Source organism: Phoxinus phoxinus (genome assembly GCF_949152265.1).
Source record: "Phoxinus phoxinus genome assembly, chromosome: 4".
NCBI classification, from domain to species: Eukaryota; Metazoa; Chordata; class Actinopteri; order Cypriniformes; family Leuciscidae; genus Phoxinus; species Phoxinus phoxinus.
This window is the reverse complement of record NC_136879.1, coordinates 19,718,158-19,790,246: the sequence shown is the minus strand read 5'-3', so window position 1 is coordinate 19,790,246 and position 72,089 is coordinate 19,718,158. Positions and strand designations below refer to the sequence as shown.

At 37.5% G+C, this 72,089-nt stretch overlaps 3 protein-coding genes across 6 annotated transcripts in view; 1 reads left to right on the top strand and 2 right to left on the bottom strand.

The window, feature by feature from the left end:
• Positions 1 to 10,963, bottom strand: part of LOC306997958 (neuronal acetylcholine receptor subunit alpha-10-like) — a 13,717-nt gene extending 2,754 nt beyond the window's left edge. Inside the window, exons 1-5 of the mRNA XM_079611612.1 lie at positions 10,803 to 10,963; positions 9,197 to 9,342; positions 8,500 to 8,654; positions 5,456 to 5,988; positions 1 to 648 (exon numbers count right to left, since the gene is read on the bottom strand). The exon at positions 1 to 648 is cut by the window's left edge and continues 2,104 nt beyond it. Of these exons, the coding sequence (XP_079467738.1) occupies positions 1 to 648; positions 5,456 to 5,988; positions 8,500 to 8,654; positions 9,197 to 9,342; positions 10,803 to 10,869 (1,549 nt within the window). The 5' untranslated portion in view covers positions 10,870 to 10,963. The remainder of the gene's footprint in view (positions 649 to 5,455; positions 5,989 to 8,499; positions 8,655 to 9,196; positions 9,343 to 10,802) is intronic.
• A 1,997-nt stretch (positions 10,964 to 12,960) lies between these two features.
• On the bottom strand, positions 12,961 to 18,401 carry rhoga (ras homolog family member Ga). The gene is made up of 2 exons (XM_079610641.1): positions 18,279 to 18,401; positions 12,961 to 15,100 (listed from the first exon to the last, which is right to left on the bottom strand). The coding sequence occupies exon 2, from the start codon at positions 15,071 to 15,073 to the stop codon at positions 14,498 to 14,500; it is 576 nt and encodes a 191-aa protein (XP_079466767.1). The 5' UTR covers positions 15,074 to 15,100; positions 18,279 to 18,401; the 3' UTR covers positions 12,961 to 14,497.
• A 3,731-nt stretch (positions 18,402 to 22,132) lies between these two features.
• stim1a (stromal interaction molecule 1a) lies at positions 22,133 to 71,252 on the top strand. Of its 4 annotated transcripts, none has more exons than XM_079610336.1 (14): positions 22,133 to 22,464; positions 25,281 to 25,411; positions 35,421 to 35,551; positions 42,915 to 43,029; positions 46,376 to 46,487; positions 47,205 to 47,320; positions 53,739 to 53,916; positions 62,522 to 62,699; positions 64,750 to 64,917; positions 65,287 to 65,387; positions 65,491 to 65,720; positions 66,489 to 66,569; positions 67,460 to 67,523; positions 68,768 to 71,252. In XM_079610336.1, the coding sequence occupies exons 2-14, from the start codon at positions 25,291 to 25,293 to the stop codon at positions 69,282 to 69,284; spliced, it is 2,112 nt and encodes a 703-aa protein (XP_079466462.1). In that variant the 5' UTR covers positions 22,133 to 22,464; positions 25,281 to 25,290; the 3' UTR covers positions 69,285 to 71,252. The 4 variants fall into 4 exon arrangements, with proteins under 4 accessions (XP_079466462.1, XP_079466460.1, XP_079466463.1 ...); XM_079610334.1 differs by having other exon boundaries at positions 67,460 to 67,844; XM_079610337.1 differs by lacking the exon at positions 66,489 to 66,569.
• Positions 71,253 to 72,089: the final 837 nt, after the last annotated feature.

Below are 72,089 nucleotides of genomic sequence, written 5' to 3'. Positions count from 1 at the left end.
AGAATCGATCCAGAACCTTGGCAACCTTTTTCCACTCCCCCGTTCTTCTCGCCGTAGCTCTCTGATCGCGGTAACAGTTTGCGACATACTCGATATTCCTCATGAGATGCTGCTGCTCACACCTGCACTGCAGTTTGAGCCCACCATCATGATCTCTGCATCTATCTCCTCTTTCCCCTCCTCTTCCTGTGGCTTTCCCCGCCTCTGCCGCGCCATCGCCGCAATCCATGCTCATGAACATTCCCTCCTTCCACATCCCGTAGCGACAGGTGGGGTGTTTTCCCAGTGAGCACGCCGGGCTCATGATCTGAGACATGTCTTCGGTGTCCTCTGTGAGTTTTGGAAATGTGGCATCTTGACCTTGCTCAAATTTGAACACAAGGTCGTCTTTACCAGCTTGCCCATTCATGCTGCAGTTGGAGTCAGGCGGTTTCTGCGGTTGAGGCTCTGGTTTCTCTGGTTGCAGCGTCATGCAGTTCTCACCGACTTCGTAGACGAAGCAAATCCTGGCCAGATACTGAAGGATGAATTTCTTGGCCCAGTCTGGGACTGGTTTAGCCTCGGGGCCACAGTGATGTATGTTCATAATAAAGATAGTGAGGGCGGTGGATGCAGTGATCATGGTCATCGTGGCTATATAATACTTTCCTGTAGAATGTGAGAGAAGGTAGATAAACTTTTAGTGTCAGTTTTTTTTTATATCAATACATGATTAAATTAGATTGACAAGTTAACCCTTTTGCACGTACGATCACACCGGTGTGATCAGTCTTGGCTGGTCCCTGGAGCGTACGATCACACCGGTGTGATTAGAACGGTCAGCACATCACGTGATCAACTGCTAAATTCAAATGTGCTTTCGCGCGTTGGCTGGCGCTGAGCCAGAGATGGACGTGCTCGCGCTTGTCATATATCACAACTATTCAGTGTTTTCAACCACATAATGTTTATTTTAGGTTTCAGGCATTTAAAATCACATAAGTACTAGCAAACCAATGAATTTGAGTTTGTAAAATACACACAGATGTCTATGGAAGCGCCAATAATAATCCTTCCATCATAATAAGACGACATGTTTTATTCATATCAGATACACAATGTGTAAGTAGCTTTACATTTTACCCTATTCTTCTCCCAGTTAACCTGCCACTTACTTTCATGTATTTCGTGAGAAGTGGAGGAATTGACGTGTTGTAAATCCAGCACAAACTAACATGGCGCCGCCCATCGCGCATACAGCTCAACTAACGCGATCGTTATAAAAGTGTTTAAACAACCAAACACATCCACATGCACATATTTGACAATCGGAATATCTGTGTTTCATGCTATATCTAACATATTTTTGAATATTTTGAATCAAAAAGAGAAAATTGCATAAAAGCAGATCATCATTCATTCAGTGCTGTGTTGTGTTTGCGCTGTGTCACGTGACAAGCAATGACGCGTCACCATGGAAACGATAAAGTGACAGGTTCTAAATAACGGTCGCCTTGAAAAACTCACGCTGGGGGGTCAGTTAGAATATTTTAAACTTACGTGTGAAAGGGTTAAGAATGACATTTTACCAATTCTGTTGAATTATATGTAGGCTCTGTTATGTGTACAGTAACAGTTGAATGAGTCTGGTTCCTTAACTGTTCCATTAATAATTGTTTGTAATAATTGTCATTTTAGGTACATTGTGTAGTGAAGTGCTGCTGTTGGGTGGCATCCTGTTTGCAGGTGTTGACTCCGCCCTAGAGGCCCGTGGGTAATCAGCGTCTCATTTCACCTGGGTATATTAAGATGGCTGTTTTTGTTACCGCACATGGTGTCAAGGTGCTGCGTGTTGTCTAGCGCGTCATTTTCTGCTGTTGGTCTGGTGCGCTGGCTGGAGGTGAGTGTAACGGCCGTTTGGGATTATTGTTCAAATCTACCGGACTTTAAGCGGTTAACGATGTAACTCTTAGGTGCTGTGCGGCTCGTGGATAAGCGCAAGTTGGGCCGAGCGTTTATATTGATTGGTGAACGCGCGCCGTTTGCCGGATACAAACGCACGTCATACTACTACAATAATAGTTCCTGCTGTATTGCTGTTTGGCTTTCTGGTAGGTCTCTTTCTGGCTCCTGTGGCCGTATTTATTTTAAGTAATGTATAATCATGGGGTTATCTGTGTATTTCAGCTCGCCCTGGTCATAATTGTGTTCTCAATCTGTTGCTGCCGGACGAATGACGCGATCTCCGCCTGTTGGTATGTGTGGTCACTGTATAGTAGCTTAAAGATGAGTCTGCTCAAATACTACTGCGCATATTTTAGTTTACATTCGGGATTTTGCAGGTGAATGAATCTGCCAGTTATAAGAGTACGTGAAGACTGCTGCTCGGATTGGGACTTCCATTGCTGCTGTTTTGTTCCTAATATCTTTACTTTTTGTTTATTGGTTTGGTTTAATGCTCTGCTGGCCGTGGCACTCATGTGAGCACGCCCAGCATTGTTGATGTAGCTTTTGTCAATATATTTTCGATTGAGTTTGCTTTATTATTGTGATGTAAATTTATTTAATTTGTTTGGTTTCGATTTCTTTTGTTATTCTTTTGGGTTTGCCCTTATATTCTTTTTTTTGTGTGTTATGAATAAGATTTACTTTTGATTAATTATTTTTGTGAGTGATCCTCAGCCTGTCAGAGGAAAGAGGGGGTTGTGAGTGTTAACCGGCCTGTGAAGTTGGGACAGGTTGGTGACTAAACCAAATTTATTGAAAACCCTACTGAAACCAATAACTGCAGAGTTGAGTGGATCATATTTTTGTTTTGTGATATTGGGTATTTTGTATGTGGTGTCTTGTAAACCAGTATTCATGTAAACCATTTTCATTTTTTTGTTTATTTTTCTTGTCTTGTAGGCATTGTGAATCCGGAGCAGGAGAGCTAGTTGCTCCATTGGGTGGTGGGTCCTGATGCACAGTGTGTGATCTACAAACTACCGCGTTTGGTCTTGGTTGATGTGAGTGTGAGTGTGCAGTGTAGTGCACGTGTGGTGGTGCTTCTCGACCATTGCTGGCGACGTTTGGCACTAGCTCATCCTGCTTCTGGGAATCACAAGCCCTGATAAGCCCGTATTGTTAGTGTGTGTGTGTGTGTGTGTGTGTGTGTGTGTTTGTGTTTGTTTGTGTGTGTGGAGTGATGATTGATCCCAATGGCCGTACATTTTTAATATTTTACCTTTGATCAATAAAGAATATTTTTGTATTTTCGTATACCCACGTCTCTGTCTCTGTGTAAAGAGGGAAAATCGAACCTGTGTCCTCATTAGGAGACTTCCCTGGCTTAGCGACCAGGGTGGCGTAGTCGACTCTTTTCCTTAAATCTCTCTCAAAGAATAAACCTGCTCACTGCCACAATTGCAAAAAAAAAATTATGAGAGTTCAAAAAAGTGGGGCGTGAGCAGTGGAATAGCCAATCTTCTTCATTTGTGTCTTACGGCTTTAAGCACATTATAGAGAGAAACAATTCTGCACTATTGCATAAAGTTTATAAGAAGTGGGAAAGCAAGAAGCGATACTGCCCATCTTCCTTATAGACAGTATTGAAATTAATGTCATACTCCACCAACGTTGCTGAGTGGAGATTAGACAAATCCTGTCATCTGCAGAGCCCCATGGCCAGATCTGCTACCACACATGCCTTGCCATAAACTGCTAACTTTTGGCAGTTAGGACACCACATACTGTGGTACAGGGTTAGAAGCGAATAACATTTGTCTACGCTGCTCTCAGTCGATTGAAACCCTTATTTTGCACAAGCAAACACGGAGCTTGAGCTGAGAGATGCAGACGAGTCTAATATCTCAAAAAAAGAGTCTCTCGTGGCTAAAAGTAGCTAAAATCGGGGGCGGGGGGAACAGTTTTCAGCCAACGACCCGGCATCAGTCAGGACAGGCCTAAGGAACATCAAGTACAAGTCACCATCCCCACGATCAGTGAAGAATCAACATATGGCTCTGAGGGTCTGAATGTGTTTTAGTGCAGGTTTGAAAAGCCTAGACTTACACCCCACACCCACTCTGATCTGTACTTCACATATTCACCGACACCTCCTGCAATCCCCCTCCTGCCATCCAACCTGTGGAGGACATGAGCTAGGTCTTCAAAAAAACAGAATACTAGAAAAGCTTCAGGCCCATACCATGTTTCAACTGCCTGTTTAAAAGTCTGCGCTGACCAACTCACTCAAATCTTCACACAGATCTTCAACAGATCACTGGAGCAATGTGAAGTTCACTGCTGCTTCAAATGCTCCACTATCATTCCGGTCCCCAAAAAAACCCAAATCACTGGACTTTATGACTACATACATGTCGCTCTCATGTCTGTAGTTAACACAGTCTCACCCCAAAACGTCACATACTGACGGGTCTTGACCATACGGCAACATACGGCGAAAAGGGTACCCTTTAACGTCCATGTGTGACGATTCGGGTATGGTTGGGTTTAGGTATGCGTTAGGGTACCGCTAGGAGGCGCTGCTGGTGCGCTTATGTCTGCGTCTCATATTGACGTTATAGGGGTACCCTTTTCGTCGTATGTTGACGTATGGTCAAGAGCCGTCAGTATATGACGTTTTGGGGTGAGACAGGGCTGCTGTAGTCATACAGTAATTTGAGAGATTGGTGCTGGTCTACCTGAAGAACATCACTAGACCCCTGCTGGATCCTCCTCAGACCCCTCAGTCAAGCTCCTGAAGTTTGCAGTTGACACAACAGTCATCTGCCTCATACAAAAATGTGATGAGTTTGCTTACAGACTGGAGGTTGAACAGCTGGTTGTCTGGTGCAGTCATAACAACCTTGAGCTGAACACAGTCAAAACAGTGGAGATGATAGTAGGCTTCAGGAGAAACATCCCAGCACTCCCCCACTCATCATCATGAACAGCACCGTGGAAGCAGTGGAGTCATTCAGGTTCCTGGGCACCACCATCTCTCAGGACCTGAAGTGGGACACTAATGTAGACTCCATAGTGAAAAAGGCCGAGCAGAAGTTGTACTTTCTTTGTCAGATGAGGAAGTTCAACCTCCCACAGGAACTGCTGAAACAGTTCAACTCCGCAGTCATCGAGTCTGTCCTCTGCTCATCTATAACTGTCTGTTTTGGTTCAGCTACCAAATATAGACATCTAGAGACTACATACAGTCAGAACGGCTGAGAGGATTATTGGTTCCCCTTGAACACCCTCCAAGATCTTTACACCTCCAGAGTGAGAAAAAGGGCTAAGAAAATCACTTTGGACCCCACACACCCAAACCCCCTCTCTCTTTGAACTGTTGTCCTCTGTCCGGCGCGACAGAGCACTGAGCATCCGCACAACCATACTGGTTTACACTGGCTTTGCCTTTTTACTAATTTCGTATTCAGATGTTGTATTTACACAAACTCTAACCATATCTATAACTTGTCAAGCAGCTGTGATTCACCTATAAGAGGTACATTCTCCGAGGGAGGCATGATCTCAGCCACCAGCAGCTGAAACACGGTGAGCGCCAGCATCACAGTAACCCCCAGTGACACTTTCTCCCCAGAGTCTGCAGGCAGATAGAAGCCCAGCGGAGCCAAGAATGAGATCATCACACAGGGAATGAGCAAGTTGAAGACGTAAAACGAGGCTCTTCTCTTCAGTTTCAGAGTGTATGTAACGTCCGGATAAGGATCTGCACAGCACCCATACAGAATGACGTTTCTCTTGGCCGGCATTCCCAGCACCTCCCATTCCACATTGTCGACCAAGTCGGCGAGATCCGCGCTCTCCATGGCGTTCAAAATGTTAAGCTGGTTGCCATTGTAAGTCCAAGAGCCGTAGGTCAGTCCGCACTGCTGGGCGTCAAAGGGGAAGAACGAGACATCCACTTTACAGGAGCTTTTGGTGATGGCTGGAGCATCCCACATGATCTGGCCGTCATGGCGTATCACCACATTGGTGTCCATGGTGCTGGTGAAGTGATCATCAGCGCTACAAGAAACAGAATATGCTATTACAGTAAACAGTCGAGTAATTGGGGTCATTATAAAAAAGGGCTTTTCACACTTGAAATAGTTAACCCTGCCTGGGTCATACTAAACCCAGAGTAAACGGAATCCTGGGTTATCTTGCTTCACTTTTGCTTTGCTCATAATTTAGCCAGGGTTAACAATTAAACCTGGGTATTTATAAACTGATGTTTCACACTGCACTTTCCTAAACCCTGCTGGGTTAATGTTTTTATTTGCATATGTGCAGTGTCAGTGTCCCTGGATGAATGCAGCACGCGACCTGTTTACATCTAAAATGTCCATCCTCATATTCTACATCGCCGACTTTACTATCAAGTTTATCCTGAATGAAAGAATAAAACGGTCTCTTCTTCTGTGTTTCTGTGACTGTCCAATGCACATAAATATGAGGCACAGGATTGGCTGTCTAGCCGTAACATTCTAACAATGTCGTTTTTACGCTGAACATGTTTGGCATTCGCAATACGGGATAAACACACTGCAAAAGCGAAACATTCCCTTACTCATGGTTAAAAGTGGTGCTCGAACGAGGATAACCCGGGTTTAAGCGCAGTTTGAAAAGCCTTAAAGTCCACACACCCCTGGAAAGAATATCGGATCTGTTTCCACTTTTAATGCAATATTAAAATATATATATATACTTAGCCTGGTTGCACAAGTCCACTTCCTGTAATACTTGGTTGAAATACTAAATAAATATGAATAAATATGAAGCATATTTAGCTTTTAATACATTCTTTTTTAAATATGTATATCAACAACTTCCAATCTTACTTTGTCAATTATTCCAAGTCTTACTTGCAAAAGAGCTCCATGGTGATAAGAGGGCTTTTCTACTGTATGTACATCCCTCTTTTGAGTAAATTCCTCAAGGTCTTTTTTATTATTTGTTTTTTGATTGGATTTAAGACTGGGCTCTGACTGGGCCATTTTAAAACTGTAGATTCTAAAAATCATGCTTCCCCCATATTTGTTGAATCACGGAAGCTACACCTGATATTTTGCCAAGAGATTTATTATTTGAACATGTGTCATGTGTCAGACAGAGAGAAACACAGGCATATAAGAATAAGGCTACATGAGAGAAGGTCTTCATTCTAGATTTCTCTATTCCCCATTATCTATCTTCTCACCTCATCAGGCTAGATGTAAATGGTTTCTGGGTTTCTCCTTCCTTACCCCATAATCTCTGTTTCCTCCTTCCTCTCACCCCCTCATCATGCCTTAATGCTTCTCTGAGTTGGTACAGTACGATTCAGCTTATATACATCACAGAGAGACTTACAACTTCCTTACAAACTATTTCTTCTGTGTATACATTAGTGGTGTATACATTAGTGTTATACAAATGGTACATTTGCATCAGTTGAGAACATACGAACTGTACGAATTTGAAGTATCATCATTTTGGAACATCTCCGCTAAGTGAACATTGCATACCTCTAAGCAAAATATAACTCTACCAGCTCTCTGCTCAACACACATGTACAAACATAGTCTGACTTCACAAAATACATTATGAAATTATAAAGAAAATTAATAAAGAAAAATAATACTAAAAAATAACATTAAACAGTCAATTTTTCAGTCTTCAAAACCTTCTCCTTTGTTGACTTATATTTGTGTTAGAGGTTCTTATCATGAATAATTATTTTTATTAATAATAATAATAATCAACATCCTACTCATCTTCCTATTTTAATGGTTATTTCAAGAACATCTATGCATTTACTCGGATTAATTGTTACATCAAAAAAGCCGCCGTCTTAACAGGGGTGTGTGGAGTTTTTTTTATAGCCACTGAAGGGTCATTAGGTTTCACTAAAATGGCAAATAAAAGTGGTCAAGAAAGAATCTGAAGGCACAAGATTAGAGTAATTGTTTCTGTGTTTTATGTTATATCCGTCTTTCGAGTTGGATATTTTCAATGAATCATTTGATTCTGTTCACTTAACTGATTTGATTAATGAATTAATCACCAGTTTGGTGAACATAATTAATTGATTCATTGAAAATGGTCAACTGGTCAATGGTCAACAATGGTTAAATGTGAGTCTGTTTGTGAGTTAATGTTCTTTTGATGGTTTGTTCAGGGGTGAGTATCTTTGAAATACATGCCATAAAAAAGAACAACCATTGGGGAAAAAAATGGTCCGGTAGTCTAGGTTAAGACTATACTGCAATATTGACTAATACATTCCAGTTAGAGGTGCTCCAAATTCACTACACGAGCAGCTGTATCAATATTAATGTTTGCTCCATTTTTTTTTTTTTTTTTTGTGTGTGTGTTTTTTAATTGGGAATAAATTATGTGCCTATGAATATACCTTAGAGCCATAAAAAACAGAAACATACAATTTCCTAAACACTTAACATGAATGCATTTATTAAGTGCTCAGCTTGTGCCTCCATGTGGAGAAAGAAGAAAGAGTAAATGAAAAAACTCAAACCCGATACCAATCCGACCTACTTGTTATATAGGACTATATCAGGTCTCCATACATAACTACCAGGTATACGGATGGTATCAAGTCCGTCATAGTTATCCTTTTTCCAGGTGAGATACTTGTCAACCCACACCTGCCGTATCCACAAATACGCCGTCAGAATCTGGTTACGCTCGTCCTGGAACAGAAGGGGATCAGTCATGCAGCGATTATAGTCCAGTGAAACATTATAAATCATTCAAAATGCTATTTCTTGCCTTAGAGAGAAGAAAACATCCTTATTGAATAATGTGTTTCAATGTCTATTTATGGGCAAATAAAATTCCCTAAAGTTTTTTTTTTTTTGGCCAGTTTACAATCTCAATTGAATGGCAGGCATCCTATAGCCTACAGCATAGATTTTATTTAAAATCTTCACTTCACCATTTGATTTAATAAACTTGGCATCCCTAACTCAACAAATAGGCTTCAAAAAAAAAAAAAAAAAAAAAAAAAAAAAACTATTGCAATATATTTTAATATATAAAGATGCTTTATTTGGACAATAGTACTCCAAATATCATATGCCGCATTTTGGCATTATATTGGAAATTATAATTCCTTTATTTCCTTACTGAATAACTTATTGCTCAGCATTCATGATGCTTATCTGTGTTTGGCAACATGTTCTCTACAGTGTCCTCATTTCCTGTCAGGCTGTGGTTTTTTGGGGAAGATTACCATGTCAATGATTTGAGAGAGGGTGATCTGAAGCGTGACATTAAGGATGTCTTCTGTGTCCTGCACTGGCCTCAGTGCACTTGTGTAGTTGCTAAATAAATCATTGAGCAGTTTCTGGGCGTATATCCCATTGGCACCCCGGCAAACTGAAATGAAAGAAAGACATTCGTGTTACAGATTCAGTGATAACATACTACCAGTCAAAAGTTAGGAATCATTAAGATTTTTTAAATGTTTTTTTTTTTTAAGAAATCTCTTATGCTCAGTATAAGGCTGCATTTATTTGATCAAAAATACAGTAAAGGTAGTAATATTGTGAAATATTTTTACAATTTACAAGAACTGTCTACTATTCAAATATATTTTTAAAATGTAATTTATTCCTGTCACACCAGATACTGACTGGTTTTCGGTTTTGTTTTTGCACATTTTAGAGTGGCATTTTATTGTGGCCAGCCTACGGCACACCTGTGCAACAATCATGCTGTCCAATCAGCATCTTGATATGCCACACCTGTGAGGTGGATGGATTATCTCGGCAAGGGAGAAGTGCTCACTAACATAGATTTAGACAGATTTGTGAACAATATTTGAGAAAAATAGTCATTTTGTGTACATAGAAAAAGTCTTAGATGAGTTCAGCTCAGGAAGAATAGGGGCAAAAACAAAAGTGTTGCGTTTATAATTTTGTTCAGTGTATTTCACGCCTATACAGTAGAGGTCGCAGCTCAAACAAACCTTTCAGCTGTGCTGAAAATGTAACTGAAAATGTCAAACTTTCCACCGTTTGCATAATTCTAAATCGAGTCTAAATATTATGTAGTAAGTTTATTTACAGTGCATTCATTCATTTAACAGTTGAATACCGATTCATTGTAAGGTAAACCAAATCATAACTTTTTGACATGGTTTTGTACTGTTGGACAGGAATAAATCAGAGCCTCATGACAGCAGTTGTGTGACACATGTCCACATGACAGATGGCTTAATCAGGAGAAGTGGAGCGAAGTGATTTCCCACAAGATTACCCATCTGAAACTATACAACATCAGAAGAGATTGAGTAAATCTGCCATGAAGCAGTTGGTCGATATACTGCTATTGAATATTTACACCGTTATTTGCCAGAAAGAAAAAGAAAAGTATATAATTCATGAAACACACTTTGACAACATGCCCCAACATGGTCTCTCACTATATGGGGTTACATAGTGCAGTGTTAAATTCCTGCGTGAGAGGAAAAGGATTATTTAAAGAGTTAGTGAAACCATGAGAACATTAGACACACACATATATGGACTTTGCCAGATGTGTGCAACTGCTTTGTCATTTCAATAAAGCTCTAAAAAAGATTTACAGAAAGGATTATCATGTTGGACTGACAATGAGTTGACAACACACAGAAATAGTTATATAAAAACCATTAAGTGTTCGGAATCAATACATAGTAAATGGAAAATGATGCATCAGCCTTTTGACCAAACATCAGACACATAAGCCTATTTGATATAAAACATAAATTTGCTTATAAGACCTAAATTCCACAACAGATGTGAACAGGAACCGACAACAGCAAAATGACAGATCGATATGGAAGAACGCATTACCTGGTGTGAGCATCAAGCAGAAGACAAAAAAGGCAAAACATTGACCATTCTTGACAGTCATCTTCATTGGCTATCGGGCATAAAATGACAGGTGAATAGATATTTGATTCATTGCAGATCTACTCCTGGCAACTTCAGAGGACAGCTGCTGTATGAAAGTCAATAAAACACGGACACTAAACCGTTTAATCCTCCAAACAGAGCACATGTGTAATCCAGGCTCCGTGCATCACTGTATTTGATACCGTATTATATACAGTATAAAGTATATGCCCACTGTTTGCTGAAATTGAGTTATATATAGCCTCTACTTACAAAGGCTTTGGTTAAAGGAACATGTACATCTTAGCATTTAAGATGATAATATGTGCTTCTGCTAGCAAATAGCTAGCAATAGTCTATCAATTTAATTATGTGTCACGAATGAAATCTTAATGGATGGATGAATGAATATAAAAAAATATGAATACCCGAATCATGTCAGGGAGCCTTAAACTCCCAAAACAATTCATTTGAGATCACTTAAATCGGGTTGCTTAAAATAATAATCATAATTAATTAATCATAATTTCATGATGTTGAAGTTACATGAACAAATTATGTTTGTTTAACGTAACCCAGTTATGTGGAACTTGAGGACATAAAAAAGTTAATTAAAGCCAACATTTATATATATATATATATATATATACACACACACACACACACACACACACACACCACACACACACAGAGAGAGAGAGAGAGAGAGAGAGAGAGAGAGAGAAGACAGTGTCATTATTCAGCTAAAATAATCATTGCTTCACTGTCCTATAGAATAGATAAAATATTTCTAACTTTTTTTAATGCCAAAATGATGGCCGTCAGATGGCCTCACAACAGCTCACTAATTTCACGGTTTATTTTGATTGCAGATTTGTGATGGCCAGACTTGAATAAAACCAGCTGTTAACAGTTAAAGCAGGTTTACATTAGGTGTTTTTCCAAATATTTCCACGGGATGGCAGCATTTGCTCATATTTAAACTGGAGAACCTTGCATTACCACAACAAACGGCTTTTTTATTATCGTGTCGTCTTTATGTTAGAAGGAAGGAAGAATATGTATTTTACCTGATCACATATATTTGAACAAATGTAGGCCTATTTGTAAATGGTCGAATTGGAAATAGTATCTGAAAAAAAAAAAAAAACATAATGAAAGTCACAGCACAAGGTCCAAACAAAGACAGGCGTGTTTTTTTGTGTGTTTGCCGGAGGCCATAACACTGATTTCACTGTCAAATTCACTGGCTTGTGGTCAGGATTTAAGTGAATGAAGAGCAGTGTTTGCTTGAGACTGAGTAAAACTGTAGCAGTCTCGTATGAGTCTAGTTCATTTTACTTTCAAATCACACTGAGGCAAATGCAATACCATGTAACTCTGGGAGATGGAGGATCAGAGCTGCTCTAATGTCTCTCTCACAGTAATATATATATATATATATATATATATATTTGCTTGTTTGTTTGTTTTCTAGAGCTTGACAGATTTTGTTGTTGTTGTTGTTTTTTTCTGATCTGCAAAACGATTTTATATATTTTATTTTATTGTTTTATTTATATTTTATTCATTTTTATCTTTATTTTTTTCTTTCGTTTTCTTTTATTATTATTTTCCAGCTAGAAAGTTTCTGATCTGACCTAAGATTTTATTTTATTTCTTTCATTTCATTTCATTTATGTTATTATTTTATTTTATTTTGTTTCATTTTTTATCTGTTTATTTTATTTATTTATTTATTCATTTTTACAGCTAGAAAGTTTCTGGTCTGCAACCCTGAGATTTCATTTAATTCTATTTTCCTTATTTTCGTTGTTTCATTCTCCTGTCAAGATGTCCCTCCAGACATTTACAACAAAATCGAAACTGCTGTAAACTGTGCCTGAAATAGCTGAGGATTTACAGGAGGGAAGTGGACATTTCTCGTTTCTTCTGCACTCTCTAACAAGAGAATCGAAAATCAGCACAAAAGAAAGTAAATGGAAAGAATGAAAATCGCTTCATAAGCAGCCACAAACTCATCTCCCAAACGTGCAAAAAGAAAAGAAAAAAAGAACCTGAAACTAATGAGTTTCATGTTTTGTAATCGTGAGGTACGTGTATAAAGCACAGGTTTGCATAAACGGTTCCTCTTTTTATTAATGTGTGCAGAAAAGTACTAGTCAGCATTTTATAGAAAACCTTTAATATTGTGGCAATGTATGTGAACTTGTTCTGAAGTGGCACAGAATGTCTTTCTTGTGTTTAAATTCAGCAGTAGGCCTACATGATTTTATACACTAAATTCTACAGTGAGGTTGCAACTAAACAAGTCTCAAGTCTTAAATATGCAAATGAACATCATATTAGAAGCAGGCTTTGCATTACATGCAAAGTCGGACTGAACAAAAGATCTCTGTCATACTGTGCTTTCTTGATCCAGAATATTTGGATTGTTTATCATGAATTGACTGATTTACAAACTGATTAATCGATATAGTTTAAATCATTGGCAACTCGCATTTGTAGGTTATATTTGAGTAACAAAGAAAAAAAAACAATTAAAGTCCCCCTGTAGTCAATCATTTTAACACTTAAAACTCATCTTTGGTCACCAAAATGCCACATTTAAACGTTTTCTTTCCTTAAAAAAATGAGTGCCTAGCTTGAATGTAACTCTACACCATTGCCTCATTAAGCAGACTTGGTTCTATGAATATTTAAATTAGCCCCGTCTCCACTCACTCACACCAGCTCAGAGATCCACTTGTTGACGATCACATGTTGACTTTATTGGTTACAAGGTAGTTTGTGACGTCAGAAACGCCAGCGATTCATAACCATGTTTTTGAGACTGTCTTTAAATCACTGCAGTTTTAAAGAGAAACTACTTAGCAATGGTGCTGTTGACTTATGAATTTGCACATGGTTTGTCTTAAAGCATAAAAAACACCAAATAAACATATAAACATTAAAAGCTTGATTTGCACCACAGGGAGACTTTAAATAAGTTAAAAGTAAGAAGAAGTGCAACATTTAAAGACACAGAAAGCGATTTGAAACGGAAAGCATATGAAATGGTCAACATGACCCATTTTACATTGAACACTGAATCAAATATTTACATTTATTGTAACAAATCTTAAAAAAAAAAAAAATTGTTCCTTTTTTATGCATGTTCACACTGTATTATTCACCATATACAAAATCTACAATGCTTTATTTATTTTATTACAGCGAACCCTTAAAACATATTTCGACTTGTAAGTCTCGCTTAAAAATGTGAAGTTCATTATTTAGGCCTAACAAAATATTAAACTAACATCTGAAAAAAAATATAATAATTAAGAAAAAAAGCTTGCACTTGTTTCAATAGATTTTACTCCCAGAATGTGTCCAAATACTTATTCATCTCATTATTTTTGCATAGTATTTTTTTATTGTTTTATTATTTGAAACCTAACTTTTTATATATATTAGTATTATTCAATATTAATTTGTATATTAATATTCTTGTTTTGTACTGTATTTGACTTCTTCTTTTTTTAAAGAGAAAAATGATGTAGCCTAATGTAAAGGCATTTATAACTTTTTAAAGTGTGATTATCATTTACAGTATGTGATAAAGCAAATACCCCATGTAACAATATACATATGTTTATGTCCCATCAGATTTATAGCAGCACGCATGATTTCTTGTTGGCTGGTGGCTTGGGGTGGAGGAAGGCGCGAACCGCTTCTGTGAACACCTCCTTCACCCCGTCCTGGTTGAGCGCTGAGCACTCCATGTATTTACTGGCCTGGATTTGTTTGGCCAGCGCCGCCCCCTGCTGCTGGGACACCGCCGACTGGTTCTTCTCTTTCAGCTTCGTCAGCACCTCTGCATCATCTCTCAGATCCTTTTTGGTCCCCACCAGCAGGATGGGCACATGAGGACAGTGTTCTGACACCTCGGGGTACCACTTTAGCTTGACGTTCTCGTAGGACGACGGGCTGGTGACGCAGAAGCAGATGACGAAGACGTTGGTCTGTGGGTAAGAGAGGGTCCGGAGACGGTCGTATTCCTCCTGTCCCGCGGTGTCCCACAGGTTCAGACTGATGACTTTAGAGTCTACCGCCAGCTGTGCGCTGTAGTTGTCAAATACAGTGGGAATGTATTCTTTGGGAAAGGCGTTGGTGGTGAAGGAAATCAGGAGGCAGGTTTTCCCAACGGCACCGTCTCCCACCACGACACACTTGATGTTCTGCATTGTTGTTCTGCCTTCAGCTTCCAATAACTGAAATGTACACAAGGACTAGTTTTACCATTTGCCACATTGTTCCAAACTTTCCCTGATTTGGAAGCTCCCGCATAAATCATGCTTTGGTAAATCTTAATTATGACATAAGTCATGATCATGACATAGGCTACTAAGTCATAGCTATGGCATAATAAGTCATAATTATGACATGAAAAGGAGAAATTATGAGATATAAAGTCAAAATCTTAAAAAGTTATAATTACGACATTAAAAAAGTCAAAATGATGACATAAAAAAAGTCAAAATGATGACACTCAAAATCATAACATAAAACAAAAGTCAAAATTATGACATACTAAGTGGACATTATTACTTAAAAAGTAAAAAGAATGGCATAAACAGTAATGATTATGAGATAAAAAGTCTTATAAAAAGTCAAAATTAGGAGATAAAGGTGAAATTATGACAGTCCAAGTCAAAACATACTAAACTTAAATTATTATTCATAAAAGTCATAATTACGACGTTTTAAAAGTAAACGGTATGCCATAAAAAGTCAGAATATTTAAATGTACATTAAATGTGCTTTTTGAAAAACGCTTATGTGGATCAGACTGAGTACCACAACAATCCATTAGCCAATCAGCAACAGGGGGCGTGTCCACTCATGGTTTGGGAGGAAAGAGAGTGAGCAAGAGGTAGATATGAAGAAAGAATGTAGAAAGAGAGATGGCTGAGAGACATTACAAAATAAAAAAAAGGTCAGAGGAATATCAGTGGGAAAATAAGTGTTATGATCAGACAAGAGCTTTGGGACCCGCATTATAAAAACTTTCCAGAGCTGGAGCGACCCAACCGGGAAGGCCTGAAAATGGACGCCGGGGTTTCGTTGTTTCTGCTTCATACATGAGTATCATTGGCGACATACAATGAAATGTTGCTTCCTTAATGTGTACGTTATGTAAAAAAAATTATACTTCCTTGTCGTTTGTTCATCATCTTTGTTTTTTTGTGTGAATATTTACTTACTTCTGCTATGATAAAAGAGACAATCTTGGATTGCGTGTTCATGCATTTTGGGGGCGGAGCGATGAAGAGAGGGGTGTGTTTGCTTTGGGTTGATTTCAAATGGCAACACTGTTTCAACAACGATTTTGAAAAATTGCACACTGCACCGTTAATGTCACAATCTCAATTTATTTTGTCAAAATTTTGACTTTTATGTCATAATAATGACATTTTAAGTCAGAATGTCTCTTTTTAAGTCATAATTTCAACTCAGTTTTTCAGTATTTCAGCTTTTTATGTCATAACTATGCCTTTTTCAGTCTTACTATCGACTTTTCATCTCATAATAATGATTATGTCATATATATATTTAGCAAAATACTAAATGCTAGACAACTCACTGTTGTGTTCCATGCAAGATTTGAAACAACATACAGTACAAAACTGTGAATATATCAAACTTGAGTCGTCAGTAGAAAAAAACTGTCATACCCATCCATGCTAGAAGAACATCATGGTTGTGAAAATTGTGCTTGAATCAAATTATCACGTGTATTTGAGATCAAAATGACCTCCCTTGATACCCACAAAACATTACATTGTTGTCAATGACCTTTATTTATATCTTTCTGAGAAGAACCGTTGCGCAGAGCTAGTGGGGAAGTAATTCATCTCACAAGGGTGCCTGTTAGCCTCTTCAGAAACAGTACACTAAGGTAATAATCTTGCAGTATTCATCATAAAATTCTCATTAGCTTGAAAAAAATCTACACTTTATACAAATAAAAGTTCCAAAAGGGGGGTTTTGTATAATGCCATAAAGAACCATTTTTGTTTCCCCAAAGAACTTTTCATTGAACAGTTCTTAAGAACCATTTTTTTCTCTTAGTGTGAAGAACATTTGAATAATCTGAAGAACCTTTTTCAACTATAAAGAAAATGTTGATGGATGTTTGAAATTTCTTTATGAGTAAATCGATGCCATTAAAGAACTTGTATTTAAGAGAGATTATTTAAGAGTGTAATAAATAGGCTTGTACCTGTTTATTTATCAAGGCCAAGTTTGAAATGTGAAATCAATAGATATTTGAGTTTAAAACGTGAAATCAGGTATTTTCACTGTAAATGATGAATGAGATAAGATGATTTGGTACAATTTCTTTTTTACATTTAACATATTTTACTGTAAAATTGCACAAACTTTAAAGCTTTTCTCTGTATTACAGAAAGTCACTGTTAACCAATTAACAGGTTTTTACTGTCGCAATTTTACAGTAAAAATTACACTATATATTTTTTTTTTAGAGTAGGCCTATATATAATATAACAGGTTTAGGGGTCTAAAATAACTTGGCTGCTAAAAAGACCGTTCCTTTTTTCAAAGAAACTAGACGACCTACTGTTCACTGTTGTAGGGGTCACAGACCGCCCACAGTCCATTGACCTATCGTTTGATTCAGACTGCACAACTGGAAAGTGTTAGAATTCAAATCTGAGCTCAAATCAAATCGACTGCAATGCAAATCAATGCATGTTTTATAACTAGTAAAATTCCAAATGCATGTTACATTTTTTAAGATATTCACTCCATATACTGGTATAGGCCTGGATTTTTTTTGGGTCAGTGTATGAGGCACTCTGTAGCAATCATAATATATTCACAAAGATATTCGCTGAATGGCATATAAAGAAACTGTGGTCATCGCTTTGTCTAAGAATAAACTGCAAAGTGTCTCGATGTGCCACAGTCATCAAATCAGTTTATGCGCATCTCACCATTATCTCAGCGGATGCTTTTCACCCTCAAGCTGTCTGATCTTATATATTGTCATTTATCATCTAATAAATAAAACAATGTCTGTTTGTTTATGCAAATGCTACACTGTAGGCTTCACATAATGTAACTTGCACTGCACTTTCAAGTCACAAGTTGTGTGTGTGTGATTTCAAGTTTTATTTTATTATTAAATGCATTTAAAACATATCAAATGTAAAAATTGCATTACATAAATATTATTCGGTCATAAAGCTCTATTTAAAAACCGCACTTAGCTCCATTTGAATAGCAGAATAAAAAAAAGACGTAATGACATCATTGCATTCGTATCACTTTTCAAATGTTCAAACCAGAGATTAAATCGTGTCCCTTAAGAATGAAGGTAAGTTTGGGACAGATCATCAAGGGCAAATACAAAATAAAACTCACCGTGCATCATCCAAAACAGCGTCCAGAAAACTGTCTATAGTCTGAATGAAACCGTCCCTAAAAACAGTGGCACGGGGGACTATAGGAGGAAGTGAGCACAGCCTATAGTGCACTGAGAGGAAGTCAGTGACAAAAAGGCAAAGAGCCAGTGGAGAAGTTCAAAGATGATGAAGGCCACAAATGAATGGGGTGTGTGAAAAAAGACACTTGTACACTGTAAAAAAATAAATAAAAAAATTACAACTTAAAATTTAGTTTTTTTTTTAGATAACTCAAATATCCCATTTTAAGGCAGCACAAATACTTTAAGTTGAAACAACACATTATTAATTATTCTAACGAGAGAGAGAGAGAGAGAGAGAGAGAGAGAGAGAGAGAGAGAGAGAGAGAGAGAGAGAGAGAGAGAGAGAGAGAGAGAGAGAGAGAGAGAGAGAGAGAGCTGAACTGTAAAATGTGAACACACATTAGAATAACATTTAGCAGTTTGATTTAAGGCCACTAGGGGACAGTGTCATCTTTTTTACAGACACTAGCACACTGCAGTCCCTTTCCACAAAGAGGTGAGTAGAAAAAAAGAAAAGTGTCAGGAAAGCACAATCACACAGCAGATGTCAATGTTCAACCAAACAGTCAGTGCACTTTCTTTGGCAGCAGTCAAAGGACCACTTCCTTATGTCCTTCTATGCACTAGCCTACTAAAAATGTATTCAAGCTGTATAATTATTGACTATTTGTTGATGATGATTAGGCAGAGTGATAGTGATCAGGTAGATTTTTTTATCGCGATTATTAAAGGCCCACTGAAGTGCCTTGAAACGTGTAGCATTATTCAATGTATTGAGGTCATTTCCACTGAAACAGGAAGACAGGGCGGGACATACAATATGTTCCTTTTTTAAAATAGCCAAGCATTTAGTTTATCACAGCTCGGTCAGAGCCATTGAGCTCGATAAAGCCGCTGTTTAATCTCTAACCATTTCTCCTAATCTCCTCCATATAGCTTTAAAATACAGTATGCTGTGAATAATTCAAATGGGTTTCGATTCGTTTTGTGGTTTCTGTCTCTGGACCGAAGCAGACTGTGTGCGCGTTGCCGCGGTTCGTGAAACCCAACTTCATTCGCCACAATGGAAAGCATATTTACACTGTCTGAATCGTCCCCTTTCCCCATATAGTGCACTATGTGCCATTCACCATGTAGAAAATAGTAAATGTGTGAATAAATGACTTATTTAGCAGCAGCTTCAGCGTATTTAATGTAGGGTGACGCTTCAGATTCTAGAGAGCATTTGATTGGACAGAAAATATTTTCTTTTTTTTTCTTGGATATAAAATTATACATACCAAGGCAATTGTATTCATTCAAGAACGAATTAAAGGATCAACACAGTTAAATCAAAAAGTGAATTGGACAGAAAATCTGATGAGAAGCTGAAGTGCATAGTGATGTCATCAATCACTTATATCTTCGAAATGCAAATTTTGTCATTGTTTTGAAGCACACTAGCTTATAAGGCTAACACATTCACTAAAAGCCAAAAATCTTCAATTTTGATTTCATGGGGGCATTGATGTTAAAAAAAAGAAGACAGGAAAAGACAAAGAGAAAACACTTTATTATTATTTAGGATTTTATTATTTAATATATTTATTATACGATCACCAATACCGATCTCCAAAATACAATTCTTAACAAAAAATGTTTTTTAGGTATGAATAATTAAGAGATGAAAAAATAATTGACTCTATTTATTGGCAAGCAACATGTGCCACATATTCCATTCTTGGAGGTGATTAGGAACAACTTAGAACAAAATTTTTTTGGGAATAAATATACAAATAAAAAACAGAACTTTATCAACAGAAAGTAAATCAATGTAAAACAACATTAGCCTGGTCCGACGCTCGTACATTTCATTTGTACAGAGCGTCTGCCACTCCATCAACAAGCGTTAACTTCCTTGAAGGCGGGTCCTCTGTTGAAGTTTAAAACTATTGGATCTGCCCAGAGTCACTCTGGATCTGCCATAACCAATCGCTAACGTTTGGTCGTGAGTCTCGTGACGTATGTCAACTCAAACTAGCGCACGACCTCAACGTCATCGTTCTCAGCCACTCCCTCTGTTCGCTGGTTGGACCGGTAAAATATTGATCAGAGAAAACCCAAGAATAGGGTATACACGCAATATACATGCCCTTCGTTTACACGCAAACGGAGAATTCGCCTCTGAAAACGATTCTTTCTAAAAACTCCAGCCAGAGTGGAGATTTTGGAAAACTTTGTTTGAACGTTTGCATGTAAACTGAGAAATACTGAGTTTTAGGCAGCCGACGTCACAGTATGAGACTATTTTCGGGATTCTGATTGGCTAACGTGGAATTTGAGCTTCTCGTTACACTGCCACCTACAGGTTTGGCATGCTCTTGACGGCATATAGGCTACACAAGTTTGTGTAAACGAACACTTTTCTGAAAACTGACAGGTGTGCACGATGTTATTTTTTTGAAAACGGAGAGGCGTGAAATGTCCGCTTTAGCCGTCCACGTGTAAACGTAGCCTGAAACAAACTGAATCAACTCTAAACTGACTTCAGCTGAATGTTGACACTATTGTCTTTAGAGCTTTGCATCGCTGAATCATTATTTCCCTGTTTATCCCTGTAATAAGCCTGAAAGCCTGAAAGATACTTTGAAACAATCCGTATTGTATAAAGCGCTAAATAAATAAAGGCGACTTGACTTGACTTTATGCAGAAATCGGTGTAAAAAATGCTCTACAAGCCGCCATAAAAGAAGATGGATACTGAGGTTAGTAAATGATTTTCTATCATTTAGTTAGTAGCACAAACAGCAGAGCATGGCATCAGCAACACCAAGGTCATGGGTTTGAATCCCAGGGAACGCAGCAACCGATACAATGCACACCTTGTAAGTTGCTTTGGATGAAATTGTCTCTGCATTAACAATTATTCAGAAGAACAGTAAATAAAAAGTTAGCACACGTTTTTAAAGAAAAATAATTGATTTTAATAAAAAATATATGCCTAATATTAATAAATGTAGCATATAATCAGCAATTTTTATGAAAATAAGTTATATAGTTATATAATATTATATAAGTTATATATTATAATACAAGTTATAATATATATCATATTAAAATATTAACTAAATTAGACCATTATATCTACGCACATATCGTCATCAAATTATTACATTGTTTAAAATAATACATTTTTAGCTAACTGTGACTTAGTATATTTACATTTCTGAAATACTTAACTAAGACAGTTACGTCTGATAACAGATCACTCTAAATTGGAATGTGGACTTTCTCTCACTTTCTGTATAAAGCTGCTTTGAAATGAAGTGTCAAGTGAAAAGCTCTATACAAATAGCCTAAACGTGGATTGAAACGTGAATTGAATATCATAATACTAATAAATGTATAATGCATGTGCAAATATTTGATAACAATGTTATGAGTCTCATATTAAAAATATAAAAATATTGTAACTAAATTACACCATTATATAATTAAAATTATAAAAAATAATTTAAATATATATATATATATATATATATATATATATATATATAACAAATATATGTAACAACCTCCACAGTAGTAAATGGCTAAATAAACATACTAAATAATGAAAAATATCTACTTAATGAAAAACTACAATAAACTTTAAACAACAATGTTACATTTAGGGCCAGGAGATACCACATAGGCTATAATGAACTACATTATAATATAACTAGCTACATATAACATAATACATAATAAAAAACAATAGAAGTCAATGTAAACTCGACACCATTAAATAAGCGCGTGTGTGTGTGTGATTATGATCACCAGTGAGGTGGCAGGCAGAGTGTGATTAGCAGGGAGTGTGTGAGTGACTGCGCATGCGCCACACCGCAGACCGTGAGCCCGGTGTGAAACGAGGAGGAAGCGCAGCTCTTTCGGCCTCTCTCTGCTTCTGTCACTGACAGAGGACGAGCAAACCACCGTCCACCTGCCGTATTCTCTCACCGGCGGGACAGGGATCCGTGCAGAACCGTGTGGTCGTGTGTTTTTGGAGTGTTTCAATACAAAGCCTTCATGGAGTCTGATGGGAGGAGAGAGCAGCTGAAGACGAACCTCAAACACTAGGACGGTCTAACACGAGGACCCGAGGTAACACAGCTCATTTTTAACGCTTTAACATTTGGATTTGCTGTGTTTTACATTACATATCTTTTCAGCGATGGATTTGGGTGTTTATGAAGGGGGGAAATGTGTGTGTCAGTGGCCTCGTGCCGCTACGAAGCCAGCTGCGCAATTCATCCGCATGAAAATAAAGATAATACAGTGCCGTTGGTTATTATGAATCGGCTATTTATGACTGATTTTGTTATCAAATGTGGGTAATGCAACTCATACTAGTTCAGATCTGCTCTTGAGCAATTTAAACCCATAACTGAATATAATTGCATACATAGGCTAATGTGTTATTATTCAGATTATTATTATTGTCGGTTAGGTTTAGACTAACCTTAATATTGTGCATAAAGCTATACATTCAGACCTTTTAGATGGACAGTATAGTCAAGGATGGGTCGGTCTACATAGTTTCAACTTCTAAGTATTAACTAGCTGTCAGGTGAGTTGAGGAGTAACTTGATAACATTTATTACACGTCATTGTGAAAAAACGTTGCATGCCTTTGTGGAGTCCCCAGATAAAAACATGAATACAATAATAATTAACCTTTTGTTTTGTTTGGTGTTTACACTCTAAAATTGTCTATTTTGATTTGTGTTCTACTGGGGGTCAAATTAACCCCAAACCAAAACAGCAGTAGGCTACTATTTTTATTTATTTATTTTTTAATCAGAATTAAACCTTTGACCAGTGCATGTATCCATACTTTGAGATCAGTAGGTCAGAAAGAACTTGATTATTTGAAGGCAAAATTATCACTTTTTAGGTTACAGAAAGTGATTTATAACAAAGTATCTCAACTAATTGCCTCAAATTACTTGCGCTATACTTTCATCAACACTCTTTCTACCTTTATATTTGTCTAATTCTGTTACCTGTCAGAAATGTGTTTAAAGCAAAAGTTTAGGTGGGGGCCTACATTATTCATATATTACAATATATTAATATACTTTTATACGTTATAGAGATAAAAGGAAAACATTTAAATTTATAGGCACCATAATTTAATACTGAGCAATAAAAAAAAAAGGACTTTTATCAGTATCTTTTTTTGTCAGGCAGAGAAAGAACTCTACTGAGCATGTGCAGACGCAGAATAAGTGTCATAACTAGTGATTGGTTGTGTAATTATGCACTTTTCTATGCTGTTTTGTAGTATCAATAAATAGTGCCAGTTGTGTGTTCACTGAAAAGTCAGAAAATAAAAAATGCGCTTAATTAAAACTATGTGTGGAATTTGGACAATTCACCTTTGGCTAAGCCCCGCCCCCCTTAGTTACTGTTGCTACCTCCGACAACTTCATCTGGGCTCTGGTTTGGTATCAACATGGCTTATGCTGTGACGGCTCTTCCTGCTGAAATTTTATCAAACTTTTATAAAGCAGCAAATAAAGTGTCCGATAGAAGTAGGCAAAAGTGTCTGCAGTGTGCGTTTGAAGGCTTTATTCAAGACATACCGGTGAAACGTGAGCAACAACAAGGCATCCAAATAACGTTACTGGCAAAAGCATAACGGTCACAGTCAAAAAATGAACACAGCATATCCTAATCGAGACGGAGGCTGTGACTCACAATATCAGGAGAAACACTGTTCATGCAAAGCTGGGTAGGTCTCTATTCACTTCTATAATCGTTATTATTTACAAAGCAAACGGACTACGCGAGTATAAAGCTGTATTTATTAGCAGCGTGTGCTAGCGTATCAACAATTAGGGCAGAGAACCGAAATCATAAATCTAAACCAGCATAAAACTGTCTAACTAGTATAACTTCACAGTAAGGTTAAAAGCTAAATGTATCTTAGAGCACAAAAGTGAGCTTGTTGATCCTTGAGGGGTTTCGCTGACTGAGGACGTCCACACAGTTTAATCCAAAGACGACACTTGTCAGTATTTAACTTCGGTTTTGGGAAGGGGAAAAAACGGACACCCCCCTCCAACCTCTCTGGGAAACGCGTATCTGTGTTACAAATGCCCCAGGCACAACGTTTAACCATATTTTTTATAAAACGACGACGTAATAGCCTGCCGAGACCAAAAATATGAGCCGCCTGCGTTGAAGTCAATGGAGCTCCGTGAAAAAGTGTCGGACCCTCTGTGGGAGCTCGTTCTTGGCTGCGCTGTGATTGGTCAATATACATTCTAGGGCGTGGCTTAGCCAAAGGCGAATTCATGCGCTCAATTGTCACAGCTTTCTTAACATAGCCGAGGAGAAGGGGCTTTTAGTCTCTAACTTTAAATGACAAAATAACATTATAAATGAAAATTCATACTCTAGGCCTACACTGAGTGCATAGTGTACAGGCCTTATTCAGAGCAGCGGTATATGACAGGTTTGAAAGAGAGGCTGTGACGGATAGACTTGCTGTGTTTTCAATGGCATCCGCTGTTAAAAAGCTGTATAATGCTCTTAACCACTTATAATTTTCCACAGCTCATGCTCTCTAGGTTTTTTGTCTACTGAAATGTCTCTGAAAGCTATGTTTTGCAGCGTTTCGTCAGCAGAACAATCCAGAAACGCAGTAAAAAGCAGTGCAACCCACTGAAGAGATCTCTATCCCTCACAGCCTCGCTTTATTTCCCGTTAAGAATCAAAGATGGCGCTGCACTGAATAAGGTCTAAAGTGCGTCATTTGGGACAACGCTGTGTAAAGCGTGTGTTCCAGTTGCCAGCATTCTCCTCTATATCATCTCAGTGTTAGGTTAATACTTGACTTGACATGCAGGGCTGGATTGTTGATTTTGTGTGTTGTAGGTGACACGATTTCTCTCTCTTGTATCTAAAACCAGCTCTCCCACTATGGAGCTCAGCAGACTGGTGACGTACTGGACTGTGTGTATATGCTTCTTGATTGGGTTTGTCCGCTCGACATTCCAACAAGTAATCCCAGACCCCTTACCAGTGGACAGCGGTGTCTCCGGTGAGTATATCCTGGAATTACTCTCTTATATTGGGGAAAAGTAGCTGTGTCATCATAGATGAGAGCTGACGGCCATTTCTACAAATAAGATGCACTTCAAAACGTTCTGTGCTTTGCAGCTCCCTTTGCCAGTGCCGTATAGACTAATTTAGAAATTGTATGGGGGTCTAAATGTGGCCCGGCTGAGAATAGGAAGGGAATGCATTCTCTGTGAAGCGCTGTCCTCACTTGGGCCGTGTCAAATAAAGGTGCCTAGAGCATCATAGCGTGTACAATTTCTTCCGTAATGTTTTTTAGGCCCTAAAAAGGTAGTCTTTCTTTACTGAGAGTTCATCCAGGTTTAACTTGAGAGAAGATTAGGATCTGTCGCTTCTTGCCCGGACGCCTGATCTATGAAAAAAAGCAGTGAAGAACTCATTTCTCATAGCTTTCCTGTTATAATTTAACTGTGTTCTGATTTTTTGCATGAAGTTTTGGAGTCATGGATAACCAGGAAACCACAGTCTTTTTTTAATTGTGTGTTTTTTTTTAGGCCTTTACAATTATGAAATTGTGAAAATAGTTACACGCAGCTTATACAAAGATAAAGTGTGTGTGTGTGTGTGTGTGTGTGTCTCTCGACATTAACACTTGTTTGCTTGTCTGGACAAGTGGATTCCTTTTTAAGGAGCAAGTGAAAGATAATTTTACTTGCCGACCTGACAAGTAGCCTGAATAAAACGTCAACAACCACAAAAACTAGGGAACCACCAAAAATTATTCTGGTTTTATTTCATTTATTTGTAAGTGGCGACTGATAGTAAATAATAATATATAATATACTGACAGTAACAAAGTTGTGCTGTTGAGACTTGCGCAGCCTCTCAAGGAGAAATCAACACAAATGAGCACACAAAGAAACTCGGTTAACATACTGCGGTAAATTAAGTTGCTTACATTTTAGTTGCAGTATTGATTGTTTTTGTTCTGGTTCAGCAGTGAAAATAGTTCCAAACAAGGATCCCAGCAGAACCATTGCGCATCTCACAGCAACACTAAACCGTGTTTTATTACTGAATGATTCAACGTTTTGAACAAATCGCCTGTCAAAGATTCAGTGATCCATTCATAAACAACCGCCTCTTGCTTTTTGAATGAATAGCCTATGACTCGCTCATTTAGACAGTCGGTCCCCTAGCAGTTTAGTTTCTTCATTTTTAAAAGTATAATTTCCAACATTTCTTATTTTTTATATTCAAAAGATATTTCAAACAATCTCATAACCTTAATGCATTTTTTTCAGTGTCATTTATTTAATTTGATTGATAACAGCCCTATAGGGTCTTATTATTGAATTCTAATTGAATTTCTTAATCAAATTTAAGAAAATTTAAAATGAAAGATGAAGCATACATTTAATAAGATTTAAGAAAAAAATGCCATTTATAAAGTAAAAAAAAAGCACAAATATGCTAATTTAAATGTCAACGCTGATAGAACACTGATGAGAATATTGCTTCAGAATAAATGTTTACGACACAAAATTCTAAATACTAGCCTATTTTTATTTTTTATAAAAAAAAAAAAACACTTGTCTCTTATTTGACTTATCAATCCACTTACCAAAGAAGTGGCTGAAAATTGCAGAAATGTGTTGATTTCTGAAAGGTCTCAAAACCAGTTTTTGGGTGTGTTTGTGTGAGGTCCCATGAGACAGCATGCACGTGTGGGGCTTACTCAACATTGCCAAATATGATTGGTATGCATTAAAAAGTGGCTGAATGAGTTGTATTGTAAGTGCTCATTCTTTTTCACACTAAATTTCGTACTGAATTGACCTGTAGAGAGTTGCATGTAACTTTGTAAATTGGACTCAGGTCTACTATGCTTAGTATTCGTAGTAGTATGTAGGGCTGTCCCTACTAATTATTTTGGTAGTTGAGTAATCAAGTGATTATTTTGGCGATTAATCGAGTAATCTGATTTTTTTTTTTGTGGTAGTAAAAACAGACCTAAGCAAACAATAGCCTTTATAAATGACCAAGAAGATAAATAATAACGAGGCAATAATAAGTGTTCTAAATACAGTATCTAAATCAAGTAATCATATTATAGTTTTATAGGAAACGCTGTTAACTTAAAATACATAATATAGGCCAATAAACGTATGTACATTAGGCTATGTATTATAACAAATGCCTGCAGAAGGGGGCCAACATTCTGGTGTTACTCTTTACAGTAGATCAAATCCTGGTTTAAAATTGGCCAAACAATATTTAATTCAAATGTTAACCTAATCTTTAATATTTGGCAACTTTTTTAAAATAGAAATGCTACAGCCACTGTATTTTTTTGTTAATAAGAAAATGTGGACATAAAAACATGCAATCTCAGAGCGAGGGTTTAGACTTTTATTTTGAAATCGTGATGAACAGTTTGCATATTTAGAAACTTATGACGTATTCTCCTATGTTGGCATAGGTTTATAAATGATTCCCCTTACAAATCTGGTGAAATGGCGCACATTGTGTTCCCAGATGAACGCTATAAGCAATCCAAACTCGCAGCACACGAAGAGGTGGAGTTTAAGACTTGATGTGAACGGAGCCGCTCTGAGACGCACGTAATCTACACGCATGTAAATAATTAAAGCACTCAATAGCATCATCTATGCTGTAGTATGATTTAAAAATGGTTTTAATACATGTGCAGCCTTAGAAAATGGTCTAATAATGTGGTTCATGGACTCTTGTCCATCGATTGCGCACCTTCAGGTATTTTGCCGGTTACTCAACACGAGTAAATTGCAATCGAGGATTTTTTTTAAAATCGAGTATTAAAATGTAATCGAGGGATTGTGCCAGTCCTATTAGCGTCACATTAATTCCATGTGGTGTCTTGAAATTGTTATTTTGTATATTTTAATACATTTGTGTTATCATACTTTAGTGATAAAGATATCTAAAATTGCAGTTGGTGTTACTTCCACTTCATTCAACACACTGGGAATGAAAGTTCAAGTCTAGTGCATTGCATTGTGGGATAGAGTTACTCACACTCATGGTGTGCATTGTTTTATATTTGCACAATCTGGTAAAGATAGTAGATAATCTGGGTTTCCCGTGCATACAGAGAATTTGCATACTTTGCACGTAGTTCGAATAGCAAGTTTGCATATTTTTTCAAATTCAAAGTCCGATCGGGGTAAGTTATTTCACATGAAACTGGTTAATGTAAATATTTCATAAGGGTAAGAAGTTTGCAAAGCAAATTATCATGTACTCTCAGACTCAGTGCGTGTCCTTCCTGACGGTTTATAATGTATATTTTGTGTATATATAATGTATGTATAGCCTATCTTAAATAAGAATCAGTATATATTTAATTCATACAGTGAAAACTAAGCAGTGTTTTGTTTTTACATTAGATTACATTAGGTTTATTTAACAAAAGAAACTGAATAGTCTATAGCCTACCTGAAACCCTAAACCCCGTGGTTTACACTGATGTTAAAATGACACTTCTATATGTTTTCTTATCATTTTAAAGATCATTTAAGTTTATTTTACACACTTTAAGCATTATCGTATCTCAAATCGAATATCGCATTATTTAATGAGTTATTGCATATTGCATTTTTCTTTAATATCGTGCAGCCCTAATACTTTGTGGTTCAAAAAACTGTGAATCTGTTTCATACATATACAGAGTAATTGTTAATCAAATGAATGCTGAAATATTATTTGGGGTGATTTTCGACAATGGCTACTTAAAAACTGACCCTTAGAATCATGTAGGCCTATAGTTTTTTTTTAAAATGCTTTAATAGCTGTATAATTTAAGATGTTACTGTTGTTCTTATTCTTTGCATCAGTAAAAGTGTATTTGTCACTGAGTATTGAGAACATTTCCAGCACGCTGAATTTGACAGCATTAAAATACCAGGCCGAGTTGCATGATTATTTAGAAAGATTTTTAAGTGGCTATTATACTAGACAGGATGAAGACATGCGTATTAAGAAGTAGTAACTGAAATTAGCCTTCGATAATGGTGTTGTTCTAGCTTTCCCAGCACTTATATTAACAGGAACATGGGAAATGTGGCAACTTTGCCCTTTATCAAAATTGGTCACAAGCTTTTAAGGAAGTTTGGGGTTGCAAGATTTCCTGTTCTTTTTTTCCTCTCACCATAATGTGGCTTCAAACTCATGACACACAATTAACATTAATTCATGAAAAACCATTTTAAATGTAATCTACTGACACCATCAATTATATCAGGAGGAAGCCATACATTTGTGTTGTCTATGGGCAAAATATTTTATTTAGCCTACACCCTGTTCAAAAGTATGGGGTTTTGTTTAAAAATAAATAAAATCTGCAAGTGATCAAAAGCGACAGAAATATTTTGTAGCATTATGAATGTATTGACTATTTCAAATAAATGTAGACTACTTCCATCAAATAATTCTGAAATGTATCAGTTTGCACAAAAATATTAAACATTTTCAACATTAAAGGGGACATATTATGACATTTAAAATGTTCCTAATGTTGTTTAGGGAGTCCCCAACAACAGTTTTACATGCATGCAATGACAAAAAACACTTTAGTTGTCGTATAATATGCATTTATTTTTACCTGATTTGCTCACCGACTCCCAAATGAATCGTTCAACGACTCATTTTCCAAACCCCTCCTCTGCGCGACGCTAATCTGCGTTGATTGGTCAGATGACCCAGCAGTGTTTACAGAGATAATACTTATTGTTTAACACGGAGTACAATGATGCTTTTATCAATTAAATCGTGTTATAATAATGATTATAGTCCACTGCTTTGTGGTTTGTAGTAAAAAACTAAAAATAAGATAAAGAATTTAATGTTATGTTAGCGAGCATAGCCCAGAGTTCATATTGTTAAAGCTCAATCAGTCTTTGTTTGCATTAGCCCGATGCATAAACATAACGTTTTTACAAAAAATAAATATGCAGAAATGTTACTACGAGGTATTACTCTATTCTTTAAGACAACTCCGAAAACAATGACAAACACTTCACATATCTCAATACAATTGTCATTGAAGACCTAGAAGCTAAACGGTGCTTACTCAACAAACAAAATAATTATTAAGCATGCTACATAAAAGCAACAATTATTAATAACACTTACAGGTTGTGATACGGAGGAGGAAGCTGATGCAAATACACTTGGAACTGAACCTTCCTTCAATATCAGCCGGCTCGCGAATCCAAGTTTGATTGCATTTAAGCAATCGTCTTCAAAATGGCGCGAACAAAGCACAAGGTATAGTTGTACAGTGCTATGCATAAGTTTAGGCACCCATGCTAAAGTTGACTAAAAAGAGGAATAAAAAATCATCTTTTGGAAATTGAACTTAATGCCTTAATTTAAAAAAATAGGAAAAATCCAACCTTTAAGGACACCAATTTTCTTTGTGAATGAATAATGTATCGTAAATAAATAAATGTTCTTCCTTAAAATACAGGGTGCATAAGTTTGGACACCCCTATGTTAAATTCCCATAGAGGCAGGCAGATTTTTATTTTTAAAGGCCAGTTACTTCATGGATCCAGGATACTCTGCATCCTGATAAAGTTCCCTTGGCCTTTGGAATTAAAATATCCCCACATCATCACACACCCTTCACCATACCTGGAGATTGGCATGGAGTACTTTCCATAAGATCATCTCTCAATGCAAATCAAACTAGCTGTTAGGCTAACTGAAATAAAACCATGCCAATCTCTAGGTATGGTGAAGGGTGTGTGATGATGTGGGGATATTTTAATCCCAAAGGCCAAGGGAACTTGATCAGGATGCAGAGTATCCTGGATCCATGAAGTAACTGGCCTTTAAAAATAAAAATCTGACTGCCTCTATGGGAATTTAACATAGGGGTGTCCAAACTTATGCACCCTGTATTTTAAGGAAGAACATTTATTTATTTACGATACATTATTCATTCACAAAGAAAATTGGTGTCCTTAAAGGTTGGATTTTTCCTATTTTTTTAAATTAAGGCATTAAGTTCAATTTCCAAAAGATGATTTTTTATTCCTCTTTTTAGTCAACTTTAGCATGGGTGCCTAAACTTATGCATAGCACTGTATATATGAATTGTAGCCACTTAGTCTTCAAATGCTCCTCCTTGGGCAGATCGCACTTCAGAACGGAGCTTGTGTGTGTGTGTGTGTGTATGTGCGCGTATGTGCGCGCGCGCGTGTGTGTGTGTGTGTGTGTAGCGTCTCGTCGCCGTGATGATTTCAAGTTTGCCTTGGAGCGCAATAAGTGGGCGTATCGTATTCAAATAACTTGACAAGTTGACGTCATCTAGTCAGAGAAAAAGCTTCGGTCTTCTAACGATTCATAAAAATGACTCCGAGTCGACTCTCACTTTTGAAAGACAATAACTTTATATACGGTGCACTTTCATATTTCAAACTTTGCAGGATGTTTTTGTTCACTTAGATCTAAGTTACACACTACATGAAAGGTAAATTTCAAAATTCCATAATGGGTGCCCTTTAATAAGAAATTATTGAGCAGCAAATCAGCATATTAGAATGATTTCTGAAGGATCATGTGACACTGGAGTAATGATGCTGAAAATTCAGCTTTGCCATCACAGGAATAAATTGCATTTTAAAATAAATTGAAATGGAAAGCAGTTACAATGAATTGTAATAATATTTCACAATATTACTGATTTTATGGTATTTTTGCTCAAATAGATGCAGTCTTGGTGAGCACGAGAGTTCTTTAAAAAACATATTCGCCTCAAACTTTCGTACAGTTGTGTATTTCCTACAACTGCAGCTCTTATTGAACATTTCTTGACCACGTCATCCTCCCTATGACCAAAACCTCTCTCAAGGTTCAGCGGAGAGGACCTGTACCCGCCACGCCTCCACAGGCCTTGATCTTTGGAACGTCCTGTCTGTGTCGGGTCTGATAGAGCTCAGTGTCTCTCCTGAGGCTGCTGGTCGTGCTCCACTGAGCAAACAACACTGATGCCACTGGCCTGCTTTTGTTTGCAGCCCTGTTGGAGAATGTACCATGAGCTACATTTGGTGCACTAGTTGTCAGACTCCCCAAAAAGGTCTGTTATATAACAGCAGATTGACAGAAAACAACTTGTTCTGTTAGAGATGTGTACTTTTAGGTAATCTGTTATATGAAGTTTGTGATGCAGGTTTATAATGACATCTCTTGACTATCCGTTCTGTAATAAAGGGGACTGATGCATTACATAACACTGTATTCACTGAACCCTGATTTGATGGAGCGAGTCATGTTTCATACAAAGGCGCTGTCCATGGCTTTGACCAATGCTTTTGATCTTAAACCGGTTCTGGTGATTTAAAACACGCTTTATATAGCTAGCTAGGACATCAGTTTGTAACCGAAAGCCAGAAGAATGCTCTACACAACAGTATGCAAATGCATTGCAAGTGCTCTGTCCCATTGTATGTTCTTGACAAGCATTCTTATGATGCTGTGTGACTTTACTCGGGGGCGATAGTTTCCTTGCTGTTATTCTGGTAGCTAGCTATAAACATCTCAACACTTTATAAACTGTTGCTCGCCATGGCTGTATTAGACCTAAAATGCAGAACTGACAATTTACGCTATTTTCTGTTGTGGCAATTTGGCCAATGCAATGCATACTTGCTATGATTTGCGTTATGTATCATGATGGAATGTAATCAAGCTTTCGTTTTCTTTTGCTAGGGTAGAGTAGGATTTGGACCTAACAATAAAAAATTATATATTGATTATTAATAATAATCTTTATTAGGTGTAAACCTGTCTTTTTTTTTCTGCATCGGCTGATCAGTGTTTCTGTTTGGAAGCTGAGAACACCAGCACCTGAGCACATCGCTGTTTAACAGTTCTGTCGGTCGGTCCATGCAAATTAACTGCAGAGAGGAGAGTTCTGCTGTCACTGGACCCGCACTGTTGACAAACTTTAAAGGGGCAGTAAGCGATTTCTGAGAATCATTGTTGAATACTGTTGATATTTCTAATCAACCCAAATAAACACACCCCTCCCTTCATTGCTCCACCCCCGAAATGCATGAAATGCCAGAGTGGATGACTCTTTATAATTGCAGAAGCAAATAAAGGAACACACAGTACACAAATGTTACTCGCGTACGGAGCAGAAACAATGCAACCTCTACGTCCATTTTCTGGCCTGCCCGCTTGGGTCTCTCCAGCGCTGGAAAACTTTTCTAATATTAATGCGGGTCCTAAAGCTCTTGTCTGATCATAACACTTCTCTTCCCACTGATATTCCTCTGACCTCTTTTGTAATGTCTCTCAGCCATCTCTCTTTCTACAGTATTTCTTCAAATCTCCCTCTTGCTCACTCTCTCTACTTCCGCATCGTTAGTGGACACGCCCCCTGTTGCTGATTGGCTATTAGTGTGTTGTGGTACTCAGTCTGATCCACTTTCAACAGGGTTTTTCAGAAATCACTTACTATACATTTAAACCCTTGTTTTCAAACTATGCTGCACTAAATCCAGTTGGCCACACTGTCATATTCATGTCATTTTCAGTGTGCTTCATGTAAAATCAGTGTTATCTTGTCTTCATTTAAAAAAAATATGATTCTCAGTGTGCACAAACTTACCAGATTACCTGTTGGTGACAGTGCTTACATCCTTTTTATTCAAATTATTATTGTTTTTTTACACAGTTCTTTATATGTGAATTTTATCATGTATGTTACAGTTTTTACTGATTTTTACTCTATTCAAATAAACAAAGCCTTGGTTGAACATAAGCTTCTTTAAATTTTTTCTTCAGCTTTAAATGATCTTTTCAGCTTATTTAAATTATTTTTTAGAAATGTATAGGTATTGCTCAAGTTTCTTAGTTTGCTCAATTTGTGTTGAGTAAAGCATGCTATGTATAGCCTATAAGATGATGTATTTAATATCCTCAAAGGTTCTAGTTCATTATACTTGATAAGTGCTACATTTCAGAAACCAGATATGATTCTCTTCATGTCCCTTTACCGTCTACCAAGCCTTCAAGGTGACTTTGATAGACTTAGACTTCTCTCTGTGTTCTTGGAGCGCTTTAAGAGAAGTCTTCTCTTAGGTTTCAAAATGGCATGCTTGTGTTATGAAAAGACAGACGCCAAGGTTTATTTTCGGAGCTCATGGGTCTCTTGGACAGGTGCCTTTGAGTTATAATACTGTGATATACACAAACACAACCGGATATATCACAGCCTACATCACTTTCTAGTACCACACACTCTGATCTGATGAAGTTCCCACTTGTGAATGTTCACACAAACTTCTTCAGGTTCTCTTACTGCTTTGTGCAGCACAAACCCATAGCTTTCTTAGCCCTCAGAACCTCGAGTGTGGTAACACAACAGCTGTACAGATTTGCAGCCTAAAAATAGTTGCTTGCTAGTTTTAGTTAATACCACAGCCAGGTCTATTTTTAGCCCCCCCCTCAAAACCTCCACGGACACACTGGGATTTTAGGACAGCTGTTTGGAAGCACCTCTGATTTCTAAAATTGGATCTGGTGCTATCATTTTAAACGCAGACAGTCTTCATTAGCACACAATGTTCTCATTAAAGAGTGCTGTGTGACCCCTGGACAGTTAAATGAACTATCACTACAGCAACAGTTCGTATTGGGTCTTTATCTCACCTTTATTTCCAAAGATTGCTTTCTCTGTTTGATGTGATCCTCGATTTGAATGCGCTAGTCCTCAATTTAACACCAATAAAGCCTCTAGGATTGATGCTGGTTTGACCACTAAAAACAATGACTAAATAGCTAGTGGTTATCATTATCTAATAGCCTGCATGGCCTTAGTGACATTATAGGAAAGGACGTTGTTTCAGAGAAAGAGTAAATTATTATTATAGTTTGATTTTGAAGATCAGGAACTTGCGTTATAAGAATACATGAGGCGTTTATAGCCTGGTTTGTTTTAGTATCTCTTGCTAACTGTGACGGTTTCTTTTCTTCAGAGCTTTGCCGCATCGACGAGCTGCTATGCCTGGACGAGATCGCCATCCTCAGTTTTGAGGCCATCCGCAGCATTCACAAGCAAATGGATGACGATGCCAATGGGAATGTGGATGTTTCTGAGACTGATGGGGTCAGTGAATTACTTTTAAATTGGATTCTTAAGTGGCTAATATTTGGTTAACTAGGCTTTGTTCTCTTTTAAAGTCAAGTGTTTGATTTAATTTTTTCTCATAGCATTAACATTCAAGTCAGCATGACAGTAAATGAGTAATCTGCAGCAGGTTAAGAACTCTAATATTTGTCGCCGCTTGTGACTTGTGTCATTTTACATGTTGTCTGTTCATTTACCCTATGGGCTGCAAGAGTGGCTTCCTTGGTTTTAGAAGTATTTTTTAAATATTTTTTTCTCCATAGGCATTAAAGTCATGAACCAAGACAACTATCTCTGAGATTAATCACAAAATTAAAAATGTAGTTTTAAAGGTACAATATGTAAGAATTTTGTTATAAATATCCAAAAAGCACTTATTTCCTGCAGTTGTGTACCAAAGCATTTATTTTCCTTTATATTAAGATATATTTCCTGCAGTTGTGTACTTACAATATCCCAAAAGTCTCCAAAGATTTTTTATTTCAGAGAAATTCCAATTTTAAATAATGGCCGAAACAAAATGTCGCCTGTCAATGACGCAATATCTGCGCTATCCTAGGTTTCCGCTCGTATTGCCATAGCCATGACGTAACCATGGCGATAGACGTGTAACGTTAGACCAAGTGAACAGCGCTGCGTTACCTCACAAGTTTAATTCGTCAAATAAACTGACCTGTGTGTGTAATCCAGCAGTTGCGGGTAGTTCGGTAGAATTAAATATCCTTTTTCCATTATATCCGCGGGACTCGCGTGTGATATTTGTCTATTATTAGCAATCGGGACCTGCTTCATACCACTGTGATGTTAAAAAACATGAATGTTTTCACTCATCCATTAACATAGATCCATCAGGTTGATGGCAAGTCCCATCATTCAGCTTGTCACTGCGTCATAAACCTACGCCTTTGTTATTGTAAGAGGTTAGCGTAGCGGCAAATATTACATATTGTAGCTTTAAAGCATAAAAATATATATAATATAGCTGTATACAATATAAAAACTATATTCATATGAACAAACTGATTTTTTTAAATAAGGGAATTAAATACCCCATGATGTATTGTGTAATGTAAAGGAGAGTACAAAAATACTATTGTCTTGAATTGCTCATTTTTACTCTTATAATGACGATTCTAGATTCATTATCTAAGCTCTCGGCCCGCACTGCTTCATACCACAGTAACGTTAATAAAACTTTAATACATTAGCTTATCTATGAATACGGTTTCTGCCTGAGTCCCGTCAGATTGCTTTCCATCGTCTGTGGAGGTGAAGACAAAAAAATCCTATGATTCCAGTTAGGGGTGTGCCGGTTTCAGAATTGGTGATGACGGTTATGATGCGAGTCAAATGTGACGGTTCGTAACATAACCGTCGTTTTTTTTTTTTAAATCCTTAAAAAAAGAAGCAATGAACATGCTTTGTTTTAAATAAATCACACACACTAAACAAATCCTTTTAAAAACGTAGGCTGCTTAAATGATATAAGAGCTGCATAAAAATGAATGAGTAGGCCTAAATTACAAATGATAAAATCTACATACCTTTATCAAAGAAAAAAAAGTCGAACAACGATTGTTGTGATAATACCTTAATTAAACTAACTAAATACAGGAAACAAAAAAGTGCAATGACATTTTAAATTCCTAATCTTTTTCGACTTCAAAGTTCCGTGACAGGAACACCAACATGTTCACTTTACTCGGTTTTAGTGACGATCTGACAGGGGTAGCTATGTTACCCGCAGTGCTAAAAACTCGCTCTGATGCTGTGCTTGTAGCACAAATACACATGTATTTACGTGCCAATTTTGCTAAGAGCGGATAGCGTGTGTCTCCCCACCATGCTAGTGGATTAGCCGTAGAGTCAATTGGTTCTTCTTGGAGATAGCGGGTTAACTCCGTGTCAGCGCGCGCTCTGATCGGTAAAGGGGCAGATATTTCAGACCTCCGTTTATTAGGGAGATCTCCAAGATTTCTCAAAGCCGCACCCGTCTAGAAAGTATGTAGCAAAGATATTTAATGCTAATGCATGAGGCATAGGCATAGTTTCATTCATTTACGATGAGATGCGCTCTAGTTCACAACGCAATGCAAGTGAACGCGGCGCGCCGGCGCCTCAATGTCACGGTTATTATATTGTCTGCTATATTATTAAATACATGCAATTGGTTGATGAAACATTTATTAAAATTAAGGTACAATTTGTACAAAACGAAATTCGCTTTAAGGAAAGGCTTACAAAGCAAAACTTATATGAAGTGGTAAAAATCATTTCTGACGATTTACAAAACAAAACTTCATTAAGTGGTAAAAACCATGTCTCCCGATGTATTGCGCATATTATGATCCTATCTAAAAAAAAAAAAATTTTTATGTTTGTAAAAAATATTTTAATAACACGGTTTTGGCGGTTATAGAGTTCTAATGACGGTGTTTAACTATAACCGTCGGTCTCACGGTTATATACTAACCGTCACACCCCTAATTCCAGTCCCATTCATTCATTGCGTCATCAAGCTACGCCTTTGTTATTGTTTTCAATAAACAATCTTTAGTGGCTAAACTTGCATACTGTGCCTTTATTAGACAAAAAATAAACAGTTAATAATAATAATATGTGACCCTGGATCACAAAACCAGTCACGAGCAGCACGGGTTTAGGCTTATTTGTAGCAATAGCCAACAATACACTGTATGGGTCAAAATTATTAGATTTTTCTTTTTAAGCCAAAGAGAATTAGGATATTAAGTATAGATCATGTTCCATGAAGATATTTTGTAAAATGCCTACCGTAAATGTATAAAACATTTATTTTTGTGAGTGAATGCAGCACAATCGCGAACATAAGTGCACTACTTTAAAGGAGATTTTCCCAATGTTTAGATTTTTTTTGCACCCTCAGATTCCAGATTTTCAAATAGTTGTATCTCCACCAAATATTGTCTTATCCTAACAAACAATACATCAATGGAAAGAGCTTATTCACTCAGCTTTCAGATTGTGTATAAATCTCAATAAAAAAAAAATGGTTTTGTGGTCCAGGGTCACATATTTGAAGGTTTTATTAGTTTTTCTGGCAACTGCAGCTACTTCGGGATTATGGGTATTGTAGTTCTTAGCCATGAATTTGACATTTTAATAATAGTTTAAAAAATAAACCTTGAAATCCTATTGACATGTTTTTGGGTTAAAAAATATTTTATGACTACAGAATGTATATGCTCTATGTATTTTTAGAGCGAACACTCAGTTTCACTAAACACTAACAATCTCTCTGGCACAACACTATTTCCCAATCAAACTATGACGAAACAAAGGCAACGAGAAATGCAATCAATCAGGATGAGAGTGAAGCACAATGACATAAAGCACGAAGTGACCGAGGCACGAAGGCAGTGATGAGTGTTTGGGGTGGTCCTTATAGCAGGGTCAGGTGCTTGGCAGGACCAATCACAGTCCTTCAGCAGATTAGCAGAGGTAACGCCCATCTGGAACACAACACAGAGAGATCGTAAACACTCAAGGATAGTTTTATAAACACAAAATATCTCATGGTCTTAAAACGAGAGTATCGCGCTCAAGTCAACTTCCTTCCTCCTCTAAGGATGTCTGTAAATAATACGATTTGGCTAATTCATCCTGTCTAATGCTCTTTCCAATGGTCTGGGCTTGTTAACGCATTAGTACACGATGGGTTTTATCAGCCTGTGTGACATAGTTCAGCAATGTGTGTCATGGTTGGTGTTATCTTGCTATTTGGGCTGCAAGATGCAGGAAACCAGAAACTATCTCACTATGCTATTCTGAATCCGGTGGTCTGCAGAGGCCATAACCGCTAGTGTAGACCCGTGTGGAGGTGTCTCGCAGAAATGATGCTCATAGGATCAGCTTAACCTGTTACTAAATAAAACCACTGATTATAAGGGATAAAACGAGAGGAATTTCTAGTCAAAATCTACACTTGTGCGTGTAATCTGCACAAGCTTAGAAAATCGTCATGTTTTTGTCCCTCACCTTGAAGAACTTTGCCCTACTGGTTCTGAGGTAATGCAGTTGTAAGCATTCTACCGCCTAAGGATATGACGTGCAGAAGAGTCTTGCGACATAATTGTGCTAATTTTCTTTACAGTTATTAGTCACATCTCAGATGTCATTGATCTATTCCTAGGATGCTTTCAGTAACAAATAAATGTGAAGCAGGGGTTTCACAACTATTTAGGAGAAATAAGAAGTCAGGATGGTTCTGATACTAGCAATACTTATATTAGCTGCTTGATGTTGCAAACATGTATTTATGTTTCAATCCTTTATCATAATCGCAATCACATGGGTTTACTGTTTACTTCCACTTGTAATTCTTCTAGTTATTTACCTAATGAATCATTCGTCTCGCACATTCTCAGCAAATAGCTTAACATTCCATGTTGAAAAAACTCTGTCAGCATATTTGTTTCATTTACATTTCTTTTGAAGCGACATTTTCACAGCCATACACCTTTTAGTTGTCAAATTGCATTGCATCTAGTGATGTTTTTGAGCATCCTGCCATTAGCACTTGGCCTAGTGTATCATATTTGAGCCATGAAATTAAGGCCTCTTAATTATGAACATGATCAAAACTTTTGCAAATACTTGTTGTACACCATCTTCTACATGCCTTCTGGCCCCTTATTGGTATGGTATACTTAATAAGTAAAAGGCCTTTTAATAAACAATGAATAACTTTTATATTTTTAGTAAGGCTGCTCTTTTATGGCAAAAAAATTATAATCATGATTATTTTGGTCAATATTGAAATCAAGATAATTTAACACGATTATTGGTGGGAGATATGATCAAAAATATGATATGAGTATTTCATGATATGAGAAATTTTAGATATCAGTAACATTTCACAATTATCTATAGCCTTTTTCTGCAATAATTAGGTGGCACAATAATCATTTTACCCCGATTGTCTAGTTTTCATAATCGTTGAAAGTCAAAATTGAAATCGAAAATCAATTACGATTAATCACACATCCCTTATTGTTAGTTTGCCTATATTTCAAGATTACCATTTACTGGACTGAAGCAATTTAGGTTTACTTGATTATCCATACATTTTTTTTTTGAAAAGTTTTGTTAAAAAAATTAATGTCAAATATGATACAATGAACAAGCTTTTGATAAGCATTTATTTGTACATCTCGTAATCATTATTGTATTGCAAGCAATTACTTATTGCCCCCCCCCCCCCCCCCCCCCTTTGGCCATATCACCATATTTTCCTATCATACTATATTATCAAATATGATACAAACATAAAATACGTATGTACTTTAAAAAAAAGCTTAAATATTTTGTCTAAAGGTTAAATAAAAAAAAGCTTAAATATCTCGTCTAAAGGTTAAATAAACGTAAATAAACGGTACCATCTCAAATTAGATTATTTCATATGTTAGACTTTACAGGGTTAAGTTTGTCAGGTACCATTTTTTTGTAGAACTCACCCACATGGAGTTACGGTAGCTTAGCCACTACACATTTGAATTACCCCACCAGTTAATGTTTAGCAACATTAGCCAGCTCAAAACCGCAAAGAAATTCCCAACAGACCAAGCCTGTTCATTCTCTCAGCATTATGTTTTGAGCAATTAACTCACACATTTGCTTTTATCTTTCTTTTATGAATCATGTCCAACATCTCTGATGCTGCTTGTGAACCGGTGGCCGTTTGCCCAAGGAAAGCCAGTCACAGTGTTCGTTGGGTGTCGTTTTGGAAACCTGCCCTTTCCTGGCATCCTTTCAGTCGAGCGATATGTTGTGTAGGCGTTCTGTCCTGCCGAATCCAACCTTCTCTAAGCAGCGTCAAGGCAAATCTGATGGAATGGCAACCACAGATTTGTAAAGATCCTGGTAGTCTTGTGTGAGTCCAAATGCAGTTTGCAATCGTGGAGCTAAGCCGCTAGATTAGGTTGCGCTTCCTGCTGTGTTTGTTTCCACACCGCATAGACTGAGTGCTCGACATTTGTCTTTGAGTGGGTATGTCAAAGAATATCTTGGCCTGTGTCTGAAAACCATGACTCATTTTCATTTGGGAAAGTGACAGCGTTTCCAGTAAAATGATGTATACTATATACTTATTGCTGCTGTGATGTTATGGGGGGAAAGCGAATCGTCTCTACATGTCTAGATGTGTCAGTCGTATCAATGCTGTTGACAAATTTGATTTCTAGAAAGCAGGTGTGATTGGTCTCCATCTAAATATGTACACATTTATGACAAATCTCTCAGTGGTTGCAGTTTAACCACAGTTTGAAGCTCTTTACCATCTTAAATATCCCTTGAACTGCTCTCTAACCTTCTGTTGCGTTATGTTGTGTAATCATTTTTGCCATCTGCTGTGTCTGAGCAAAACTGAGCCTTTGCTTCGCTAGATGCTCACAGCACTCGACGGCTTTAATACTCCCAGAATATCTTAAAACATTACGTCTACCTATAAGACAGACTTTGGTTTGGCACTTAAATGTTCCCAAATGACATTTTATTGTAATTTGAATTAAGTTCTGGTCATTTGCTCATAATGGGCAAACAAACTGTAATTTTCAGTCCAGTGAGTTCTGGGTAGGGTTTTCCGGCATGGAAACCAAGTGACCAACTAGAGTAGTATTGCTTGTTTAAGCCGGTTACGATCTTGGTCCTTTCTATTATAGCAAAAACATTATTTATTTATTTTTCTTTATGCATTTTTTTTATTATTATAAATTGTATATTTAATTTTTTTTTATTGTGTGTGTGTGTGTGCGAATATATAATATTATTATTAATTTTTTTCATTTTATTTATTTTTTTGTATATTTATTTATTATTCTTTTTTTATAGATGGATGGATGGATGCATTTATGGTTAGACGCATACATTTGTGTGTGTATATTTATTTGCATTTATATAATTTTTTTATATTTTATTGTCGTTTTTTTATTTAATTTTTTTATATTTTGTTTAATTGTAATTTTTTATATTTTTACATTTTAATTTTGTATTTAGATTTTAACTTTATAATTGTTCTTTATTTTTTATTAGCATTTATTTTATTGCCATCTGATACCATCAATGTACCACTATAGTAATTTAATGGCTGGGATAAGTCTGCTTGAGTTTGTGCAGACCTTGAAATAGAGTACAAGAATTTGCTCAGAGCTCCTGTACAACTTCATAAAAGAAAGAAGAAGAAAAAGTCTGCTTTTTCAGCTAGTGGAGAATATAGCGATTGCATTCCAAATCTTCTCCTGAATTCTCTGGGATCCTTGAGCTGCTAATTGCAATAGATTTCCTTTTGTTCCCTGTTATCTGACAGTTTTTAAGAGAGGACCTCAACTACCATGACCCCAAAGCCAAGCACAACACTTTCCACGGTGACGACCAGCTCATCAGCGTGGAGGACCTATGGAACGCCTGGAAGAGTTCGGAAGGTGAGCGCGACTGTTTCATAATGAGCCATTAGCGCCAAAAGCCGCGAGTCATGGTTTTCTCACATGCACAGTGGAATATGTTGTACCTTTTAATGAAAAACGGCTCATCGGTTGACCTTAGCTAATGCAGACTCACATTCTTACAAGGTTTTGCTGACTTTAACATCAGGCACAGATTATTTTTTTTTTGTCTAGTTTTTTGGTTGACTGCACAATGCGTCTCAAACTATTCAGCTTGACGAAAAACTGCATAAAAAAAGGGTTTATTATTTTAAATCTATCCCAAATTCATGATGATACCACACACTTTTAGCAGGGCATTTTTGGACATCATAGTAAGAATACATTTTTATTTTTATTTGCCTCAGTAGCATGATAATACGAAGGTGATTTAATATAATTATCAAACAAAAAATTCTTTTTTTTATTGATTTTTTTATAGTTATTTTCCAGTTAATAAATAATAATAATAATGAATCAGTCAATCAATCAATCAATTAAAGTAACATGGTATAATCATAATACTAGTACATTATACTTTTTTTTAGGGCATGTTGTGTTAAGTGGTATCCTAAATGGGCCTCTTAACAGCGGCAGTGTGAACACTTAGTGAGCGATTTCGCGGTTTTCAACACCTCCTCTAAATCCAGATAAAGTCCAGATCCGCTCCAGAACACTCAACCTTCTGCCTCCAGCTCACGAATGTACAGCTGTGAATGAGATCAAAGTGCTTTACAGAACAACAAGATTAAAAGAAGAAAAACATGCATATCAAATAAAAAATTAAAATAAAAGCAACATGGCTAAGAGTAACCATAAAACAGGAGTAGCAAAACGGTATCAGACTCAAGTATACTCGTATAATAGTTATTTTATCTAGTCAGTTTATCGATTTCATCTGGAAGCGAGTGGCATATTGTGATGTTTCCTCCCATTATAATCAATGATGCAATGATAATTTAGTGCAATAAAAGATTATTTATACTACCATTCAAAAGTTTGGGATAAAAGTCAGAGATAAAAAACAAAAACACTCTTTTTCAGCAATGATACATTGAATGAATCAAAAGTGACAGGAAAGACATTTAGAATGTTACAAAATATTATTTTATTTGAAATAAATACTGTTCTTTTGGACTTTCTATTAATCAATGAATCCTGAAAAAAAATATCCAAATATCCCAAACTTTTTTTTTAGTGCAGGTTATAGTTATTTAGCCTATTTATATGTTAAAGCTGTTAGTTGTACTATTTAATTCTAAAACATACTTTAAAAATGGGTTGCGTGAACAACTTAACACAAATTAATGAGAAGTTAGTCACACTTATTACTTGCTCTTCATTCATCTGAAAATAAAAGGTCAGGTCAAGCACATTGCATCATTCATATGCTCTGGGTATGCACTACACATTTTGGCTAATATTATATTCTTGGATCTGACCATAATGGTCAGACGACCTAACATTGTCTGTCTTGGGTTTCCTCCTCATTTTCTCTCTTTTATTTCTCTCTTTGGTCTGTTTTATTCTGCATTGCAGCTCTTCCTCAAAGCACAGCTGAAGAGCCAAGGTTATGAAAGCTGATCTGTCCAAGCCCCCCCTCCACACGCACGCACTCACTCACACTCACTCACACTCACTCACTGAACACAGTTTTGTGCCAGGGTCAGGCGATAGATATACCCTTACAGTGTTTTCTTTGAGAGCTGGCAGCATCTGCTTTTTTCAATGGTGGTGTGACAGTGAATATCTGTTATTTATGCCCGTGTAATATTTACACTCCAGTAAAATGTGATGTCTATATTGAATTTTTATTATGCCAGCTGTCACTCTGCTTAATATGCTTTATTTTTGGTGGGGTTGGGGTTCATTCAAATATCAATCGCGAATGAATTTGGTGCCATGTTCTTGATGTCTGAGACAAATTTTAGTAATCATTTAGATTTCTTTCATCTTGCACAGTTTTGATCGCTTGGTGTGTCATTCTCAATGACCGCTGATTAATTGCAATGACCCAATATCTGACACAATTCTTGTTTGTGCAGTACCGGTACTCATCAAAAAATGTTTTACAACTGGACACGGTCAATGCTTGCAGTCCATAAGACTTTTTTTTTTTTTTTAGTCAAATATTGACTTAATATTTCAATAATTTAACACACTTGCTTGTTCAGTACTCTATTGATTAATAGTCATGTGCCTTGAAGGTAAACAAATAAAATATTTAAACTTTTTAGTAAGAGTTTTATTTAGCCAACCCCCTGCAATTCCCTCATGAAACCTTGTTCTAAGTAGGGATGTGCCAATAAAGTTTTTTTGTGCCTCTGATCAGTTATTGAATATTGATCCAATACTTGTAGTTTCCTAGTGCTTGGTGTTTACTTCAAGTACATTAAAGTTATTCAAATCAATCCAATGTACACAGGGATATGCAGTTTCTCAGGGGTTTAAAAAAAAGGGGGTCTATATCACTACAGAGTAATCCCAATATAACAATTACTACAGTAATAATATTTATAGGCCTGTGTGTGTGTATATACAGTTATGATTGGAATGATTCAACCCCCATTTCAAATCAGGTTTATTGGCAAAAAGTACAGACATACCTCAAATTCCAAGAATATGACTGAACTGGAGGCCATTGCTCACGAGGAATGGTTCAAGATTCCTCAGAAATGCTGCCAGAAGCTGCTGTGTGTGTCTGCTGATATAAACTTGTATTTTATATGTACAATGAGTAGAATAATTGCAACAAAAAGAAAGTGTCATTATGCCAGTCTGTCAGTCAAGGCCGAAGCAAGACGCGACTCCCCATCTCAGATAGACTGACGGCAGATAAATTAAATTAAATAGTAAAAATTACTTTTGAGTGATTCGTTACAAACGTGTGCATCAAATGTACTAAACATTGAGGCTTGAATGTACGTGGGACACTAGAACAGACCTCGTTGATTCTGGCGCATCATGCACGCACATTTGAGCTTTTCTGCCATTCTTTAAATGGTAGTTGGCAAATCCACTTAAAGCTGCATACTTTTCAGCTGTGTGCTTTTCATTTATCAGAGATCAAGACCGATGCATTCAGCTTGAGAGTCAAATACTGAAACTTTTAGTCACACTGCTCTATTCCCAGCATTTAGACCTATGATGATGTAACGATTTGTTTTTTAAAAATCATCACGATTCTTACTAAATTAAAAATGCCATTAGTATACGCATTTTAAGTCAAAACCACCCACTTTTGGTCACTCATTGTGTTATACAGTGTTTATTAGCTTGTTTTGAAACATGTATTCTGATTCATGATGATGTTTATGAGGTTGGCCTTTGTGTTTCTGTTCCCCAGTGTACAACTGGACAGTGGATAAGGTTGTGGACTGGATTATCAACTACGTCGAGTTGCCACAATACGCGGAAGCCTTTCGGAAGATGAATTTCAATGGTACCGCCATGCCCCGGTGAGTAAGTACACGTGTAAACACACACACGTCCAAAAGTTTGGTAAGAATTATGTTTTATGTTTTTGACCTCTTTTACGCATCTTTTGATGCACTTTGATCAAAACTACTGAAAAAAAAAGAAGTAATAATGTGATGTTTTTAATTTAAGATAACATTTATTTATGTGGTCAACTGAATTTTCAGCATCATTCCTCCAGTCTTTAGTGTCACTTGATCCTTCAGAAATCATTCTAATATGATGATTTGATCCTCAAGATACATTTCTAATTATCAATGTCGAAAAAAAAATTACATTGTATATGAATTTCTGTCACTTGAGTTTAATTTCTTTAAAAAACACTTACAGACATACTCCCAAATGGTACATACTTGTTCCATCTGCTAACTTGTGTTTAGTACATGCGAGATTGTGTGCTCTTAGCTTCTAACATGCAGGTTACATTAGTTTGGTCCGAGTGTGACAGGAAACACTTGACATTTGTCCTAACCAAGCATTTATTCCACTTTTGGTGAGACAAGAATCACTTGACCCTCAAAACTTGACCACTGTGAGCATCATCCATGGATTAAAAACATGTTTATTATGGTCAAATGTTTAGCTCTGAAACTCGTTTTTCCATTAGACTAGGTTGATGCAAAGCTGGCCTTTTGAGTGCCCATCTGCTGCACTTTTGCTATTTATTTATTTATTTATTTATTTATTTTTCCTTCTAGACTGGCAATGAAGAATGCCACTCTGACACAAACCGTCCTGAAGATTCTGGACCGGAGTCACGTTCAGAAACTACAGCTTAAAGCTCTGGATACGGTTCTGTTCGGAGCCCCAATGAGTGAGTGTGATTTCCCTCTGGTAGACCATCATGCCTAGAACAAATGTCATAAATCTGAAAGATTTAAGTACAATGTGTCTAATTTGGATGTCTCAGATCTGTACCACCTTGTGCCTGCTTAGATGGAGTTATGTTTCACAGATGTAATCTATCTTCTCTTTTGAACACATTCGTATGTGGTGTCTATTACATCAGATGATTGATAGTCCAACAATGCAAATAAGCTCAGAAGAACCTGGTAGACCTTGTAGTGTAGTCCTTGTGGTCTGTAGTCTTGTAGTGAACTGAGCAGTGTGAGAGGAGCAGTGCAAAAAAAAAAAAAAAACATGGCGTTTCCTCAGTTTTATGTTTGCCATCTGAGAAACAGCCAGCTGTTAGTTTTGGACTTTTCTGTAAACCTCTCTACAACATGGCATTGCCATGGCATGGAGGATGTAACAATGTTTAAAGCCTTTGTATGTAAGAAGGTCAAAAAGTTGTGGTTTTCTCTAGGCAGAGACTGGGTAGCTGCAGTACCATTCAAAAGTATATATTTTTTAATTTTTTTGAAAAGTCCCTTATGCTCACTAAGGCTGAAATTATTTGATAAGAAATAGATTAAAAACAGTAATATTGTGAACTTGTACAATACAATTCAAATAACTATTTTTCTATTTGACTATATTTTAAAATGTAATTTGTTCCTGTGATCAAAGCTGAATTTTCATCATTACTCCAGTTTTCAGTGTCACATGATCCTACAGAAATCATTCTAATATGCTGATTTGATGCTCGAAAAACATTTCTAATTATCAATGTTGAAAAGCTGCATAATATTTTGGGAATCTGTGTCCGTAACCTCGAAACCTCGGGAAAAAAAAGTTATTCAGGATTCTTTGATTAATAGTAAGTTCAAAGGAACAGCGTTTATTTGAAATAGAAATCTGTTGTAACATTATAAATGTATTTTCTGTCACTTTTGATCTATAAAATGCATCCTTGCTAAATAAATGTATTAAATGGCCCTTATTATGATTTTTTTGAATATTACATTTTAATGCAGTGTGTAATATAGCTGTTTGTGAATATAAAAGGTCTGCAAAGTGTTAAAGTTCAAAGTGCAAATAAAGTTATTGTCTCCCAAAAGATAGAACCGTTTCTGAACTGCCGAAACGAGTCATCAGTAATTCCAGTGTTACTTCCTGCTCAAACCTATGTAGGTTTGTAATACATTTGCATAATGCAAGCCTATAGAGCTGGTAAGTCCCGCCCATCCGTACAACTCCAAGTGGACCTCTAGGTTGAAAAAGCGTCAATGCAAGTGAATGAGAGAAAATAATTATTTTCTGATCCCGTTTGAATTGTCCCATGAATGTGAACATATGTTGTCTGTGAATTTTTTTTATATAATTTCTCATGTAACGACAGTATATTGTATGATTCTTTGGCTAGCAGTTGTGGAATAGACATAACGAAAAAGACTACACGTCGCGTATGTGACGTCGCCGCATAACACATTTCCCCTCCACAAATCACGGTGCGATAATCTAAGGAATTAGATCGAGATGCCTGTGTTTTTTGTACCCAAATGTCACCATTCAAACAAAACAGGTTTAGCGGGATCCGTGTGCTAGTGGTGGTGACGTATATCAAACGCGTCGAAAGCAGCGAAGAGTTGTAGTCCACAAAGTGCTCTCACACAAAGTCTAACCGTATGAAAATTATACCCGTTAAATTGTAGCATTCTTTTCACGAAAAATTACATAAAAAAAATTCACAGACAACATGTTCACATTCATTGCAGAATTCAAACGGGATTAGAAAATAATTATTTTCTCTCATTCACTTGCATTGACGATTTTTCAACCTAGAGGTCCAGCGGAAGGGGCGGGACTTACCAACTCTATAGTCTTCATTGGCTGCCTGTGAACAGCGTCTACTTTGACTCGCCCTCAAACACTGTACCTATGGGCTGGAAGAGTTTAGTTTGTGTTGTCGAGAAGACACTGTTTTCTGTGTTGTGAATCTGCTTTTTACTTTAAATGAATGAGAACTCAGACTCAAACTGATACGTCAAAACCGACTCCATCGTCACTGTTCGTATCGCTGTGTATCAAGTGCTGAGGAAGCCTCCGGAACTTAAATTCAGATGGTAATTTATTTTCTGATGCGCATTGCAAGCAGTAGACCAATCACAACAGACTGGACCGTCTGACCAATCAGAGTAGACTCGGAAAGGAGGGGTTTAGAGAGACCGAATCCTCGATGGAACCGTTTTCAGAGTCTTTGAGAATTTAGGTAATGTGCAATGATTATTTTGAGAAAATGGAAGGTTTTTTTACATCTTGGATGCATGTAAACCTATTGTAAGAGACAAAATTAGGAACCTTTAAAGTTCCCCTATTATGCTATTACACATTTGAATGGTAGGATAGAGACCAATTTATTTGATTAGTTTGTTCCAGCTGGTGCTAGACCAAAAAGACCTCAATACATTGCTAATTTTCTGCAATATTGATTAATGCAATTTCTTCCATTTTATTCTTTTTACCGTGGTCCGTCTCCTCCTTTTTAAATGGTCTCTGAAACCAATCAGCCATTATCCACAGGCCTTGAGGCTCGTATCATCTGCTGTAGGCCGATAGGAAAGCTCCAGGGGTTGGACGGGGAGGGTGTAGACGGTTACTCTGTATTCTAAGCACACGTCTTTGGCGCACTAAAACGGATGCAGCCAGTGTCTAACCCTCCAATATGCTGGTGAACAGGTTCAGCAGGTTTAGAGATATTTGTAAAATGTGCAAGCTTTAAAGAGATACTCTTTTATTTTTTTATTCATTGGCTTCCTTTGTTTCATCAATGCCTTTTGCATTTACACAAATACATTTTCCCAGGAACACATTCTCAGACAATCTGTTGCATTCCTGGCAGCATTATCTGAAGAATCTGCCTTGACCTGGAAACGGATTCAGTCTGTGATCCATCAACCTGTGTTGCATGCCTCAGCTCGTACAGTAACGCTGTGATTTTTGTGTGCTTCACATGCCTTTTGTTATGAGAGAGAACGGTCCTAGAACTTGTTTTTGCACTAGAATGAGGGTGTTTGACATTATGGACGTGATATAGCGCAGCACTAAATGCCTCATTCAGAATGCTGTTCCAAATCTGTCCAAATAGCTGTTTTTTATTAGCTATGTGACATGTCTTCTCTTCTTTTATTGGCATTGTTTATATTTATTATGAATTGGGCGAAAAAAGCTGGGTCGACCTGTCAGAGATGTTGTGAACAGTGTGCGGTGTTCTGTTTTTAAGTTATGTATATTATGTTTCTTTCTTTTTATAGAAAAAAGCTTGCCCTTTTGAACTTAGTTTGTTGTAGACTATGCAGACAACTCTCTTAACTCCCGCAATGTGAACCTAAGAAGTTTAAAATGTGTTGCATCCCTAGCAGAAATGTCTCAGAAATTCTCATGGAGGTTAAAATAAATGTGCAGTGTGCTCATTTTTAGTGCTCATCTTTTCTTTTTTTCATGATTATTTTAACTGTTGGTTTATGTACACTATCAATCCAAAGGTTGAGGTCAGGAAGACCTTTTATTTTTTATTTTTTAGCAAGAATGCATTCAATTGTTTATAAGTATCATGTGACTGAAGACTGTAATGCTGTAACTGCCGAATGCAATGCTGCTGAAAATTCAGCTTTGTCATCACAGGAATAAATTACATTTTAAAATATATTAAAACAGAGACCGTTGTAAGCAATGTTGTGCAAGTTCACAGTTGTCAAATAAATGCAGCCTTGGTGAGCATAAGAGATTTCTTTAAAAAACACGACTTTTGAGTTGTAGTGCGTTTTCATTAGATGAGTGTCTGGGTTTTTTTTTTCTCACACCAAGGTATTTTATTTTATTATTTTAATTTATGTATTTAAGACGTCAGTCTTTCTATTTGTCCGAGGATAGAAAGCTTTCAAGTTTTCGGTGCAAGAGCCTGCATGCTACAAAATTACTTGTGCAATGTTTGTTGGCATTTGCATTTGACGTTCCCTACTCTTGACTCCTATTAGAGAATGTTCTGCTGTCAGCCGTTATTGAGTCTATCTTCTCAGAGGTCCTAACAGGGAGTCAGAGACATACTCGATACTGAACAGTGTCTGTATGTGGCAGGTCTCAGTGTGAGAGTTGACTAGCTCCAGGAAACCAGGGAGAGGGTGCCTGATGCATGTGACAGCCCAACACCTCCCTGCCGATCTACTGACACAGATTCCAGCTGCCCTGGTACCTCGGGACAATACCTCGATCACAAACACGACTCGTTTTTTGTTAAATCGCTGACACAGTTGACAGGTTATAAAAGCCTACGCTTCAGTGGTTAACAACAACATTTGAATAATCGGTCTCCGGAGTGTTCCATCAAAGCCTTCTGCTTTTGAGATTTGTTTTTAATGTTAAAGCCATGGTGCAGCTGTTAGTGCACGTTCTAGACATTTAGCTTGTCGGTCGCATATTGGCGTTGCAGGTTTAATCAAGGTTTAACTTTGCAAAAAGTGTTTTAGTATGTGTCTTTTGGTTCTCAAAGCTTTCGATCTGAAGCAGACCAACTTTTTGTTGCGCTCCCTAGAGGGTGAGGAGTTAAGAGTGTTATTTTCCATCTCTCAACGAAGACTTAATTATATTTAATCATGGATATGTACAGATGGAGTAAGAAGTTGAGTCAGCCAGGGTCAGGACTGTGTGGTGTCCCCGGGGCGGTTGTTAGATTAACTGTCTTACCCAATGGCACAGCAGTATTAAGTATTGCAGGAATGTGACCGCAGAAGCCAATGCAACCCTTCAGTTAGGGTTGTGAAACGACTGATTTCTGCAGTTCCAGTAGTACGGAGAACCTGGGTATATGTAGTACCCGCTGATAGACGCTGCTTTCAAAATGATCTCGCTCATGATTGTTTGAGCGTCAAAAGTTCTATGTTTTTATGTTTTTATAAGCGTTGTATAATCATATCTGCTGAAATTTTGGTACCGTAACAACTGTGCATGATTTTTTTTTAAACTGAAATAAGCTGTTCTACCTCATTAAGGGCTTTCACACTGGGTAGGTCTAGGAACTTACTTCTATGAACTAGCCACCAGGGTGGATCCCCGAGAACTAATGGTTCTCCTAGGAGCGTATTACTGGTTGCATTCGCACCGCCAGTAGGAACTCTGAAGTGGCGTATGCCACGCTTGTTGTGACTTATTTTGATGGCGCGGCGACCTTTATTTTGATGGTGCTGAGAACGCCAGAGCCTGAGGACATAGTGCTCACATTCTCAATTTTCATTAGTTTACAATCTGTTTATCAGTCCTGTCTAATACATTATTAGATAGTACTGTTATACATAGAAAGTAGACAGTGTATGAAAAGGTATTAGCGTATGCCGAGTGGTTGATGTCCAGTGTTGCTAGCTGAGCAGAAAGGCATAATCATGTTTGTCTTGGTCCCCTCAAAGTTGCGTTGGATTTTCTCCTCCGCGTAAAGGTTAAGAGGCCCATCTATCACTGTTTCCTATGTTCGTAGAGTTAGTTTCTGGAGTAAATGGACTAATCTTTTTACACAGGTTTTTTTTTTAAATGGCTGGTGTTTTGCGTGCGTTCAGCCAGCCAATTAGCATACGTCACTAGTAGTTCCTATAGTGCTGGTTTAGACCCGACTCTTAAGTAGGAGCTAAATTAGTTCCTCCAAAAGGAATTCATAGAACTAAAATCATTCCTAGTTCCTGCGGTGCGAACACGCCAAAAAAACAGGTACTTCCACCAATAGTTCTAAGAACTATGAAAAGGTTCCTCCGGTGTGAAAGCCCCTATTGTGCAGAATGCAGATTAACATCTAGTACTACAATCGACCGCTCAAATTCACACTCTTAAACAGTACATGGGCTTTTTTCTGAAAGCTGTTGAACTGTCTACATAGGTAGCATTTCAAAGCATAATAGACACACTCTTGATGTGAAGGCTTTTGCTGAAGGTATCCTTTGTAATACATATCCTTCGTAATACATATCCTTCAATCCTGAGAAGTATCAATTCCAAAAATATTGTCCAGTTTTCAAAGGCTATTTTACCAATTATTTGTGTGCTGTATTTCATGCTTTTTAGAGTGTATCACTAACTTGGCAACATGCTAACCGCTGACTCTTTGTATGTACATCTGCCTAAGTAGTTTTGGAATAGAGGCATTGTGCACTGATTCTCTCTGCTGTTCTAGTTTAAATGTTTGTGTAAAGAAATGTCCATGGTCATTTTAGTAACATGCCCTGACGTGCAGGCATATTTGCTGAAAGTGTCTTAGAAATGTTGCAAAAAATGTGTTCATAATGTCCTTAAGGAAAAACACTTAACCCTGGGTTATGCACTGGGTTTGCTAAATGAGTACTGAAGTATGTACTGGTTTCTGTCTCTCACAGTGAACAGACATAACCATCTGAAGGACTTCATGCTGGTGGTGTCTATAGTCATCGGAATGGGAGGTTGCTGGTTCGCTTTCATCCAGAACCGACACTCTAAAGACCACATGAAGAAGATGATGATAGACCTTGAGAGCCTCCATCGGGCAGAGCAGAGCCTCCACGACCTTCAGCAGAAGTGAGAACCTGTTCTGCACTTTCTTTATTTTTAGATCCTTGAACAAGTGTGTGAGAACTCTGTGGTGGCTTTAAAGCACTTGGCTCAGGTGTAAGGCATTGTTTGGTCAGTCGTCTTGGTCGATGCAATGTGTCTAATGCCATAACCACCACAATTTTAAGTTGCATGATCTTAAACTAATTTTTTGAACTTTTGGAAACTTGTGCAGCTTGCTTTGATATTTAAAATAACCAGGACATTAAGTAACCTAGACCTCCAGCGGAGCCTTGTACTCCTGTTTATGGTGGACAAAAATACTGAAATATGTATTATGCACAGGAGCTCATAAAGTGAGGATGGCATTGCGTATGATTTGCAGTCACTGTCTAAACTTGAGTGCCTATGAGCTTTGATGTCAGATAGATTTGTCACCGTTTTTACAGTGTTTAGTGAACTAGGCCTTCCCTTCTGAGGGAACAGGATATGGAGCCGCATGGGAATAATCTGCAGGAGAGAACATCTGTTTGAGAAAGGTTAGAGAGGAATGGCTTGAAAAGGAGGAACTTTATAATTGCAACACTTTCTTTGTTTCAGTTACAGGGCTCGCAAAATTTCTAAATCGCTGGTAGCCCTTCGGGCAGGAACTCTTCAGATTTTGGTAGCCCGAAATGAATTTTACTAGCCCACATAAAAAGACCATTTTTAATGTAGAAAATTGGTTAGGAATTAATTGAATTTTAAGATGTTTTGAATGCCAAAAAAATTGGACAACAATAGCTTTAAAACCATGTCACACAGCTGATTATTTTTCTCTCCTCATCAGCATCACTCTTTTTCTCTTTGTTTTTCTCTTCCCGTCCTAATAAAGCTGAGCTTTGACTGATAGGCTTTTCTTTTTTGTCTGTCAATGACGAAAGTAAACTTGGGGTCAGCTGATATGTTGATTTATGAATAATTTTCTTAGACACGTTCATTTACTGAAATCTACTAGGAAAGCTAGGTAGCCTAACTAAGTTTATTAAATTTATTCACAATATGTACACATTCATTATTGATCTTAATACAGGGCTTTATAATCAAATAGGTCCTAAATTTAAGGTTGTTAGGGGGTTCAAATTTCAAATTTGCATTTCAAAAAGTTTGAAGGCCAAAAAAAGGATAAGAATAGATTTAAAACCATGTCAGCGGGCAGTAGCCTATTTGTCAATACCTGCTCTCACTATCCATCACTCTTTCTTTTTCTCTCAGTCTCCTCATCTTGCCCTGTCTCTTCCCCTCCAAAAGCTGAACTTTTTTAATTTACTGAAGGCTACAAATTGTACTATATTAATTCTCAACATGTACACATTCGTTATTAATATTGTGCCTAACAAGATGAAAACGGCTTTGTTAATGTTTCTCGTCCCCTCACAATGACAGTAAACTAATTACATTACATGAGTCACGTTACAAAGGCCTATTTTCAGTTAAAAATGGCGAAATTAGACAAGTAAATTCGTTTGCCTGATAATTTGTCATTTGTTTAACATTTATGACCTAAAAAAAATATTTTGTTTAGCTACTTACATCTTATCACACTTGACCGTAAACTGAAGCGTCGAGTCGCTCTGCTCAAATTCGCGCTCAACCGCTTCTGTGAATATAAATCCCGCCTACTTTGATTTGATTGGTAATCTCTAATATTCTGACATTGACGAGCAGTGACAGACCAATGAGGCTCAGATACATACACACACACACACACCCTGTCCTCTGTTTCTGACGTGCGCTCTGTTCGGCGCCACTGCGGATTGAAGATGAAGAACGCGCTGAATCTGATTATAACAAGACTGAAGCGAACACTATTTCAGATAGCCCGTCGGGCAGGCCGGTTATGCATTTTGGTAGCCCGACTGGAAAACACAATAGCCCCGGGACGTCGGGCGGGCGATTTTGCGAGCCCTGAGTTACATTTAAGATGCCAAACTAAGCCAGTTTCTTGAAGCCTCTGATATAATTGTATAACCATAATGGGTAATTCTACCAAATGGATTTTGTTCCTGGCCATAAAAAAAAAATATCAATGCACTAAACATAGCCTAATGTAATTTGTTTCCTTTACTTTTATCATGAGAATGCCTTTTTTGGCTGGCCCTCACCCATTTTGTTTCTAGGGACCTGTTTCCACCTGGTATTAAGATGCGTTTTGGTCAATTGGATCACAAGTAGACGAGGGAGATTCATAACAGTGTACACCTGGTGTTTTAATCTGTCTCTTTTGTCCACTGGACCACTTGTTCAAGGGGAGGCTCACGGCATTTACATATAAACACAATGGAGATGTCGGAAAACATGCTCAACTTTTGTCTACTTTTGATAGTCGCCAGACCACAGCGAGTGCATGTTTGAAACAGGAAATCTTGGTACTTCAAACCAAACTTAGATCTTCATCCAATCAAGTTTAAATCCCGTCTGGCCAGCGTGCCTCCCATAATTTTCTCGCATTAGGCCAGTAGGTGGAGATGCGGTCTTTTGAGGCTGTCCGAACGCATTTTACCACATGAGCGTTTCCACTGCGAAAGCAATCCAGTCAAATGAGTTTTCAACTACCTCTGGAAGTGGTCAAAAGTTGAGTAGCTCAAAACCTTTTAGACATCATTTACATGTGGTTAAACGTCTTTCTCTTATTGGCGGAAATGCTTTTTTACACCAAGTTATAAACAGCACAAAGTTTCTTGCTGTATTAGCAAATTAACTTTTTATTAAAATAAAATTGAAAAAAATATCTTTATTTGAATTGATTATATTCTGAAAGACTTGAAGTTCTGTTACCAAGCTCTGATGATTTCATAGTTTTGTATGGAAAACTGTCAAATGAAAAGTGCATATTTGTTGAAATATTATATTTGGCACATTAGTAAACATTAAAGTAGTTCCTCTGGTACTTGTAATTTCAAATTAAACTAAACATATCCTTGTTTATTTTATTTATTTTTTATTTATTTATCCTTTATTTAACCAGGAAAAGCCCATTGAGATTAAAAATCTCTTTTGCAAGGGAGACCTGGCCAAGATAGGCAGCAAAATTACATCACATCATTTCATACATACAAAGACACACAGGAAACAAATAAATTAATAGAAACAGTATGAAAGCCAATTATGCACTTACAATGACATCTCAATAAAAACATTGACATGTGACGGATTTCAACTCAAAACATCTCATTCTCAACTTAAAAACACTCAAACGAATCAATTTGCTAAGTTTTAAGTTGTTCTGCAGCAAATTCCATGTAGAGGGAGCAGAATAAACAAAGGCCTTTTTACCCAGCTCAGTACTGACATGTGGGACAGAAAGCAAGACTGAGAACGGAGAGAGTAATGACCAGCACTTTTTTTCATAAGAAGTGAACATAAATAGTATGGGAGCACACCAAGAATAGCCTTATATATAAATATATACCAATTGTTACCATTCTTCAATGCATAATTATATATAAACATACCGGTATATTTAAAAATATTCATTTTTATATGGCTTTATGCAATTTATTAACACTTGTTGTTTGAAAGACGTCTTCCATTCCATAGAATGACCCTTTGCTCTCTGTGAATATTTACCAGCAAGTGTTGAGCACGTCAGATGGCTGTGTTTGCTAACCGTTACGCATACGCTGAGGAATCTTTAGGAATGTGGGAACGTGGATAATGCCCCTGATCCCTCAGTACCAACCGTCTTCCGCTAGCTCCTCATGCAGACTCATAGTCTGTCACCTTTAAGAGAATGACACAGGAGCCTGTGTCCGGAGGGATCTGTGTATCCCTTAAACATGTGAATGAAGTGTGAGCGCGTGTGTGAAGGGGACAGGGCAGTGGAAACTATGCAGAGTGTGTTTGTTACAGTGGAGGACGTCCAGCATGTTGTGTTTTGACAAAACCAGCCGAGTCACCGGGTCACGTCTCTGGTGATTGGTGGGTGAGAGGCCTACAGTGCTCCGGTCGCCCCTGAGGGAGGTGATTAACCCCTGGATACTTCGAATCATCTCAGCTTAAACTCAAGGATAAAAATAAAATGAATGCCAGTTATGTCACACATGAACGCAGATCATTGTGGGCTGTCGTTTCATAAAAGTTAATTTTATTTGATGTAGGCTTGTTTTGGGAACATATTGAGATTAAATGTCAGTTCGCCTTTTAAGGAAGTTACATTGGCCGTTTGTATAGGCATTTTTTCTCTCCATTTGAGACGTATTGTAAATGCTTATCAAGGCTGTGGCAGTTGAGTCAGGCTTTCCAACAGTTTAATGTGTAGGTGTGTTGATGTATCTCGCCAACAGACAAACCTCTTCTCGAACGCTGCCAAATTATCACATGCGCAATCCCTGTCCATTTACTCTGAGTCATAAATGAGGCGTAATGTAAACTGCCCTTTCTACACTGCAGTTAACAATTCAATTTGATTAGAATCGCATGTTATAAAGCAGAAGTTTACATTTGCGGAAGAACATTTGTGATGCTTGCCCAAAACGCACGAGTGAGTGGAATTGCTTTCCAGCCTCTTTAGTGCGTCACTGTTTAGTGAGGTTGTCAGGACATTGTGGGTAGTTGCAATGGCATTGGTAGGTTTAGATCATTTTATTATTTATGGCTCAAGTGAAAATCTTGGGGCGTTTTTTTTATACGCCACCGGTTTCATTTAGATGAAAACATAGTTTTGGTGTCCTGAAAATGCAAACTTTTGAAAACGAGACTGTTATCGTCTCTGTGTAAACTACAAAAATGTGAATTTGTGAAAACATTAACATCATGTGCATGTGTATTATGTGTTCAGTTTATATGCATGTAGTCTTTCTTCACAAAGTGTCAACTAGGGATTCATGATTTAAAGGCTGTAATGTTATCATTATGGACCCGATAAGAGAATTTTCAGTTGTGCATTCTCGTCACTTTGTGCAGATATAAGTTGTCACATGATGTGATTAATCTCATAGGTTTCTTTGAGTTAATTAACCGGCTAACAAAGATTCCCGATGTTCATTCAGCTCATTAATTTTAGATGTTTTCTTTTTCAAAAACATTGATGCATCATTAATAATAACTAGCACTTTTATTATCATATTATTTTAATTAACACTGTTTTTTTTATTAAAATCATTTAATTATTGTCTGTGCGGAGGCTCTTCCATTTTATCAATGCCACATGCATTTTGATTCTTTTTACACAAGTAATGTTGTCCAATGACTTGTTTGCATTATTTAGGCAGTATTTTATTTAATTCTAAGGCAAAAGATTTTTTATGAAAATTTGATAAAGAAAATTGGCCATAGGAGGGTAAAATTAATTTTAAAAGTTAAGGAATCTTATTCTGGCTCAAACTAGGCTACTGTATGTTTGAATTATGTTGAATTATAAGTGCTTGGGACATGGCTTTTAATGGTGAGACTTTGTTTTTGTATTAAGGTTCTCAAAAAGTCAATTTGAATTTAGATTTATCAGTCAATATATCAGTTATCGGCTTTCACACATAAAGGATTATTGTATATTGGTATCGGCCAAAAAAATGTATAGCATATCTATAGCTAACTACTGGCCTAGCATGCATAATACAGAGTTTTTAGTCAGTTTCACAGATCCGTGTGAATGGGATCGTTTTCGTCTATACACAAAAAAAACGTTATCCGTTTTTATTACGTTGTTGTGTAAACGGCCTCAGATTATGCACATTCGGTTTTCTAATTTTTACTTAGAGTAAATGGTATTTATGATAATTGTTTTTGATCTTTTTTTCTATTTTTTTACTTTAAGCTAAAAACTATTGTAAACAAAGAGTTGAACAGAAAAGTACTGTCCTCATGTCTGTCTTTACTGTGACTGGCACTCTCTTGACAAATTACTAACTGACGTTTATTACTTGGTTTTAGGGCTTTAAAAAAATAGTATTGAGGATGTAATTTCCGTTCCTTTGTGTTTGAGACGAGCACACGTGACTTTCATTCTTAGAGACCATCCCTTGTTCTCTGCCACATTTCTCACATGCTTGTTTTACCCTCGTAAAATCAGACGTGAGAGAAAATGTCCTCATGCACCCGACAGTTACAGTAACCGTGCTTATCTGAGGCTGCAGGTGCACGTTTGTAGGAGAGGAAGAGAAGTCAAGTTTAATTAATCATTGCATGCGTAGTCTAGTCTATTGTTACTGTTTTCTTTTGTTTTCATAGTCCTACTTTCACCAGCACAAAGGAATGTGTCGTTTGAATGCAAAGATGGTGAGTCTTTAAAGAGCCTTGCTAGATGTTTGTTGTTGGCTTGTAGGGCTGAGGTTCCATTACTTATTTTGGAGGATGGTGAATGGCAGAGGTCAGGTTTGGGGGTGTTAGATTTCCCATCTCAATGAAAAACTTCTCCCCCAATCCACCTGTTTCTCTTTCCGTCAGGCCTCCGAATCCTTCTGCCATCTTCTGGATGCCAACAAAACTGCAGGAGCCATTCAACAAGCGTATCTATTCTTTTCTAGTCAGTAGGGTTCAAGAAGTAAAAAATCCCGTTCATTTTCTCCATAGACAAATTGATTTTTAACAATAACATACGATTTTCAAAAGAGAGCTGCCATGAGTTCAAACGGTAGGTGTGATGCATGCTTCTGTAAGTCATCTGAGTCAAGTATGCTTTTGTAAGTCAATTTGATTTAAACTCGGTACCCATAATCCTGGAGGGATACACATCACGTCTTCTGAGTCAGTCTAGTGTCCCCTAAACCGTTGTCATGTGATATGTCCCGGACAGATAAAGCCTCTTCCTTTAAGTGAAGATTGATCTGGGGGTTTATATAGACATGACTGATTGAATCGAGGCCCCGTGTTTCCTCTCTCTTTCGCCAGGAAAAATGGTTAATCCTGCCGTAGCTCAGGAAAGCCTAGAGTAGACTTTGGTTGCAGTTATTTTTCCGCTCCCCCTCCCTGCTTGTTACATCATCATTATCTCGATGAGTTTACGCGTCTGCAGTTTTGCAGTCAGACTTCCCTGTGAATGTAGTTTCCGGCTGAAGGTGCTGACAATGTGTACACATCAGGTGAACATAAAGGATTATGTTGTTTCTTAATCTTTAGTTCTTCTATCCTGCTAATTGGCTGTTTATAATGGATTGTTTTGATGACCTGGTGTGACGCTTTTTTTTTAGTGTAATTACCAAAATGGGTAATTGCAGTTAGTTGATAGATGAATATACTGTACAAGCCAGGCCTATTAATCGGTCAATAGTTGAGCTTGTTGAGATGATAAATAATAAACTTGCACTGGCTCCAGATTTATGCACATTTTATTTTCATATACATATTTTTTTTTAATGTATCATTTAGTTTCGTTTTTTTCCAGTTCGTTTCAAAATTATGCACATTCGGTTTCCAGATGTTGTGGTATTAAAGTTATTCTGAATTGAGTAAATCATCATTATCATCATCATCCTCCTCCCTTTATCAACTTTTCAAAATCGCTAACTTTAACTGTATTTAAAACAAAACAAAAACAGATCCTGGACCCCATTATATATGTAGCCTGTTCTCTCGATATCGGCCATTAATAACCCATATTGGTATGATACGGTTCTATATGGTATGAAGCTCTGTCCACTTGACACTGCATCAGTGATGACTTTTTTTTTTTTTTTTTTTATATATATATACTTGTAAAGCAGTCATATTTGTCTTTATTGTGCTTATTACCTGCTTTTGAGTTTTGAACCTCTTTGAACATGAGTCATGACTCTGAAACTAAAAAGAGCACAGCTGGGTTTAAAGCTCTGCCGTGATTTAGTGTCTTTGTCTGACAGGAGTTTTATCAAGCATGTCTTAGTTTCCCGTCATCAGTTATGTTTTATTTTAGCATCTTAATCCTTGCATCTCGGTTACTCGACTATCTGTTTGCTGAACTGTAGAGACCATTTAATTGGCACAAAAGGAGTGAGACATGTGATTTGCTAAGAGCTTAAATCTGCTCCAATTACTGATGATGAAATGCTGAAAAATGTTGGTTCTTAGTCACGTAGTTTCAAACTGAACTTTGTGTATGCGTGCTCTGGTGTATGTGTATGTGTATACGTTGTATGTATGTATGTGTGTATATATATATATATATATATATATATATATATATATATATATATATATATATATATATATATATATATATATATATAATATAATATAATATAGTTTGTGTGAGAAAAGGAGGAAATTCAAGGCCTAATTTCAAACTTGTATTGGCTGCATGAACACTGTATCAGAGCATACACCATAAGCACCAGGCCACAGCTCTTATATTAGCAGTGTTTAACTGGTTTGTAGCAGTTTTGTATTGTTGTTTATTTACAACAGTGTATTTAGCAAAGTTCCCGAAGGGATCAGTAAAATCAAGGTCGTAAGAACATCCAAAACAGGGCTTTAAATAGTACCGGATATACTGAAATAGTTTTTTAAAATGCGTTCAGAAATCACTCTAGAAGTCACGTTAGCTGTTTGGCCATAAGTTTAATGATTAAGCCTTTGTTATGACCACTATGATGTGACTACATTTTACATTTGTCAGACGCTTTTAACCAAAGCGACTTGGTCATGTCATGTGTTTTTACTTTATTTTGTCTCCTCACAGGCTACAGATTGCTCAGGAGGAGCACCGTTCAGTGGAGGTGGAGAAGGTAAACCTGGAGCAGAAGATGAGGGACGAGATCATCACGGCCAAACAGGAGGCGCAGAGACTGAAGGAGCTCCGGGAGGGAACTGTGAACGAGCTGAGCCGACAGAAATACGCAGAGGAGGAGCTGGATCAGGTACTATTCAATTCTCATTTATTTGTGTAAAGCTTTTCACAATACATCTCTTTTCAAATCAGCTTTACAGAAAATGCATGCGTCTACCTTACAATTCAGAGGTGACTGTGTCCAAGCAATAGATTTCAGAAATGTACATAAACAAATCATGCAGTTAGCTAACAATGTATTAATTTGAGGCAGAAACAATGAGCTCATTGAAGTAATGAATACATGTTGTTAACAAAATGGCTAGTGTATATATAGAAAATCCCACATAGGTGTGGTTTTAGTGTAGGTGAAAAGTCCCCTAATAAATATGCAAGATGTTGAAGTGTGGTTAGATGTCAGTTAGTGTTAGTTGTCTAGATCTCTCAATATGCTGCCATATGTTGATTCTAATTGCCATTCTTTACTAAATAACTGAAAGTAAGTAGGTGGAAATGGTTGTAAGATGATCTCAAACTTTGAAGTGATGTGACGTGAAGGCCAAGTATGGTAACCCATACTCAGAATTTGTCCTCTGCATTTAACCCACCCAAGTTGATGCACATGCATTAAGAGCAGCGAGTAGAGCACACACACACACAAACACACACACACACACACACACACACACTGTGCGCCCGGGGAACAATTTGGGGTTAGGTGCCTTGCTCAAGGGCACCTCAGATGCTTCCTACCAGTATTGAGAATCAAATTGTTGCTTCAGGTTACAATTTGGGTTACAAGTCTGACTCTCTAACCATTAGGCCACGACTGCCCCCTCGTACTTCTGCTGATAAAACTTTATCGAACTTCATCAGTACAGGAAAATCATGTTGTTGATACCTTTGAGTATATTCCCAGCGCGGTGTCCAGAGCTGTGTACCGCAGTGCTGTTGCATAAGGGACAGATTAACACTTCAGATTTGAAAGGAGAGAAATATTTGCAGAACCTGATCAGAGAATTGTAACTGTCAAGCTCCAATGTGTCAACGACAGCAAAGTGGGTTGCTTTTGTGACCTGATTTGTTTTCAGTTTTTTTATATATATATTATATGTACGGAATCCACAAGTGGCATCTCTGGAGAAAAATAGACCTGAATTGGATTACCGGTAATTTTTTTTTTTTTTTTTGCATAGGCCTATGTTGGCCTATTAAAACCCAGGCGCTAAGTGGGTATTCTGGGTCAGAGGGCGGCACAAATCTCTGTGGGTTTGTAGCTCATTAGCGCTGTTCCATAAGAAAAGGGGTCTTTCGGCTCTCCGACCCATCAGCCCACTCCCCAAGACCCTTGTTGGATGAGATCTGTTTATTTACCACTAATGGAGGATTTGATTAATTGTGTTTATCTTAGTACGGTTAGGTGAGGTTGTTACGCTTATTTGTGGCTATATAATTAGCATCTTGTCGCAACAAAATGTTTCAGGCAGTGTAATTTATGCGGTTTATTCTCATTAGCTTGCCAAATGAGTCATTCATGAGTCATGTAAATTAGCTAATCGTCATAATCACACATGCAAATTAGGGGATAAATAGAAGGTTTAAAGGTTAAATGCTATCTTGCAATTTCAGTCCACAAGCATTTGGGTTGTTGTTTATTTTCTAGTGTTTACAGATGTCATAGGGTTATGTGAGATAAAATAAAATATAAATAAATAATTTTATTTCAGCTAGGTGCCAAATAAATAATTTCTCATTTTTGTTTAGTTTAACTTGAAGTACTACAATAACTACACTTAAAACTGAAATAAATTAATAAAAACTATTTAGACATAACTAATACAAATGACAAAAAAACTAAATTACAAAAAAAATTAAGTGAAATTATAATGAAAACACAATATAACGATAAAATCATTCAAAATATAAAAACTATAATACTATATCAATGATCCTAAAATAACACTGCTTTGTGGAATGTTTTATATGGCAAGTTCCTGTTTTGTAATTGTATCTGTATTTATTTTTTATCAACAAAAGCACTTTCTTTAATCGTCTGATAAAAAAAAAATGCTTCCATCCTGATGATATTTGCTTTGCATCTGCTTTTCTGCTCTCTGAACTGTCTCTGGCGCCCCCTGCAGGTGCGAATGGCCCTGAAGCAAGCTGAGAAGGAGCTGGAGTCTCGCAGCAGCTGGTCTCCTCCTGGAGCCCTGCAGAAATGGCTGCAGCTCACTCATGAGGTGGAGGTGCAGTACTACAACATCAAGAAACAGAACGCAGAGAGACAGCTGCAGGTGGCCAAAGACGGGGTGAGCAGCATATGTTGCAGTCGTTAGTTTAGCTAAAGTGGAACAATGGTAAAAACATGACCGTACAACCTCAGAATGTGGTAACCAAGACTGTAAGATCGTTTTAGAGAGTTTAAATGATTTAAAAGGATAATTAAATGCTACTACTAGACAATTAAGTATATATTTTAATGTCAGAAAATATATATATTTTTTATAAAAAAAAATATATTGTAAGGTTTGAAAAAAATCTTTGTTAGATTTGTGATGGATCAGTTGGTGGATTTAAAATGTAACATAAATTATATTATGTATTACGTTATTATAAAGTATGCAATAATAGTAATATAATATGATAGTTTTCTTTAAAAATGTGACATGGTTTCTTAGGCAGAAAAGATTAAGAAGAAGAGAAATACTTTATTCGGGACGTTCCATGTTGCACACAGTTCTTCACTGGATGATGTCGATCACAAAATACTTGCAGCCAAGTAAGTCACAAACATTTCTCTTGGCAAATGCCTAATTAAAAATAAATCAATAATTGGAATAATAACCCTAACGTCTTTTAATTTTGTATCTCTTTCTCTCCAGGCAAGCTCTGGGTGAGGTAACCGCAGCTCTGAGGGAGAGACTCCATCGCTGGCAGCAGATTGAGATTTTAACAGGCTTCACGCTGGTAAATAACCCAGGCCTGCCCTCTCTGGCCTCCGCCCTCAACTTGGACTCCAGCTTCATAGGCGGCCGCAGCACACCCCAGCACTTCTTGTCCGACGACATGGATGACATGGACGAGGACATAGTGGCACCTGGAACACTGCAATGTAAGGGCTTGCCGGACAGCGATAGGGATAAGCCACGGTCAGCCAAAAGCCAGCAAAGACCTTGTGACCTTTTGAGCAAATCCAAAAATCCCTCGTTTTGAGCTATTTAGTTTGTCTATAAGCACTATCTGTCAGAAACGGTTGTATGCACTATCAGCTGTTTGCGCAATTATTATTATTTTAGTTGGAGTGTTTTTCCCACCTCATCCTCTGGTCTGTATTACACAGAGGGGAGAAAAGATCTTCACTACACATTGGTGTCATTTGTTTTTGAAATAGCAGTTATGCACTCTTTGTACATTTAGATTGTACATACTTTTTTTTCCAGTTTATTGTATTAAATTTGATGGAGGGTTACGGAGTTGGCCAGAAGAAATGTGTGAGTTAATATTATCGGTCCATTGGAAGTTGTAATTGTAATGCTCCATCTGAATTTATGAAATGTCAAGGAAGCTCAAAGAAGCCCACAAATAGTTGGCTTCCCAGGTGCAAAGTATGAAATAAAATTGGTGTTTATTGGGTAAAGTGTATTCAATTTGCATTGCTGATCACTCTTTCCACAATATGTCTAAATTGCTGTTGTAAAATTATTTCCGTAGCTATCAAGAACTCCAAGTTTGAAAGACTATTTGATCAAGGATTTACATCCTTCTAAATCCTCAGTGTTTTATTTCATTGAAATAATTTGTGGACGTCTGTTCTGTAGCACTATGTTGGTAGTAAAATGATTAACAGTCGCACCCTACCCTTGCCCCTTACCCCCTCCAGATGCAGCGCGGCAAATGGGCCGTCGAGCAAGTAATCTCTGGTCTTTGAATTCGGATTGCCAGTCGTTTTGGAAGTACTCTGGTGGGCTAAACTACCATGCCCTTTACCCCAACCACTCCTCACACTTCCTCTTGTTTTCCTAAAGCACTCTCTTAAAGCGGTGTTCTGCCCTTTACCCCAGGGGATAGGGAAACTGGACAGAAAGAAACATTCCCCGTCTACACCTCTCAATCTTGTTCTTGTCCACAGCTGTGAAATGGCTTACTTTGAAATAGCTGCTTTGATTTATACAACTTAATGGAGTCAATATGAAATACTAAAGACCCTTTTTTTACTTCCTTAATACATAATATTCATGGTCTTATCATGAACGATTCTTTAGTTATAACCTTTGTAATGTTTCATCAACATGTAGTGTCCGCCTCTGATATTACTTCAAGTCCTTTCATTTTTCACAATCCAATCAAATCCCGATGAATAAAACAATCTTCTATGATACATTTTCTCATGGAATATTCTGTTTTGCTCTGAAATGTGTTATGGAAGTAAAATGGGTCATGTACAGGATTTCATGTTGACTTTAATTTTTTTAAAAACATACATTGTTATTGGACAGGTTTTTATTTTTTTTGCAAAGTTTAATAACTGCCTTAGCGTAGCTAATACGGAAGCATTTGGATCTTACAGTAACATTAGGCATTAATCACCTTAAGCAATTTCAACAGATACAGGAAATGCAACATGAAGAAATTAATGAATGGTTGGTTAGTGTCCAAGCTTGTCCAAAACTTCCCTTTTGTGTCTATTTCTGAGAAAAGCCATTGAACTTGTACACACCTGTACATTTTTCCTTCTTAGCACAAAGTTTCTTGCTTCACCTTCTCCAGCCTGCCACCCATCACGCGTTATTTCAATGTCTGCATGCTCTGAATCGTGTCTCTGAGTGACCTTATTGTTATGTGCCCCTACAGCTCCCAGTATGATGTCACTCCGGCAACGCCACATTGACCCGCAGCTGGCCCTGGGTTCGCAGAGGTTGGTAGAGAGTTGTCTTGCACTTTGTGGGCAGGAAGGGGAGGCTAGCTCATACTTGTCCAGACCTAGGACGGCGCTACGCCAGGCGCACAGCCAACCTTTTGGGCAGTTTGACTCTCTGGGACTGCCTCCGCTTTCCTCAGCCATGTCTCATCCCTCTATCTACTCCGCCGCCTCATCCCACGGTCCCCACTCCTTTTCCGTCGCCAATGCCCCTCATGCATCCCACTATCACTCTTCATATTTCCAGCCCATGGACACCATCCCAGATCTCCCATATGAGGCCAGCCCAGAGCCCCCACACCGTTGCGCCAGCTATGGGTATTGGTTCATTCTGTTGTGCTTGTTTTGTGCTTTTCACCTGGCATGATCCTGGGACGTCTTCCAAATCACTTAACAGAAATCTATTACCTCACACTTTACATTTTGTGGTGAATCACTACTCGTGGGGTGTGTTGCTGTAATAGGCTATACTCACTACAGTTCATGACACTGCAGCTTAGAACTTGGCTGTGCTACTTCCTGTGACATTCTACCTGGTTGCTTAATCTGTTCTTGCACTATTCTCACCTTATTTTGAAGCATTATCACACATGCATGCCCTGGTCTCTTTAACTCCAGTCTTGGATTGCCGGTGTCCTGCAGACTTTAGTTCCAACCCTAATTGAACACAATTGTCTGTAAATTGCAAGTAAATCTGAACACTGACTGCAATAAGCTTGTGTTGGGTTAGGGTTGGAACTTAAGTCTGCTGGACACCGGTCTTCTAGGCCTCTTCTAGAGTTGGTTTAGCTCCAACGTGCCACAACACACCTGCCTGGATGTTTCTACTAATCCTAAAAACCTTGATTATCTGGTCCAGGTGTTCTGATTTGGGGTTGGTGCTAAACTCTTCAGTACCCTGGCCCTCCAGGAGCAGAATTGGACACCCTTGATGTTGGGTGTCTCTATGTCAGGGGTGTCCAATCTTGTTCCTGGAGGACCACCTTCCTGCAGAGTTTAGCTCCAGCCTGCACCAACACAAGGTGTGTCTACTTAGAGTTGCACCTGAACTCTGGACACCCCTGCTCTGTGTGTAGCTTACACTTGAGTCTTGGCATGTTGTGCTTCAGTTTGGACAACTTTAGAGCTTGAAAATGTTGCCTTGTTTGCCTGCTTAACTCTGAGGGTTTTACAACTCACAGATTTTGGACTGGTCTGATATCTCACTTTTCCCAATGCTAATTTCATCGTTTCCTTCACAGGGACTTGAATCGCTCCGACTCCGATTCCTCTTTGTCTATATCCCAGACCGGCGAACAGCTACGCTTGTCCTACAGTTCCAAAAACTTCCCCGTGAAGCCCACTTCACTCCTCTATGGCCCCCACTCGCGCTCTGAAGAGGGAGCCCACTCTCACACCCACAATGGAGGCAACAGAGTTCACGATGGGGGCGTATCTCTCGACGGAGCCCCTGATAGTCCCATATTAATGAAGAAGGTGTATGGCATTGAGAAGTCTGCCAGTATGAGTGAGATCCTTAGCTCTCAGGCGGTGATGTCTATGTCAGAATCCTCACGCTCCTTAAGCCCAAACTCCACTGAACCCGACACGCCGTCCCCTACTGTACTGACGGAGGTGAAGGCTGGAAGCCGCATACCCCAGATCTCCTCGAAAAAGAGCCCCCCAGAAGAGGACAGCGGCTCTACAGGTGAAGACACTGACTCTGCTGCCAGTCGCAAGAAACACACCTTCAAGATCTTCAAAAAACAGAAGAAATAAGACAACTGGACAACAGTTTAATTTTTCCATTACCTTTATTTTTGTCATATTGTTGATATAAATGTTTTGATTTATTTCCCCCCCTTCCGGTCAGAAGTTACGGCACAACCAAACACCTTTCCAAGGTCTTTATTTTAATGTTTGCTTTTTCAGAGGAACACTTGGGAACAAGCATGATTTTGGGGGTGGGTGTGGAACACCAATAGAAAAGGGGGGAACTATTTTTTGGGAATGTAACTATTTATTCAGCAGGAGAAAGTGCCAGACTTTCAAAGGAATCTTCCCTCTAATGGAATTCTTTCCTTGTATAATCCATATCAGTTTGCATGTCTTCGCCTTTGTTTGATTGAACTTTGAATGCTCCTAGATGTTTGCTTGGTTCTTGTTCTCCTTTGCTTAAAAAACGCAAAATAGCCTGATTATTTCGTTTCAATAAGCACACTCCTTTGTCTTTCAAGGTCAAATGAATTGTCAGCTGAATGTTTAACGGTACTTCTTTGGTCAGTGTTTGTCGATGGTCAGAGAAACTCTAAAAGGGCTGAAAATCAGTGTAAAATCCCCTCAAATATTTTGCACTATTTCTAAATGTTGATTTGTCGGTTTTGTAAAGATAATTAAGAATATGCTGGAAAACGCACTAAAACGTTTACACAAATCAAGACACTGAACGTATCTCCACGGCTTCAGGGATTTTTGGGATGTACAATAATTAAGCGATTAGATCTCTGTGGATCATTCCAAAACATTTGGCAAATACAAGGTGGCTTTTGAATATGCACATTATTGCTTTTTGAGCTTTTACAATTAACCTTGCCCTTGACTGCTGATTGTTTCTGGTAGCATCATCCAAGCTCCCAAAAGTTCACAAGGTGAATGCACACCTCACTTTGTTCAAATTACATCAAGTCAAGAGATCTTGTCGTCTTGTATTCAAAGTGCCAAACTAAAGCCACCGTCCAGGAAATGTATACACTTCTCGAATGTCAGATTTCAGTTTTGCAATAACTGTTTTTGGACAGTCTTGCAATAAGGTGCATATTATCCAAATTGTGGTGGGATGGTGGGAGTTACTACTTCTGGCATGTTTGAGAGAAAGCTTGGATATGTTTTGTTCCTTTTATTGGGACTTAAAACTCCCCTGAATCTTTGATTTTCGGGTGCTCTTTTATAACATTTTGAAGCAGATGGACCACACGCAGTTGCTGTTATAATGGAGTGACTTGCCTTTTAAACAGAGAGATGTTCAGGCAGACTGATTTTACCACTGTGCATTTTCAGAGGAAGTGGAGACCGCTATCTGTTCTTCTTGTGGTACATGATGTTCACTTTAAGATAAACATTGATTTTATCCCAGAGCACTGAAAATTACAAGCACACTTTCTGAAAAGAGAGGGGGTTAAGAATAAAAAGACTTGGTGAGGGATGTCACTATGCATTATATTAGTTTATTACCCACAGGCTTCGAAGGTCCAATGTATCCAGTATCCACTAACCTGGAGGCAAACCAAAGCAGTGCTGCACGAAACTTCTTCGGCATTTCTTTTGTGAAAGATGGTACAAGACCGCATTCTAATGTATATCAACAAGTCAGTCTTTAACAGGTTTAAAAACCACGCAGATGTATCCGTTTCATCTGTGCCTCTTTTGCACGAAGAAGCTCTTGTCAGTGTGTGTGTCAGTGCGCGCGCGTCTGTCCGGTCCAGTAAACTGCACTTCACTGTGTTGATGCATGTTCTCAACATCAGTTCTCAAACACGGAGAGGGGAGGAGACAGGAGCTGTTTTAGACTTTGTTCCTATTTAGATATCCCCGCTCACTTCTCCGTTTGAGCTATTTATGCCTATACTGTACAGAGAGAGGTGAAACAAAGTAAAAAGGATAATTTTGCATCTTCTGTAATGTTCAAAACTGTAGTCTTCAAATTTTATGGCACTCCTGCATGTAAGCAATAAAAAGTTTTTAAAATTAGTGCGATCTCCATTATTCATTTTATTGTATTCCATCTATCTTTGTCTGTCTGTTGAAACTTTTAATACTTTTCTTAAAGGGATAGTTCATCCAAAAATGAAAATTGTCATCATTCACTCACCCTCACGTTGTTCCGAACCTGTATGAGTCTCTTTGTCTTGTTGAACACAGAATATATTTTAAAGAATGTTAGTAACCAGACAGCTGACGGAAGCCATTCACTTCCATAGTATTTTTTTGCCTATGAAAGTCAATGGTCTGGGTACTAGCATTCTTTCAATTATCTTATTTTGTGTTCAACAGAACAAGAAACTCATACAGGTTTGGTACCATTTGAGGGTGAGTAATGATTTTTGGGTAAACTATCCCATTAATCCAGCCTTATCTGAAAATGTACATGTAAAATTATGTGTTGTCACATGAAAATACTTTATTTAGATACATGTATAAACAGATGGACAAGGGTGGGAAAACACTTCATTTCCCAGAATGCCATCATCTTCTGAATGTGTTTTTAGTCTCACAACAGCTGTTCACAACAATAAATAAAAAAATATGCCCCATCAGTCCTTTTTTAAACAGCATGGTAAGCTATAAAAATGCATATATAGACATTGTTCATGTTCAGAGGGATTTTAAGTATGTGGCATTGCTGGAAGTAGAAATATTAGCCAAATAATATTTTAATTATTTACAAAAAGAAGAATAAATAGGGGCTTCGTTGACAAAAAAAAGCTTAGAAAATACAAAAAAAAAAAAAAATGTGTCAACGAATGCCGAATAAAACATCCGTATATCATATGCCTACACAAAGAGATTTGTACAGCAAACTGATTT

What these genes read in the sequence shown, in the direction of transcription:
- rhoga (XM_079610641.1), bottom strand. Translation starts at nt 15,073, where the DNA reads ATGCAGAACATCAAGTGTGTCGTGGTGGGAGACGGTGCCGTTGGGAAA.
- stim1a (XM_079610334.1), top strand. Translation starts at nt 25,291, where the DNA reads ATGGAGCTCAGCAGACTGGTGACGTACTGGACTGTGTGTATATGCTTC. An exon ending in CAGAGGAGGAGCTGGATCAG is followed by an intron (nt 62,700 to 64,749) that starts GTACTATTCAAT and finishes CGCCCCCTGCAG; the next exon opens with GTGCGAATGGCCCTGAAGCA. An exon ending in GTCGTTTTGGAAGTACTCTG is followed by an intron (nt 66,570 to 67,459) that starts GTGGGCTAAACT and finishes GTGCCCCTACAG; the next exon opens with CTCCCAGTATGATGTCACTC.